The sequence below is a fragment of the Mytilus edulis genome, chromosome 9 (assembly GCF_963676685.1).
Source record: "Mytilus edulis chromosome 9, xbMytEdul2.2, whole genome shotgun sequence".
Lineage (NCBI taxonomy): Eukaryota > Metazoa > Mollusca > Bivalvia > Mytilida > Mytilidae > Mytilus > Mytilus edulis.
The window spans coordinates 72,103,263-72,175,351 of NC_092352.1; the positions used below are offsets into that span (position 1 = coordinate 72,103,263).

Below are 72,089 nucleotides of genomic sequence, written 5' to 3' on the forward strand. Positions count from 1 at the left end.
AAATCATGTTCACCGGTTTGACTCAAATTATCATATTTGATTTTCATCATACAAAAAGGTTTTTTAAATAACAATAATTCCGAATACCAGTTTACAATTAACGGACTGGATCATATATTCTTTTCGGATGGAATTAATGAAGGACATGGTTCATTCTTATTTCACTTTCAAGGTTGACATTCTTTTTCTTTTAATGGTTGGACAGGATTAAAACATGCGTAACCATATTTTACGTAATGGATAAACATGAAGGTCACATGATAACGGATTCAATGAGGTCAAATCTATCACTTACAAATTAATTATTCATCAGCGATATTTAATATCTTGTTTTGACAAAATTGAACTTAACTGGATGCATAAGTGAATAGTTATATCAATGTTTTACTTTATTTTTGGATGTTCCTTACGTCATAACTACAATCCCTTCCCTTTCATGAATGTGACCTACCGAATTAGACTATTTACCGGATTTGTTATCACATAAGCAACACAACGGGTGCCACATGTGAAGAAGGATCTGCCTACCCTTCCGGAACACCTGAGATCATTCCTAGTTTTTGGTGGGGTTCATGTTGTTTATTCTTTAGTTTTCTATGTTGTGTCATGTGTATTATTGTTTGTCTGTTTGTCTTTTTCATTTTTAGCCATGGCGTTGTCAGTTTATTTTAGATTTATGAGTTTGACTGTCCCTTTGGTATCTTTCGTCCCTCTTTTAGATGCTGAAACGTAAATAAGCAAAAAACACATAGGTATATTTCATCCAACCTATTATGAATTAAAGTTTGATTTAATTCACACCAAAACGACCTTAGCCTTTAGATAGAAAATAAAATATTTGCTTTTGGTTAAAAAGGAAAACTACGAACGATTACTTTGTTGTCTCTAAATTATTTGATATTATTGGTATGTTTTGTGTGTTTTTAAAAGACTTGTTTTTAACAAATTATTATTGGTTATCGTCAAAAAAAGGAAAATTGCAATAACTTTCAAATCACGACACCATATATTTCATTTGCATTTAAATTGGATGGTATTATAGACATCATAAGTTAAAATGACACTATTACGATTATACGTACTTATATGGAAGGCGGATATAATACAACTTTAAATAAAGTGACCTTTGTCAAGTGCTTATTTCCACCTTATTTTACAATAATGTTTCAAACCAATTCACAATTTTGGAAAATTGAAAATAATATACAGAAAGGAAGGATGTCGAAGTTTAGTTATTTATTGTATATTTGGTGTGAAATTAATTACAATTAACAAATGAGGTTAAGTACTTCCTCATTTTCAAATGTTATTTTTAAAGTGTTTCCTTTATCTGTCTATACGGATAGGTTTTTTTCTCTAAAAGGGCATTACTAGAACGAATATCAGCACTTGTGATGAATCTTAAATATCGATGTACAATCACTTTTATTCAGAGATTTCAACAAAACATGCAAAATGTACCATTGTTGTTTCTCCAGTAAGTGTATAAAGATAAAGATATACATATTTAACTAATTATGTATGTCATTTGTTAATTAAACTGGCTTTTTTTTTTATTAAACAAAAACTTCAGTTGACCTTGGCCATAATATCAATGATGCTTTCTGTAAAAGTTTTAGATTATGCATGCCCAAGAATTTTGACGCCGCTTTTAAAATACTCAAATGAATTTAGTTTTCCCTTTCTTCTTTTTTGATTTAACTATTGCTGTTTTATGATATTTAAAACTATTCTCGGTTAATTTTTTCTATTTCCGCACTATTTTCTATTCTATTTTATTGAATTCTATATAAGAAAAAAATATTTAAACAAAAAAGTAGCCATAATAATAATCCACCTATTACTAGCCCTCGACCACTCAGATAGTTGGAATGGTTCTAGATGAAAATATAAACAATCCGATTGTACGTTTCATTTATATCCATTGGGAAATAATAACTTAAATGATTTCCTGGTTTTCCATTCAATTGTTTACAATTTTAATGGCCGTTGAGGAACAACGTTGTTATTGGCATACAATAAATTTAAATCAACAGTATTATGTCATCCGTCTCTTACATTTGTTTACACATATTTGGATTCGTTGTAAATATGAAATTCGATAACATGGCTTCAATACTATTCAACACATTTCTAAATATCTTAAATCATTCTAAATTACAAAATTGTCTGAACAGTCATTAATTTGTCAGAAAAAAGTCCGGTTAGATTTATATTGATCTGTTCTCATGTTTTTATGCTGGATGTTAATATTGAGAAGTTAAACACTCAATATCCTTTCTTTAGAGCCTACTTCTAAACTTTAACATTATGTTGTTTCATATTTAAACTTATATATGTATTGCTAAAGCTTATTCCAATAAGATTTATTACAACCTCTTTTTCATTGCTCATTTAACGCTGTTTTTTGTCTACATTTATTTATTTTTACTTATGATTCAAATTATGTATATTACGTTTTATCTAACTATGTAAATAAATACTGTCATTAAAAAAAAGTTTGTTTGATTAAAACTGACATAAAATCCGATGCTTGACTATTCCTAACATGATTTGCATACAAAATTTATTTCTTGTATAAAGTGATAATAGTGAAATGTACATCTCAAGATGGCAATATGTTCTTTTCTGCAAATAAGACATTCGCCATAAATTTGTAAACATGATAAAGAGAAATTTGGAATAATAAATATATTTTAAGATATATATATCAAAATGAAATCATACTTAATGTATTGAACATGTCGAACGATGTGTGATATCTGCATTCAAATGACCAAGGATATGTCCGGACACGTATCCTGCTATCATGTTAGCGAGTGTGGCATACTCGAATAGACTAGTTTCATTATTTGTACTTACGTTGATAAACTTTTAAGGGAGCGACCAATGTGAATTATTATTTCGAACATTTGATATCATTACAATGTTTTGGTGGAATTTTGTAATGTTATGTAGTGGCACTTGTTAGTCCAGTCGTTGCTGTCGTTTTAGGTCATGACGTTGCCATGTTATCTTCACTTAGGTTTTTTTTTTAATATATTTGCCGTATCTGAATTTTTTGTGTACATCTTTCACAAATTTACTTTCTTATTTTTTAAAATGTCTAATCCTAACAGTAGTGGTTTATGAAGGCGTATAACTCTATTATTTATTAGAAATCATGCAAATCAGACAGTATTTACATGTACAATGTAGTAATCATTGAAATGTCGGAATATAGACAAATATTATTTAATTTTAATTTTGTTGTAACCACGAAAATTTCAATAGCGTCGATTTGTTGTCTTAAATTTTCGCCATGTTAAGTAGTTCTTTGTTTAAATTTCTCATATTGATAATGTTTGCATTGAATTGTATCCATTTGTAGTAAACATCGCGATACTGAAATAATTCATATTTCTTTTCCACAATGTTCTGTTGATAGATTTTAAAGTCATTTAGTTTGCATCTTCCTCAGGCAAAGTGGCCTCAGTTGAATCTAATTATACCTTCAAAGGCCTTTTTAATAATATTCATCCTCACTGTTTAAGGTATGTATTCACCATTGGCTTTCAAATATTCTGGGTTGAACGCGTTTTTTTTTTTTAATTCAAATCCAAATATAAATTCAGCAACATTTTATTTTTACTTGATTTAATTGTTTTGTGTTGGTTTAACTTCTGGAGGGGAATAATTTCTCCTTTCAGTTGGAAATACGTGCACTTTTATTTAAGATTATAATAACTGGATTCTAATTCTTTGTATCCAATGTTGTTTACACGTGTTTTGATGTCAAATGCATCGATACACATTTCTCATCTTTGTTACCTGGTATTTTTTTTTTTTTATAATTTTAGGCTAATTCTTTCATGCGAAAAGAACGATAACCCAAGTTCGCCAGATACGATTATTTTTATGCTTGTACGAAATTGCATAATATTTTTTGCATCAAGTTTGTTAAAAATAACAACGCCTGTTTTTGAAATAAATATTTAAATTATAGACGTCGTGTCAGTTATACGTGACTGTATATTAACAACATCTTCAATAACATCATACAACGGATATTTTTTCATAAGAACAAAAAAAAAAAAAAAAAAACGTGTATTTTATCTTCTAGTAATCTGTCAAGTTTGAAGCGTGTCTTAAATCAGTAAAAAAAAATCATTTAGCCACAATTTAAAAACATTGTCGGATAAAATAAAATTCTCATCTCTTATAGGATTTTTAAGATTGTAACTATGATACAATAGTTGCTCTAAGTTGACTGTACGTAGATGAAGTCACAGTCATAAATGAATAACAGAGTAGAATGGAACTGCATTCAACATGTTCAATACGCGATAGTTTTTCGTTGAACTTTATCCTTTTGCAACAGGTATTTGATTTTATAAGTGGGGTTCGTTTTGCTTATTATTTAGTTTTATATGTGGTGTGGTGTGTACTATTAAATGTCTGTTTGTATTTTTCATTTTTAGCCATGGCGTTGTCAGTTTATTTTCGATTTATGAGTTCGACTGTCCCTCTGGTATCTTTCGTCACTCTTTTATGCACTAACTTTGTTACCAAAATAATATGTATAATGCAATTAAATGCGACTGACATAGAAGTGAGAGGTTTAACTAGTTATAAAATCAGGTTTAATCCAATATTTTTTTTCAATCGTTAGATGTGTTAAAGCTTTTTATTTTGCCGTTTTATAAAGGACTTTTGGTTTTGTATTTTCCTTGGAGTTTGGTATTAATGTTATATTACTTTTTATGTTATGAAATGTCATGTGTTAACATAGTTTCGTGTAGGTTATAAACATGGAAGAAGAGCATGCAGGCCAGATTTGTTAAAAAAAATGCTTACTTGTTTATAATCTTGTGATCATAGTACATATTATTTATAAATAACACTGAAATGTTACTAAAACAAAATTTAATTGCAAAAACAACAAATGGTCAAACACAACTTTCTTAAAAGCTAAGAATAAACATAAAAATATTTACATCATGCACGTCATAAACCTGTTATAGTTTTATTCTTTGAATGTCACTTTCAGGTTCAATAATGATGTCACGCAATCAAAAATCCGATTGGGAATACACCGATTCATTCATAGTCTTGTCTTGCTGTCGATAGGCGTGGGAGACATCATAATCATTATTAATTTCTCTCGTATGGTCATATATTTGACTCATCTCATTTCTCTGAATCAATCCTTTTGTATCTGTCGCATCATACATCGTATCAGCATCTCGATTGTGATCATAATAGCAGACATCCTCCTCGATCTTCGGACTGTACTTCCGGCATGTACTTGACACATCATACTCATTGCTATCTTGCAACCCTGCTTGCTCATATATTGTTCCCTTTGTGTGTATGTCCTGCTCATTATTACCAGTGTGTGTGTTTATTGTTTTTGCCGAAATAATTAGATTCGCAACACTTTGTTCTTTGTTCGTGCCATCCGTTGTATTAGATTGGTTTTCCTGTATCTGATCGCCTGTTACTGTTGAATAATAAACGTCAGGTGCAGCGGATGCATCTTTAGGCTTATACCGTTTTCGTCTGAAAATATAGAAAGTAGCGAATGTAAATAACTGGTATCAACATTGTCTGTGTCTTGACAGAAATACTGTTGTATTGTAATTTGGATTGCTGATCATCAACTCTAACAAAACTATATTTCTACATAAAATTAACGATGGTGACTACGTTAGAAAGGATTAACAAACATAAGTAGAATTAAATCAGCATTTTGTATAAAGTCGAAAATTACATGTACCAAAAAAAAACCCCAAAAAAAAACAACCTGCTCCAAAATACTGTTAAACTACTAAGAAGAACAATCCAATAAGTCGACCAACTATATCATACATGTAGAACATGAAATGACCTACAACGAAAGCGATAGGACAAAAAACCATTGGTGCTTAGGAAGGTAAACCTAATTTAAAAGGTTGAAATTGTTATTATACGTTTATTTGTTGGGGAAGTTAGTTGAAATATTCAATTCCAATAGCTTATAGGCAGTATCAACTTCATGAAAATGAAATAATGTTCTTCTGTCCCTGAAACAGAAACATGTCTCTATCTCATCGTTATTTAATCCGTATCCTTTATATTTATTGTGTGAACGTTTACATCTCAAGTGCGGAAGATCATGAATGATTTTGAGTGGCTATGAAGACTGTTATGGAGAGCTGTAGCTATTTTAGCTAATTATGTAGTATTAACGAATAAATGCAACCAGTAGTATACTCATTCAGAATTAAAGTTCCCGAAAAGAGTGACTATTTGCAGACTGTTACTGCGTGTACTATGACTTTGGAATTCCTACTACGCGTTTCGGTCTTGTACAGAGATTGGTTTATATTTTTTTTCTTAATCATACATGTATTCCTGATAAAATGAATCATCAACCTTACAAAATTACATCTTACTGCCATATAGTCAAAACAAGTTAACAAAAATGCCGAACTCCGAGGAAAATTTAAAACAAAAGTTTGTAATCTAAAGGCATAATCAAAAGTTCAAACACATCAAACGAATAGATAAAAACTGTCATATTCCTGACTTGGTACTGCCATATAGTCGAATTTTTCATAGATACAAGTAAGTGTTGCATGTGTATTATAAAATGTAAATGATTATAAAATTTATCAGCGCTAATTTTTAATGTATTTTATTTGCATTTGTTTAAAAATATTGAGTTACAGTACTCTAGAAACAAAGTATGTTATTGTTACAAAAACGAATTCGGAATTGGTTTTTGAATGCGGTTTTACAAAGAGATTAATACATGACCTTTTCCATATCGGCCCGGTTATCATCCAGAGACCCCCATATCAGCCCGAGACGTACTAAGTCCAGTATAACCACTTAATCACTATGCAATGCAGAGACAATTTACAATGGAAAAAAATATATGTGTTAGGTGTTAACTACCTATATCTCAAACGACAACAACTGTGATCTTACCTTCTCATACAAACAGCAAGAACTACCACTATTATCAGCAGTAAGGTCAGTGCTACTGCTATTCCAACATATATACTAACCATGCTACCTAAAAGAAATATAAAAAAAAGATTTTGTTGATCATAAACAATAAATAGCTATTAAACAAGTGAAAACAAACCAATGCATATTCTTTAAATGACTGATCGGAGAATTATAATATAAAAACACTGGATATATTTGATTTAACTCAACGGTCTAAAGTAACGCAAATGTAATAGCAATAGATGGGTGAAATCCGAGTCCGTAAAAAATGAAACAAACCTGTTGACCGCTTTAACAGTACATGTTTTATAGTAATACATTTTAAACAGAGAAGCAATTTAACGTCGGTGGAAAAAACCTGATTTTGGGGACTGCTACAGATCGATTTAACAAGCCTGCACAATACAAGACCTGTCGCTCAGTTAACGTTTGACCAGTCCAGTGTACTGTTTAGCAGTTGATAGATCGTCGTGTTTAATAATTTTCATATCAGACCACGTAGATGCTAAATGTATTGTTCTATTTTCGCGATCAATTGAGCAAACATATATACTATATACACTCTGACTCTATTATATTGTGGAGAGTTTTCTCATTGGCAATCATACCGCATCTTCTTTTTTATATATATATTATATATTACGTATAGATTGTCTAAATATCGCAGTATTTTTTTTGGAAATATTTACATAGGCAGGTATCATAAAAAGGAAGGAAAGATATCTTTATGTGATGGGATAGAAAAGCATTATTTAACTTGATTCGTTCCTATCTGATGAACTGTCTCTCTCTATACTGTGGAATCATTTATTTTCGTGGGTACCAATTTTCGTAGATTTATGAACACTTGCATTTTCATGGATATGGAATTTTGGGGGTTCGGAAAAGTCTGAATTCATTCCTTTAGCATTGTTTAAAAAATTTGTAATTCGTTGAACATTTAAATTCGTGGTTTTCCTGTCCCAACAAAATCCACGAAAATTGATATCCATCGAATATAAAGGAATTCCTAATTTATATATTACATGCATTACATGCATTATATGCATTACATTTCACTCCCCCTTTTTAAATAAAAATTTTGTATTTACATTGTGTCATAGATCAAATGTATTCGTTTAGTTAATAGTTACTTTTTTGTTACTATATAATTATGTCTTTTTTTGAGTCAATCATTTCCAATTAATGTTTTATAGTGTGATTTCAATGCTGTGATGTTACACTATTATTTCAGATAAGATTGAAATTGAACCCCTTTTTAAACGTTTGAACCCGTTTCACATTGAAGACGGTCATGAATAGCAATAGAAATAGAAAGTCGAATTTAAAAAAAACTGCCCATAGTAGTTGCCGTCTACTTTACCAAATGTTTTCAAATTGAACATCATCCGTTCAAATACATAATTTCAATTTTGATAGTATACAAAACTTAAACAATAATAAAGTTTAATTAATTTTCAAAAGGTATAATGAAGGATCGCCAAACACACCTGGTGTTATCATTATTCACAAATGGAACCGAGTTTAGCCCGCATTTATTAGCTTAAGTTAATATTGAAATTAACATATTGAAGTTTACCTTTCGAATCCCCTGTTTCTTGTTCATTGTTCGTTGTAATACCGTTCGTATCTACAAATTGAAGATTGTCGTTGTATCATACTTTTATAAACTTTATAAAATTTACCATAGAAGCAATAAAATAACTTTCAATCAAATGTCATATATTCCTAAAAAAAACGAACATATATATTTCTACAGTTTGTAATATAATGCATTACAATGACAACATTATGTACCTTGAAATGAAAATTTCTCAGAAATAAAACTAGATGTCATCCTCTTATTGAGCAGTTTTCGTTCTATGCTTGCATGCTTTGGTTTGGGGTTTTGTCTGTGTGTTTTCTCTCATTTTGTTTTTACAGTAATCGCTACACAAAAGGATGACAAGGATTATTTGCTCTGTATAGGAAATTAAAGATAAACTGTAATCAATTTTGTTATATCTGTATATACATGTACTGCTATCATCATTGTATTTAAAAAAAACAGACGGGTCAATATATTTGGTTCCTTTATACTGATTTAACTTATTAGGGTAAAATGTCAATACAAAACGGAACAGCAGAGATGATTTTGTATTGTAAACAATTAAATGAAAAGAATCGATATACTCTTTTTATAGCAGGCAGATTAATAAATAAATAAATATATGTTTCTTCATATTATTCGGGACCAAAGCAATGGAAACATTTCCTACATTAAATGGCATTGTCATTAAAAAAAACATCAGCAGGACATTAACGATAACAATATTATGAGAAACAAATGAGTGAAAGACACATCAAATTCTTTTAATATCAACTTCAATACTGCACTTTTTTTAATTAGAATAATTTTAATTCACATTGGGAAAAACCGATATCTTGTGTCTTATTATTAAGGGTTGTTTGAGAGACATCGATGATCCTTTGGTGCTATCTAAATAACGTTAATGCTGCCGTGTAAATACGTTCCAACTTTTCTCTCCTGTCAGTGATGCATTTTTTTTATTTTCTCATTGTTACATATAAAAAAGAAGATGTGGTATGATTGCCAATGAGACAACTGTTCACAAGAGACTAAAATGATACAGACGTTAACAACTATAGGTCACCGTACGGCTTCAACAATGAGCAAAGCCCATACCGCATAGTCAGCTATAAAAGGCCCCGATAAGACAATGTAAAACAATTCAAACGAGAAAACTAACGGCCTTATTTATATAAACAAAATGAAAGAAAAACAAATATGTAACACATAAACAAACGACAACCACTGAATTACAGGCTCCTGACTTGGGACAGGCACATACATAAATAATGTGACGGGGTTAAACATGTTAGCGGGATCCCAACCCTCCCCTAACCTGGGACTAACAGTGGAATAACAGTACAACATAAGAACGAACTCTAAAAATCAGTTGAAAAAGGCTTAACTCATCAGATTTACAAAAATACAAGTGGACGTGACCGGGTACTTATATATCCCGACACAAAAAGACACAATGAACAGATCTGAGAGTACTCGCAGTTTTCTGGCAGCTAGCTCAAAGCCACTTACAACTAATACAAATTTATGCATCTGAGGCTAAACTATGAATCCGTACACATCCAACATCCAATAGATTTAGTGTAAAGACGTCATAAACAGCCAGAGAAAAACATGACCTTGTGCAATGCCAAGTTACAGGTATCGACAGATTGTAGATCCATTAATATGTATATGTATATAAAATACTAGTAATATTTTAATAGTTAGCTTTTAATCTACTGTTAACAAAATCAATATTTACATGTTTGCTATCTATATGCATAAATCAATAAATCACATGTTTGCTATCTATATGCATTTAAAACATGTAAATTATCAGGTCACAAATACTGATATGACGAAATACCCAAAAAGTAGAGTAAACTATGACTCGCAAATTGACATTGAAAAATACCAATCAATGCAAAAGAAAAACAATAGAAATTTCATTTTTTTCTAAAACAGAAAGATAAAATTGAGGGATTAGGCAGGATCATTCTCTTCTGGTATGCATGTATATTCATATCAATCCACATTCAGTCACAAGTCAAAAAGTCATAACTATTGCAACATGTACTTGGTCATGTTTTTTTCTTCATCAATACATAAGTATATCAGCGTTTACTGTTAAACTAATAGTGTAAAGGCCTATTTGGTCAATCTAGATTTAACCCTGACTTCCACCCTTTAATCTTTTGTTTTGACATATTTCTGTTAACAAAAATCTGGTGGAAGGCTGTCTATGGTAAACCAATCACTTCTCATTTTAATTCAAATATGTACATATGGCAGCTACATGAATCTTTTCCTGCATACTTGACAAAAAAAGCGTTTTAAATTTGTGAACTTTTCTAGTTCAATTCAAGTAAAAATAGAAAATATAAGTCACAACATATTTAGGATCTGTAGTCTTTTTAAGGCATTCCAATCTAATTAAAAACCGATCTCTCATCGCTCTCGTTTTCTGGTTTGAGGTCACATGTGAGTGAACTGGAAATTATGAATTTATAATGATATGCAAATGAGTTGACGACTTATTAATAAGCCAATCACAAAAGTTTATGAATTTTTTGGATTGACGATTTCTTCGTAAATAAAATGAGTTACATCCCTATACCTCACGATACACTTTCAAAATCGTCGAAGACTCATTTCATTTGGTAAAAAATGACACACCTACGAGGTCACTCACATGTGATCTGAAATCGGGTTTCGTTAGATTTCCCACGCGCCATATCAGAAAACGGGAGCGAAGAGAGATCGGTTTTTAATTAGATTGAAGGCATTCAGAATGAATTTTAGTAAAAGAGCACGACATTGTGTTTCTTTTATAATTGTCATTAACCTTGACAAAGATAAGCATATTTAATTATATTGTTTTCATATATCTATTATTCATAAACCTTTTGCAAGTATAGTATTTCTTTATAACAAATGTTCTGAGAGATTTGGCTAGTCACAAAACCAGGTTCAACACAACACAACATTTGTTTTAAATATCATGTACCAAGTCAGAAATATGACAAATGTGGTATATAATAGTTCGTTTCTATTTATGTTGCACTTATGTGTTCTTTTATTTCGCTGATTTACTCGTATAGTTGATGTTTTCCTCGGTTTTAGTTTGTAACTCGGATTTATTTCTTTCCATCGCTTTTATAACAATTGAATAGCGGTATTCTACAATTGACTTTATTCGAAACATTGAAAATATATTTGTTTTGACAGTATCAAGATATTGGTTGAAATAATCTGTATTTTTAGTACAAAACGCGTTTGCTTTCTTTAAGAAACAAAAAGAAAGATGAAGTCGAGTAACTTACCCCAGACGTCTTTCTGACATAGAGAATGATACTCTTTGTCACATTTTTGAGCTGTTAGAATGTAATTGGAATCTTCTGTGAGCTTCATTGCTAAACAACTGTATTCATTTGTCTTATATCTATCAATTGGAATATCTAAATGAGAAAAAAAACAAGTTTATTGGGACGCAAATATTTTCATAATAGAAAGAAACGAGAAAGAAAACAATGTCAAGTAGCATTCTGCAATGTATTTCTTGTGATAAGATAACATGCATGTATATATCACTTGACTATAATTGATACGTATGCTAGTTGTTGTTCATTCGTTTGATGTATTTTCTCATTTGATTTTGCAATTTGATTAGGGTCTTTCCGTTTTGAATTTCTTTCGGAGTTCAATATTTTTGTGACTTTACTTTTTAGACGTGATAAGAAATACACTCAGAATATTCCACAAGTTAATCTAACAACATTAAAAAGACTGTAAACTAACTATCTGCACATAAAAAAAACTAGTTACACAGTAAAACACAAATGCATATTCTTGCAAACTTCTAAAAATCAAAATTTAACACGTTTTTGCATTACATTTCATTGTGTTTTAAAAAAATCGAAGAAAAAACGAATACAGTTGTATGAACGTATAACACATCTATTAGTAGTATGAATAAAAATGATCTAGGCGATAGCTTGAATAATGTATAACGTACCTGAGTTCCAAACAATCCTCTCCTTAACGAATCTATTGTGCCATATTTTATCTACAATTTTCTTGTTATTATCACAATTGTTGTTTATAAGTTGTATATATTTTTCAGATATGTGGCATGTTTTTCTTGCATCGTACCAATTCATCTTTATCTCGACACATTTAACATCAATATGCCTGCTACCGTCTGTTTTAAGAAACAATAACATCATTTGAATGAAAGGCTAAAGTACACGTTTACTTTAGCAAAATATTTCTGTAATGCAATACCATGGATGTAAACCTTGTTTTGATGTAAATTTAATGTTATTATATTGAAGCCAAGTAGATAATGTAAATTATTCAGGTTTTATATTCTACATTTTCTATCGACATCATATAATACATTGTATTCTAACATGACGTCCTTCAAACGCTTTGAGTACACACCCGTGGTAAAATATGAATATATTGCCAGTGCTGTTCCGATTGTACTCCCACGTCATATGCTTTTTTATGAATGAGATACCCGACGTCATAGAACAATGACGTTAGAATGTAAGCATTTTACGGGAAAATACACGCTTGTGAATCCGAAAATCATCACAAGGAAACATACACAAATGATGTTAAATGTGGCAAAAGCCCTTTATTGTACATCATATAAGACATATAAATAAATTATCATTCAAATTCATCCAAAACTGTCTAAATACATTATTTTAAATAGTTTAAGCATGTCACTAATGCAGTTTGCTCCGTTCTTTTACGCTAGTTTATTAGTGCGTTTATTTATGGGAACGGCAAATATTTGCCTACACCTAGAGCGCTTCGATCCAAAAGAATTGCCGTATGTGTCCTATCAGAATCGAAATAATTCATGGGGGCTTGAATATATCTAGATTTTACCACGGGTTGTCCCTTTATGCCGATATTTTACCCCTCGCTATCGCTCAGGGGTAAAATATTTGTCATAAAGGGCCAACCCGTGGTAAAATCACGATATATTCAAGCCCCCATGAATTATTTCTTAAATATAGTCTGTACAAATGAACTATATTCAAAACAACAAAAACTTCTCTAAAGGCCAATTATTTCAATCACGAGTCCATTGAAAATTTACGAAATATGATAGTGAAGAAACCAGGTTAAATCCATCATTTTCTAAAAGGAAATGCCTGTAACAAGTCAGGATATAAGAGTTACCATTTCTTTGTGTGCTTCGGATTTTAATTTTCCTATTTCAGTGTATTTGATAAGATACTTTGTTTGTATATTTCTTAAAGTTCGAAATTTTACTACTTTTATCCTTTTTTTTTGTAAACTCTGTCCTGCTGATTGTTTTTTCAAGTAAATTTTTTTATATATCTATTACAATCGTTGGGAGATAAGGAGAAAAGACCGACACAATTGGTATAAGATTGTATTTAAACAAGGATTCATCTGCCACTTAGCCGTATTTGGCACAACTTATTTTGAGTTTTGGGTCATCAATGCTCCTCAACTTTGTACTTGTATGGCTTTATAACTGTTTTAATTTGAGCGTCACTGATGTGTCTTATGTAGACGAAACGCACGTCTGGCATATTAAATTATAAGCTTGGTACCTTTGATAACTATTAGCATAACGTATATGTGGCTCTTGTCTCGTGATAAGTTTTTTTTTCTTTTTATAATAGTTTTTATAATAATTAAAAAAAAACATTTGACATTTAAGAACAAATCGTATAAGAAGTCGTCCGACAGTTTTGCTATTTTTCTCGGTATTTTGTACATACAACATTCATGTATTCAGTGTTTATGTTTATGTTATGCATGTTATGGTTTCGGTTGGTTAATGTGTCAAGTCTTATTGTTTGTAGTCCAAATAATTATAAAATTGCCTTTCCATAACATCAATTTTATTAACATGCTTTGGACCAGTATAGTGAAAATAATTTTATAAATTTTATAAATGTAGACATTGCATGTTAGTTACGGAAGCGCGTCCCATTTTTCACATTCAGTGCTGTCTGTCGTTTACAGAATATTTGTTGTTGTTCTGCAGTTTGCATGTTGTGTCGACTTTTATGTTATGTGTTAGTGAGTCTCTCTGTGATGAATACTTGTGCTGTGTTTCTGTCACGTAGTGTTGTCATTTCAGTGATATTTGTTTTGGCATATTCATTAAGCGGGAGGTTTGGATAGCCATTTAACACGAATCAACCCACCATTTTATTTAAAATTAACTGTATCAAGTGAGGAAGGATGACGTTTGTTTTTGTTGCTCTTCCGTTTCCCTGTTGTTTCTTTGTTTCCTCTTATATATGTTATAGTTGATGTCTTTCCCTCGGTTTTAGTTTGTAACCAAGATTTGTTTTCTCTCAATCTATTTATGACATTTTAACACCAATATACTAACGTTGCCTTTGTTGATACCTTTAGACAGTAGGTAAATATCATGATTCTGAACATTTCTGCTGGAGTAAGAATTTCTCTATTCATAGCGTTTTTTTTTTATAATAGACAAAACTTGCATTTAATACTGTGTCATTTTTGGCAATGTCATTCATATGAGCTTACAAGGTATAGTACAAATAAACTCGTCATAGATAGATACCGGAATCAAAATTTTGTAAGTCTCATACAGAAACACTGGTGTTCTGTATATTGAAGTACAATGTAGCATTTTGCGAAATCAAACTTAAGAATATTATATCAATTCATATTGTAGATACAGTACCATGATTGTGTATGATTGTTTATAAACCAAGGGAACGTAGATGTTGTAAATATATATTGTTAAAGTACAGTTCATTCGTATCTGATTGAAGTGAAAAAATACAAAAATGTATTCCTTTTTCATACTAAACAGTTCTTTAGAGATTTTGTAGATACCAAGGAGGCCATTAAAACAAACTCATGACATCAGACTCGGATTTCTCTTGAACTGAATTTTAATGTGCGTATTGTTATGCGTTTACTTTAGTACATTGGTTAGAGGTATAGGGGGAGGGTTGAGATCTCACAAACATGTTTAACCCCGCCGCATTTTTGCGCCTGTCCCAAGTCAGGAGCCTCTGGCCTTTGTTAGTCTTGTATTATTTTAATTTTAGTTTCTTGTGTACAATTTGGAAATTAGTATGGCGTTCATTATCACTGGACTAGTATATATTTGTTTAGGGGCCAGCTGAAGGACGCCTCCGGGTGCGGGAATTTCTCGCTACATTGAAGACCTGTTGGTGACCCTCTGCTGTTGTTTTTTATTTGGGCGGGTTGTTGTCTCTTTGACACATTCCCCATTTCCATTCTCAATTTTATCATTTTGACATAGCAAAACGAAAAACGATAAACAACTGATACAATCTCGTCCCCGATGTGTCTTATGTAGTGAAACGCGGCATCAAAACTTTCGAATCGATATTTTTTTTTAATCAACAGGAATGAGAGCAAACGTAAATATAGAGTCAATAAAGTTGAATACAAAGTCCTGAATACGGAACTGTACTAAACTAACTCCGATAATTCAGAAGCTTTCAGAACAAAAAAGACTTTTACTAAATACGTACAGGGTAAGATATAGATAGGGGTATTTCATATTTTCATCATCACGAGTCAAATTAGCATACAGTAGATAACTTCCGTGGTGAAAGGACAGGTTTTGCTTTACAACAATCAAAAAGTAAAACCACAAAAATCCTAGGAAAATTCAAAAATGAAAGTCCCTTTTCAAAAGGCAAAATCAAAAGCTAAAACACATCGCACAAATTTTGTCTTATTCCTGATTTGGTACTTGGTAACAAAAAAAGGTACCAGTAACAAAATTTAAGTGATAAATAATGGCGAAGGTTTAGGTTTATTTCTAAAAGATCGAAATAAATGTTTCACTTACAGGAATATTTCACTGCAAAGTTAATAAAAACACTACACGTTAATGTGTATTGTCCCAAAAATGTATGACAATTAGAATGTATAACCTCACGTTTTGTGGTCTAATTATTCTCGGTTCATCAAACTTCATTCATGAACTAAAAAGAATTCGAACTAAAATATGTTATTTTCTGTTATATTAAGACCTAGCACTGTTTTGTACGTGAAAACGGAGGTAAATATATTTAGATGTGTATCACTAGAGCAAACAGTTCATTCTTGACACAAGCAGTTTTAAGAATGAACTATATAGAACACAAATTAATTATTTATAATGATGATACGTAAAAAATGCTGATTTGCAGTGACAATATCTAATAGTTATCCCATGAGGACGCATTGTGTCAGTGTACGATCACCCTGATAACCAGTCCGAATGGGATAACTGTTTTACATCCCAGCTGTTTAAAATTAGACGAAAACACATTTACAATTCATAGTATCGAGTTTAAAACCCCTCACAACCATTTTAATAAACTTTATATATTACTATAAAATATATACCATTTATTACCCCCCGAACACTAAATCGCCTCTTTCTAAAAGATAGACCCATTCTTGTTTACCAACTCGCCCCACTTATAAAAAAGGGTAAAATCCAATTGAACAATCAGTCTGATAACTCGCCTTATTTATGAAAGGGTGAAAATCCGACTGAATAAAGATCCGCCAACTCGCCCCCCTATGAAAATATCTTGCTCCCTTTAAATATGTAAAATTACTGAGAGTTGGTATCCAGTCGTCCTGGTGAAGGGGTATGTGTCGTGGTTGATTTCTAATGTCAAGGGTTCGAATCCAAGCATAGACTATGAAGTGTTTAAACAAATTGTGAAGGTGTGTTTATACTCAATAAATAATTGTTAGTTTAATTGTGGATAAGGTATTCCCGTAAAATGTTTCAACACGAAGGAAAGCATGCGAAACAAAGAAACTCAAGCTGGGGTGATCTGGTAGGGATGATTCGGATCAGATCACCAATGGTAGAACAAAGGTGTTTGGATGTAACTTCCTTTACAATTATGAATGCCTCTATACCAAAAATAATCAAAATAATGTATATGTATTTTCACAATCTTACTTAAGGTGGTATGGGTGTCTTTTGCCATCTTGGATTGTAAAAAACAGAGAATCTAAGGTCCAGATTTTCAATTACTGTAGCAAAATCTGATGCAGGAATGCAGATAACTAATATCAATTTGCATTTAAAAGAACAAATTTATAACATTATAACTTATAAATATTAATACTTTTACAAGTGTAAATTATTTTGGCGTGATTTTCAAATGTTTTTAAGTTGCTATTTTAAGGGGAGGTAACTTTGAATTAGTGCATTTTCTGAAGGAATCTTCTTGGAATTTTGCTATTTTGTATTTTAGCCGGAAAAAACGCACGGTAACCCTATTGTTTCTTTTGATATTCTGAAAGCATTTACTAAAAGCTATCTTCCCGTGTTTTATTTTACAATTCTATCATTTAGTTTAGCTTCTAATCACAAAATTATGTTTTTTTCCTGTATAATCCATACAAAATGTGTCATTTTGTCACAACCTGTAGCTTGAAAAGATGCGCGTTTACCTATCATTTTTATTATATTTTTGAACATACATCAATCAATGCTACGTTTAATTTTCTCAACGTATGAACACATTCTATCATTTCTAATTTAGACACCAATACCACCTTAATATTGTTAAATCTTGTCAAGTAGAAACAAATGCTATACAATTTTTACCTGATTTTGTAACCGCTTCACACTTAAACGATAATCTTTCTTTACAACTAATACGGTTTCTGTTTCGACCAGTGCCGACTGTAAAGAAACAGTTTCCTCCAATTTCATCACCTATAAAATTAATGTTTATTACTTCATGCTATTTTTTTCACTTTCAAACTCTCAAACATTTGGATGCCTGGATACACAACCTCAGCATGAGTTTTGTTTTTTGCAATATGCAATATCATGTCCCGTTTAACTATGCAAACACACAAATAGATTACAACTAAGACTACGTTTTAGCTTTTCAAATTAAACGCTTTAATTAGGTCTTTCCACTTTTCGTGGAAAGACCTTTTGTTTTTCTTCTGATTATTTTTTTTCTTTGCCGTCTGAGATGCTTTTTTGTCTTACAACATATCGAATGAATTTTTTGGCCAATAATGTTGTACAGTAATTGGGGTTTCAAAACTCACCCTGTGTGACCGAATACTTATTCTTATAGGAGTTATCTCCTCGAGTCCTCTTTTTCTTGTTATCGCTATATCTCTAAAACCGTAAAAGATTTTAGCAAACTGTTTTCACCAAATTGTTCGTCTACTCTTGAGAATGATTTGGTTTATTTTAACTTGAGTGATCGGAAGACATCTTATGGGAGTTATTTCCCTTTGAAAATTTAAGATAGGCGATTTGTTGGGTGAATTCATACGTTATAAGTTATAGAGGCCTATAGTCTTTTGATATGAAGTCCTTGGTCCATTTGAAGGAAATTGAGGTCAAGGTCAAAGGTCAAGGTCATGTTCTTATTTAGAATTTTGCTTGTTATCGTTATTCCACAGAAACTGTAAAAGTAAATGTCAAAGTGTTTTGGTTACACCTTATAGGAGTTTTCTCCCCTTATGTATTTCAAATCAGTATTTTTCAACAACCATTCGTCAAGTGATTGACCTCCGGTCTTCCGTTTTGAGTTCACTGACCTATGACCTTGAAATCGAGATCAAGGTCGAAGGTCAAGGTCATGTTATAAATTTTAAATTTTGCTTGTTATGGTAATTCAAAAGAAACTGTTACAGTTAATGATATGATTTGTTTGCCAAATTACTGTTTACAAAAAGGCACAACTTCAACCTATTTCAGTCGAAGTGTTTTGGTTAACCCTTAGTTTTCTCTCCTTATGTATTTGAAATCAGTATTTCTCCACAACCATACAAATGATTGACCTGGAGTCTTTTGATTTGAGATCACTGACCAATGACCTTGAAAGTGATGTCAAGGTCAAAGGTCAATTTTGATTTTGACCTTTTCTGTTCATAATTAAACAATTAAGTCTTCTGCATATACATATTAATCTTATTTTTGCATATCAATTTGAAGAACCAATTACATCAACAAGGAGTGACATTTTCTAACATCGTTTTTTAAATTTCATTCTTATTATCGAGGTGGAAAGACCTTCAATTGTTCTCTGAAGAATTGGTTTTTAATTTGATTATACTGTTATATAAAAAAGAAATAAACTGTAATTGAAAAATTTTCATATTGAGTCAACGAATTTAATTATGAAGCATAACAATGTTATTAATGAAGATCGTTTATCTATTCAAAAAACCTTACTGATCGGTAGTCCTATCTGTTTATACGCTGAAAACAGGTTTTTTCTGCCACCACATCTGTCAAATTTGTCTCCATCACAACGTGTATCGCAGCTTTTGGTAGAAACCTTTTGTGTTTTGCCTTGCGTATTCCATTGTGCTAGTGTTGTATACCGCACGCAATAGCAAGTGTCATTCTATTTGATATCAAATTTAGTTAATATATAACCAAGAGATATATTTCCATGTTTTGACATACATATCCAACACTCACGAGTCATATAACACTGTACACCAAATCAAAATGATATTCAATTATAATTTGAATGACCGTTATGGAATATCTGTTTCACAGATTGCCACTGTTTTAACATCACTCACTATAAATTTTCACATTGCATCGGCAACAAGACGTGTGCAACAGTGCTTTTTTTTCTGAATTTTCTTAGTGTGACGTCATGAAAAAAGGCGACCATGTCTGATAAAGTCGCATCAAAAGTAGACAACTTTTCTCTAATCTTTGAAAAGGAAGGATACAAATCATTAGAGAAACAGGTTTCACCACTGTGTATTACGATATTTCTCGACTCTCAAGATAAATGTCTCACTTGTTGCAGTTGGGGAATCTATATGTATCTACTGATGGTGTGAGTGATTAAATATTATGATATCAACCTATACGTTGTATATCACACTATTAACAAATTTTTACTGATATTGGACAAAACGACCGTAATAATTAATTTCCATAAAGGGAAATTATGCTCTCTTTTTATATTTTTACATTTGATAAATGTAGTTTATACTCGTTATAATTGATGTTATTCAACTAAGTCGTTCCGTAATAAAAACATGACAACGAAAAAAAGAAGAAATCAAAAAGCATTTGTTAAGGACACTTAGATCATACAATTCTATAAAGGATAACGACGAAACGACAAACAACATTGTATCACGATCAGTTTAGTGTCATTCCAATAGTCTATATCGTTTTTGCACAGTTCTATTGTAGAGTATATCATGTATATACTATTGATAAAATTGAGAATGGAAATGGGGAATGTGCCAAAGAGACAACAACCCGACCATAGAAAAAAACACAACAGCAGAAGGTCACCAATGAAACAGGTCTTCAATGTAGCGGGAAATTCCCGCACCCGGAGGCGTCCTTCAACTGGCCTCTAAACAAATATATACTAGTTCAGTGATAATGAATGCCATACCAATTTCCAAATTGTACACAAGAAACTAAAATTAAAATAATGCATTGTTTTTTTCGAGAGATGGTTTTCAATTGACCTCTTTGGAATTTGTATAATATTTTAGACAGAAATGCATTTTTTATGGTTGTTATACCAGGTATAAGAATAAAGTAAAAATATTCAACAAGTGACCAGACAACACGTTCAGTTACAAATCCCGTTAGTGCATGAGTTTACTTTCAATCACGTTTTAAGTTGAATACAGTCCAATGTATTTATTATTGGTCTAGTCTTTTTCTAGTTTATCCTTTAATTTAATTTGTAACATTTGTAACTGAAACCAAATGCAAAGTTTCTATTTTCAAAACAAACTTCGCAACATGTTTATTAAATTGACAGGTAATTCGGCCTGATTTATTCTTATTTTTCAATTTCATTGACGTTATATCTGTTTGGTGATAATTCTAAGATTTGTTTTATTATATTTATCCCAACACCATTCATCTTGATTGTTTCATTGGATAGTTTTCATGTTTTGTGTACTGTAATGTAAGTATAAGTCGTTTTTCCTTTTTTGTCGTAGCTTGTCATTTTGTTTTCAACTAATGAGTTTATACATGTACATCCCTATAGTATCTTTTTTCTCTCTTCACAAACAGAAAGAGAGAAGACAATGTTTTTAAAAAGCCTATTACTGACTATGAATTTATAAATGTAATTAAGGCAACATTTCTTTGTTAATGGCAACATTATGAACAATTCCTATTTTTTCAAACATATTACCATAATTTTATGGAATTGATCACTTTAAATATATTTTGCAAACAAATATTTCAAATAAACACCGTTATTATTAAAAAATACCTGTAGTAAAATGTAGTCTCTGTCTTTTAGGTATTTATCTTGTTTACAAAATAGGGAACATTTTTCAACACCGTTATGATTCAGCGTATTCATATTTTGTACTGCATTCACTGTACTTTGCAAGTCGGTTAAATCCAAACACTCTATGAAAAACAAACTAACACAATTCAGAAAAAAAAGTAAAAAAAAAATATATAAATAATAAAATGAATAATAGTTGAGATATTCTATGTACAATTAGTTCTATTTAAACTTACTTGCAAACGAAATTTTATTAAACCGATGTAATAGTAGTGAACATGTGGATCCTTATTCTTTGGGAGCACGGTCTTTTCGTTTTATCCTAAGATGGTGAAATAGATAAAGAGTGGATGGATTTTGTCGTTAACCGGCTTTCATTATTTACAACGGTGTATAATGGAGATTATCCATGACTATATGATTGATTGAGTACTGTAAAACAAACGTAGTGGTGAAATCTTCATTGCCAAACGAATCCCCTTTCCAGGCATAGACATTACTGCTGCACATGAGAAGTCTAAGTGACCATATTCCTTTACATGTATATATGTTCAAGTCCTATTATTATGCAGATAACAAACTTGATATTGATAATCCTGGGAAAAATTATTTGTAATGTACAAATCGTCATACTATTTTTAACCGCAATCAATCAAATCAATAAATCTTTGAATTTTGATTGATGTTGTGTTTCCCTCCCTCTCTCTTTGTTTTGGGAAGGGTGTCTTGACTGGCCTTGACTCTTATCGATGATCAATCAAAAATTTAACCAAGTGGTAAACAAGAGTACATTATATATAGAATACAATCATTGGCATTCTTCTATATCATCCATTTATGGTTTTTCGATATCAAATCGCAAACAGGAACATGCGCCTGTGATAATTAATTATATAATCAAGTTTTTAGGGGAATTGCGTTTCCGATATCATGTACATGTATCCCATTCTGCATTAACTATTAACATATTTGTGAATTTCATTCTTCTAGCAGAGTTGATACGGCTGTGATTTTGAATGATAAAACATGTAAACATATAATGTATTTCATTATTACTGAGTTAAATTCAAAATATGACTACTGGTACGGTTTGGTTTTATTATCTTTTCAAACAATTAAGGTCAAATTGTTTAATACATAAGGGTATTTAATAAGAATAAACATTGGCTGTCACTAACGAAATGCGCATCTGGAGGAATACAGTCCGTACCGTTAATATTATAGATATACCCATATCAAATATAATAATTGACAAGAAATAAAAATAAGTAAGAAAATCAAACTATTGATAAATATATTTTACCGTAATATTCCATGACAGGTGATCGTACAACATAGCCATCTATCCAAAGAAAAGGATGTTTCTTTTTTATATTAGGCAGCATTTTATTAGCATTGATAGTCTGACATGAATCTGAACGACAGGAATTGAACATCCTCTTTCCAGACAATGTCCAGCCATCTACACAAGTATCGGAAGCCCTATCCCATGTATGATGGAATTCACTCACATTAAAAACTGAAAGGTAAATAACAAATGATAATACATATATGTAACTATCATCAAATATTGTCATCTTCTGTATAATCTTTAACACAAATTCACACGAAGGCAATCGTCCAGCAGCAATTTTGCACATTCAAATTCAACTTCAAGTTTGTTCCTAACACTAGTATGTGTTTTGCTAGGAGTAGTGTACATGTTATAAGTTTTTGTATGACCAATGTTGACGGTTATGTATCAAACCAGAAGCAACAGATTCTTACTCTTTTCCTTGTTCATGATTACGCGAAATGCGACTTATGTAGCATGTGTATTATTGCGTTCCCTATTACTATTTAATCAAGAGTCACTGATTTCTTTTAGCCTACGATGACGGGAGGTAATCTGTAACAGAACTGGTCCTTTCAACAATTTATTGCACTTTTTGATTTGTACATTATGAATCACCTTATCATTAAAATATCAATAAAAGGGTACAATTCGTATACTACAGCTACACAAAATAAAGACCAAATTACATAACATGCATCAGTAGGAATACCTGTTGTATAAGGATTTGACTGTAATGTAGAATGTTGAGTCCATAGACCGTTTAGATCTTCTGTTGAATCTAGATAAACAAAAAAATACATTTTGTTATGTATGGTGGGATAACAAAATATGACTCCCGTAAAAACAAATAGTCAAGACTGTCAAACTAACGTTACCGTTATTGATAAAGCTAACAGGTTAAAAGCGCTTCGGACGCATGTAATTATTAAACGTGTTGTTTTCAACATTTTACATCACTGGGTCGATATCTCTGCTGGTGGACTATCAGTCCCCGAATGTACCATCAGCTCAGTAGTCAGTACCATCTTGATTTTAGAGGTTTGTTCCACTGTGTAAGGGTCCCATATTGAACATGAATATTTCAGTTTATGACGGACTAGTGTCAGATATGACTGAGTTTAGTATTTCTGACATGATGCTTTTACGTTTCTTTTAAAGATGCCCAAATATTTGTTGACATTAGCTATGATGTTGTCTGAAAGTTTTGACTATTTTTGGTTTGCTTGTAGTGGTATGCCAAGATATGTAAATGAAGAGACTAGTTCAAGTTTGTGATTATGGAATATATAGTCATGTTTAAATGGGTTTTTCTTTTGTGAGACTGTAAGGACTGTGCATTTGTTTGGATGCAAAGCCATCAACCAGTCTTGCTCCCACCTAGCAGCTGCATTTAAATCTAACTGTAGTGCATCACATTCCCTTTAATTTGAGATTTGATGGTTTTGTAAACGATCCTGTCTTCGGCAAACAATCTGAGTTTACTGTATGATAGGTATCTTTGTAGGTCATTAATGTATACCATGAATAAAACTAAGCCCAGAAATGTGTCTTGAGGGACACCTGAAGTGACTGGAGCCAGGTCAGATGACTTCATCCAGGACAACTGTTTGTGTTCAGTCACTTGAGAAGGCAGATACCCAGTTTAAAGTTTCATTTTGGATACCGTAATGGTTTAATTTGTAGAGTAATCTTTTTTTTGAGGGACTTTGTCAAAGGTTTTTGCGAAGACCATTATAAAAGGTCCATGACAAAATGACAAAAAGAAATGCACGCACAAATTTCAGAATTTACAATGTTTGAAGGATGATATTTGGAAAATATGATATATTTTGATTTTCGAATTCTAAAAACTGGAAATCTGTTTACAAGGAATGCCAGTTTTTTGTTGATGATATAGTTCTCCGGATTCAACCGGATTCCAGTGTCATTAAAAATCAGACGGAAATATATAGGAAAGAATGATTAAGTCGCGTAAGGCACCAACAAACAAACAAGTTAAAAAGCATGGCCTTGTCATACTTTCTCATTAGATATTCATACTTTCATTTAGTTAAGAGTTAATTAGTTCACAAATTGTTGTCAATAAAATGCAATTGTATATGACAGTCATACAAGTTTAGCTAGCTGGAAAACCAGGTTTGATTCCCCATGTTCGACATAAGAACATGTATGTACCAATTCAGGAATATGACAGTTTTATTCTATTCGTTTGATTTGTTTGAGCTTTTGATTTTAGTATTCGGTGTTTTGTTAAATTATTTCTTTTAAGCTAAGAAAATGCAGTAGCATTATGAATGAAAAAAAATAGTTTTACAAATGTTGTGAATGTATTTTATCTGAAAAACAGTTGTTTTACCACAATGCATAAGTTTACATACTTACATGTTGCCATGTTTATTTTGTTTTCTTTTACAGTGAATCGGACACCGCACGACGTTTAAGAAATACCCATTAAAAAACTTTAAAAACTTACATGCAGACGAATATGTTTGAGAAAACAAATTTCCTAATACATATATGTGTATGACACAATTCATCAATCTAATTCCATTTACACTTATACACATATTTGAGTAGTGATTAAATGAAAGATTTTGTTTTAAAGAGAATGAGGAAATACAGCGGAAGGGTGTTTTTGAGGTATTTGTTCTTCGTGAGATTTCACTTGCCGTTCGGTATAATTTTGAAATCTATTATTTTTTCAGAATAGGACAAACACTTTTGTCTATGCTTTTGGTTATAATAGAATAAAGAATCACTACTATTCGAGAGAGAAAAAAACAAAAAAAACTTTGCCCTCTATGTTTTCAACAGCAACACACAAAAAATAACAAACGACTTCCAAGATGTTTTTCTTTTATGCAATTATTATCATAGAGAGCTTGAGAATCATTAAGTATGCAGGTTTTTTTTACGGTGTCATGGGTGGGACTGGTATGCTCGAAACATGAGCTTTCACCCCTGTTCCGAGACTGGTACTATTTTCGTGGAATTGTAATATAGGGTGCACTGACGACGCAGGGGTCGATCCTGCAATTTTCAAAAGGGGATTCAAATCCTAATGGGGGAGCGGGGGGGGTTCATCTGACCTATCCCTATTCAAAAGCATTGATCGGCACAAAAAGGGGTATTCCAACCCTAGAACAGCCCACAATCTCTCACTGCGACGTTGCATTGTTCATTTCAACACAAAGTTTATACGCTAATCTATTCAATCGATTGTTATGGATAAAAAATGCAAAAGTGTAGCAAGCGAGTAGAAAAAAGTTAAAAAAAATAATCTATTTAAGTCGGCAAGGCAACAGTTGCGGATACACAGTTGTGATCGTGCATAACAAAAACGACACCAACATTACTATTTCAAATGAAACAGTTTGTAGAGCATCCTTTGAACAATATTTTTGCTGATTTTCGTATACTAACCAATTCGTTAAAAGTACCCTGTTGCGCGGGGACAGTCTATTGCTCCTGATGATAATATGTATCTCAAGGATTTGTATAGTCTTGTATGTATCGCATATCTATCAATACCTTCAGTTCTTATAAATCCTTGTCTTCAAATATTCGGCTTTGTGCGATCCTGATGGTAAATGCGGAAACGCGCCTCGGACACATACAATTTTAACGTGTTGCTTACATCTTTTTTTTTTCTTTTTGATAGAAGAAACCATTTGCTTATTTGTATCTGTATTGTTGGTTTGTTTTTTTATTTTGAGATGAACCCTTGTTTTTGTCGCATGATCAAAGAACTCCATTAACGACCGTGTTATAAGTCTGCTTTCTGTAGTAGCTAAGTGTTATAGTTCGGTATTAAACATCAGATTGTAATTTTTTTTAGAAGAAAATGATTCAATTGTTGACGAACAGAACGGATTTCGAAAAGATAGATCATGTTTGGACCATGTCTTTACATTAAACAGTATGATTCAAAATCAGAAGTCAACCTTTGTAACTTTCGTTGATTTGCAGAAAGCATTTGACTTCGTTGATTGCAACTTACTGCAGTACAAACTTAGATTGAATGGAATAGATGGTTACATGTACAATGCTTTATCCAGTTTATATGTTAACACTGAGTCTTGTGTGCGTATAAACGGATTCCAAACGAACTGGTTCCCTTGTGTAAATGGTGTCCGACAGGGAGGCAACCTTTCGCCGACGCTTTTTTAATTATTTCGATCTTTATTAATGACTTAGCTGTTGAGATTAAAAGTTTGAACATGGATATCCCGGTAGAAAATGAAAGAAATCAGTATACTGTTGTACGCCGATGATATTGCTTTAGTGAATGAAAACGAACGCGATATGCAAGTTATTCTTGACTTGACTAAGAAATGGTGTGAGAAATGGAGATTAAACGTAAATAGTGCAAATCAAGTGTTATGCACTTCCGGAAAGGTCGAATTCCACGGACCAGTTCAACATTCAAAATTGGAAATGAACAACTACAAATCGTTGAGCAATACAAGTACCTGGGCGTTGTTTTTAGCGAAAAACTTACATATACTGCTGCAGTTGATGAATTTGCCAAAGCCTGTGGTAAAGCACTTGGTGCTGCTATTTCTAAAGTTCATTCATACAAAAAAAATGGATTTAAAAATCTTTGAAACTGTGTTTAACTTCTGTTTCAGCCCTGTTTTAGATTATTGCTGTGATGTTTGGGGCTACAATACTTATCATGGCATTGATATGACACAAAACAGAGCAGTACGTTACTTCTGTGGTTTACATCGGTTTGCAACCACTATAGCATTAAATAGTGAACTTGGCTGATTGCCACCAACGGAGAGACATTGGTTAATATGGTACGCCTATGGAATCGTCTCATTCTTATGGACGACGAGAGACTCACGAAAAAAGATTTCGAGTGGGAGTATAAGAATAATGGATTATGGTGCACACAAGTTATGGAAATCTTTAATAAACTTGGTTTAAGTAACCTCTATGTCACAAAACAAACAGTGGACATACAAGAAGCTAAAGAAAAACTTGTATGTTATACCAAAAGTGAATTGAAATACAAAACTGCTTTATCACCGAAACTACGAACATTTGTGATCTTCAAAAAAAATTACGAACTAGTACAGTATATCACACCAAATCTGTCTAAACAAGAACGATCGGCTTTTTCCCAATTAAGATGTCGGATTCTTCCTATACGCATAGAGACTGAAAGGTTCCGTAATGAAGCTCTACCTGACCGAATATGTGAACTGTGTAAAAAGCAAGAGGTCGAAGATGAAAAACATTTTATGTTAAAATGTCCATGCTATGACAAACTTAGACAAAGGTTTCTACCTATGGCCGCATTTGACAATTTTAGTGACAATAGCGAAAAACTTATACATTTATTGAAATACTATAAAATTCAAACTGCAATATTTGTAAATTCAGCTTTCATTCATAGAAAAAAACAACTTTACGTCTAATTCTGTATTCTTATTTTGTAAACTTTTTACGTTTTTCGGATATGATTTAATATTGCTAAATTGACATATAGGTCCAATGGGCCGGGTGTAAATATCAAATTGCTATGTATATAATTGTATAAATGTATGTTGTGATACACATGTCACTATAATAAATAATTACTTAGTTATTACTTACTGTAATCGTAAGTCTAAAGTGTAATCCTAGGTATAAACCTAGTTTCCGCAAGTGTCTAATATTCACTTACATACTGAGAGTGAGTTATAAGTATGATACCCTCTGATTTCAGGGTATGTTTGTCTCCATTCATATCTTACAACGATAACAATTATTCCTATGGGAGTTCAGTTATATTTTATCAGACCATACTATTTGCATGATACCACAAAGGGCTCTGTGCATTGATTATACGTATAACGCCAACAATCAAACAATTCCAATGTTTGATTAATACAAATGTTGTGCAATATTGAAGGCCGCAATGTAACTTATAGTAGCTTATATCCAAGCAAATTAGTCTCTTTTGTTAAATATGGTAGTACCTGCATGTTCATATACTTTTCGGCAACCGCTGTCTACTTCATTTGTTATTACAATGATACATATATATGTCATATTCTTATTTAGTTGAATACAATATATGTGTATTTTTTAGTTATCTTCTTAATCTGTCCTACCTGTTACTGAATACATAAATCCAAACAGAAAACAAATATGAAGAAACATAGTGGCCAAATATTTTGCATTCAATATGGATGTCAAAATAGAAAATAAAATACACGGAAATATATACACAATGTGGTTTTTATTTAATTTAACATCCGCTCTCAAAGTTCATGAAGACTTGAGAATAACAAACAAAACAACAATTGTTCAAGCACTTAAAGATAACTATTGGTAGAAAAATTGTAAATTTAAAATTTAACAATCAACACACTAAACGCAATTATTTGTATAAACACGTTAGTCCTAATACTTGTATAGTTTTTACTCTCAAAGAATAGTGAGATTTTGTAATACTTTTATATGTCAAACAATTTCGTTTTTAGTTTCCGATTTATAAAAATCGGTGGTGTTTATGTGGTTGTACTGCATGAGTTTATAACATAAATTCGCAGCCATGTTTGGTCTGAATGGAAACATTTAATTTGATGCCTCGAGTAGAGATAGTTCCATTCTCTCTTCAACTCTCAGGCATAGCATTTGTGACTATACGTGACCTTTCATCTTTTCAATATCTTTACGTATCTAATTATAAGGAAAATTGATAGGAATTATCCACTTAGAAAACAATAATATTCTGTTTAAACATTATAAATAAACACCCATTTTAGTTCATCTTTGTGGTTTCTGTATCAAATTATATTGTATTATTTATTTTTAATACGAATTTTCCTCCAAACAGTTCCTCAGTTACATGTATGTACTAATAAGGGTGGTAGTCATCCTACTACTTGTTATTGTTTTGTACCGCACATGTAAATTGTGCTTACCCCTTGCATTGTTTTCAGTTAAACTGCATGTATACATCATTTGAATGTGATATTTTCAAGTATTAAATCACCATTTTTTTACAACAGTTTAAAATTTTCCTTGTGAATTCAGGAACATTTATTCCTAGCGTTTTTGTAAGAAAACACGAAATGGTACTATTAAAGAAACGTGTAAGGTAATATAAGTATGGACGAGATTCCCTGTCGTACTGCATCATGATGCAAAGACTTTTTTATTCATATATGTGGTTTTTATTTTTAATATAGAAATATAATTGAGAATGGAAATTGAGAAAGTGTCAAAGAGACAACAACAGCTGAAAGCCACAAAGGGGTCTTCTATACAGCGAGAAACTCCCAAACCCCAAGGCGTACTTCAGCTGGCCCTTAAAAAATGTATACAAATTCACTGATAATAGACGTCATTTAGATATAATCCTGTAAGACAAACATTGTACTGTCTTTGAATTCAAATCTAAGTTTAATGACAAGTTCATCCTGGCCGTGGAAACCAGCAGAGCACCACCTAGTAATTACCGATTTGTTCTTTATTATTATTCTTTAAAATACAACGCATATGCTTCAATCATTTATTTATTCACTTTTGTTTTAACATAAAAAAAGTGGTAAATTCAATATATAACTGTAAGCATCATCTTTGACTAAAAGATAGATAGGAATCGAAGATATGTTCTTAAAGAGCAACCTTTTGTTCATACATATTTAGATTGTCAAGCACTTAAAACAAAACAGCGTCCCAACAAAACCAAAGAACCATAAAGTTAATTAATAAATAGAGCACGAAGTATAAGAGCTTTGAGGACAAAAATGAGGTATGACTTATTTACAGATTTTACTTTTTCCCTGTTTTGGTCACGGATATACAAAAGTACTGCAAAATGCTATTTATAGAAATTTGGCATATATTTCTGAAACATAGTAGAGATATAACACATACTATTTTGTTTTCTGAAGTTGAGATGTCTCCAGAGAATAATTGTTTAACTTAAAATACCATGGGACGAGTTAATATAGAATATTATTGCACCGCCGATAAATTATTGTGATTGGTTGAACACGTCAAGTGGTATTCCCCTACGGATCTGTAGTGGGTTGATAAATTTCATATGAGTTTCATGACGTCACGTCTTCTGTTAACGGTGACGTCATCTATTTATATTGTCGAGAAAATATATATTATTAGTGAGGAAAAATATTTTTCTCACAACACTTAAGAAACGTAAAAATACCACACAAATTACAGAAATACAATTGTACAATGACCTCAAGTACATATTTATCGCATTTATTCAAAACGGCCAAATCACTAAAAGACTGCCGGACACGATGATAGGTCTACAATATCTTGCATTATGTCAAGCTAAACATCACATCAAGTCGACATAAGTTGTAAATGCATTGCACAGATAACGTTACACATACTTGTGTGATCTCAAATTCTTCAAACGTAACTTATTAAGATATGACAACATATAACAACTGACGATTTCCCCCCTATGAACAGGAACATGTATATTCATATTTGGTAGACCTAGATTGTTAAATTACCTAAAGTCATCCAGATTTCACTGACAGTTATCAAAGTGTCATCATTTTGTAAAATATAAAGAGATTTTAAAAATTTCTCATACGACATAAACATTATTTGTTTTATTCTTTTCTGTGCCGTTTACTATTATGATAGAATTGGTATCTGAGGAAATGACAAATAGCTGAAAGTTGTTGTGAACATTAGTTTTTTTTTCATTAAAGACATGTTATTACATGTTTATCTTTTTTACTGTGGTCATATAGAGAATCCATAATCCACAACAGATGGTTCGGGCAAATAAACATTTGTCGCAGTTTATACATGTAGTTTCATAGATATTCCATCCTTTCTTAACCAGAGAATGGCATGCTAGTCAAATATCAAAAAGAACTGTGAAAGTCAGCTAAAAAACAGCATGAATATATCGATACGAAACAAAACGAATACACAAATTAAAGATAAATGACACATATTACAGATGTCTTTACATTTTTTTTTTTGGTTTTTGTTATGGCGTTGTCAGTTTATTCTCGACTTATGAGTTTGACTGTCCCATTAGTATCTTTCGCTTTATCTCATGTATAATATAATCCAATACAAAGGTTTTAATTCATAATATATAGATAATGTACAGAAGAAAAATAGTTATCAAGTTTGTGTTTCGCCCAATATCTCTGAAATGTGGTTTTCATACCTTTGTAGTACTACAGTCTATTTAAAAAAAATAATCAGATGCTGCCCTGATGAGAAAATCATATATATTTGAAAACATAAAAATGTCAAACTATAACTATTTCTAGCATCACATGATCAAGTAGCAATTGGCATGGAATATCATAGTATATATAGTAGATAAAACTGAAAAGTGCAATGGGGAAGGTGACGAAGAGACAACAACTTGACCAAACGGCGGAAAACAGCCAAAGGCCTCAAAAAGGAGACCGTTATAGGCAATATTTGCATTGCATGACCACGGTTATGTTACCTCAATACTTTCTTTTTATCCTTGTATGGGACATCATCAAATCAAACTGCTACTAGTAAACAGTAAATGCAAACTAAATATTTTAGATAATGAATGAAGTAAGTGAAATCAAACTAAAGGATTTAATCTGGTGACATGGACATGATAGACATCATGCCGTCTTTAAAATATCGACATCACTTTTTAAGAGATTTTTTCCTATTGTTGATTGTATTGAAACAAACAAAAATAAAGAAAACAATTCAAAATATCAAACTTCTTGAATATGTGTCATTCTATTTTCTGACTTGTCTTTGCATGTTTAATTTTTATATTATAATCTGTATATAGACAACATATTAAGTTTGAGTTACATATGCCTCTTTATTGTCTATTTTTTTTATCAGATGTTATTTCTTCTTTCTCGTTGTCAACGTATTTCAATATAATCTGGAACATTTGGTTGAAGGGTAGAATAATCATTTGTCTCTCCAACAAGTTCCAGATTCAACGTATGATAGTCTGTATTGACATTTTCTTGCACATTTTCATATTCATCATCAGAGTTGCTAATCGCTGCAGGTTCCGTGACTACAACTTTAAATCTGTGTCTACAAAAAATAAACACTAAAAATATCAAACAGTCTTTTAACAAAGAAGATGTGAGAGTTCTCGTGCCGTAAACATGAAAATGTCCTTGTTGTTTTTAGACCAACATTGAATTCAAAAATGCAAATTACCGAATCTATAAATCACAGACATTTCATCATTATGAAAGGTGTACTTTTACTCTAAAATGAATAAATGTAAATTTTAGTACGCATTTACTTATTGTGGACACTGACCCGAAAATGTATGGTAGATTAAAGCAGGTTTTAGTCCCTGCAGTAATTGTTAAAAAGACGAATCCTTTACAAGAACAGTACTATCAAAATCAGTACTGAAACAGTACTGTCAAAATCAGTACTGAATTTATAGAAATAGTAAATGTACCGTTTTTGTATAATAATAAACAGTACTGAAGTAACATAAAGTATATCATTACGAGTTTGCTGTCTTGTCGAACAGTACTGATAAATACGAGGGTAGACATGTACAAAAAAAAAACGTGGGTGAATTCTTGGTTGTGTAGATGCAACAGTGTTTGTGTGTAAAAATCATTATAAGTATAATTCTTATTGGGTAATTATTCTATCTCATATTTTAAATTCTGTCTTTTAAACTTTGACAAATAATCATTAAAAGTAATAGTTTAGCTTTTTAAAGAGTAACCTTTGTATCTTTATTTATCAACCATGCAATGAAAAATATACTTTTATTAAATGTCACTTTTTTTATAAACGGAAGCAATTTGATAACTTGTTGCAATCGTTTCATCCAATGTGTTGTTAACTATACGCATGAATAAGTTAAGAGGATTAATTCACATCCATACAAATTTTATTTATAATTTTTAGTATGCTCAGCGTATATAAATTAAAGATATAATATTATCGAACGCCTCGTAAAGAGCAAATGGTGAGCATTTTGATCTTATTGTATTTGTTTCATGATAAATTATTTATTCTATTTAAATTTTTGACAGTTGGAAGCATACCAAGCAATAAACTATCAAATAAACCGCACGTTAACAGCATCTGATACGTTTCGTTAGTTTACTACAATATACGTCCACTGAGATTGCGTTAATGCACAACTTTTTTGTCTCTTGTATGAATATGTAGATCCTTGTTCTCAGAAGTTGGTTCCAGCTATCAAATCGGGTTAAATACATCTTCTACTTCGATATCTCCAATATTGTTAACAAATTGAAAATACGTGCACTTTTCTTTGTGGCAAAAAATTATCGAACAGAGCTAAACGGTCAAAGTATTTTAAGAATGCTGGAAGCAAGAATAACGGTCTTACCTTCTGATACAGACAACTAGAACTATCAATAGTATTAGAAACACTGTCAATGCCACTGCTATTCCAACAAACATACTAACTAAATAAGGTATTAAACAGATTATTGCTTTATACATTAATTGTCAAACATTATTATTGGAGACACCCTCTACTTATAAATTGATACAATTGTTTATATCCTATAAGCTGTACTTGCTTTCGGAATTAAGTGTTTTTCAAATAGATATTCAACATAAAATGGTCAGTGTTTTTTTTTAAATTTCTAATTAGTTCAGTATAATACAGATACAATACATGGTATCAATGTGGTTCAACCGACACTACCAGCAAATTAACTTTCAATTAATATCGTCTTTCTTATAAGCAGACCTAGGTTATAACAAGATCAACGCGACGGGTGCCACATGTGGAGCAGGATCTGCTTACCCTACCGGAGCACACAAGTTCACCCCATTTTTTGGTGGGGTTTGTGTTGCTTATTCTTTAGTTTTCTATGTTGTGTCATTTGTAATATTGTTTTTCTGTTTGTCTTTTTCATTTTTAGCCATGGCGTTGCCAGTTTATTTTCAATTTATGAGTTTGACTGTTCCTCTGGTATCTTTTGTCCCTCTTCTTCAATTACATGTCAAAGCATTACATCAACGTTACTTTGACTCCAAATTGTAATGTATTAAAGATGTTAAATGGCAATTACTTTAATTTAAGCTAAAAATTTATCATTTACCTAGACAAAATAAGCACAAGCTTGTATGGGGTCTCTTTTAACATGCACTGTTTAGCATTGCAATATTTATAGAAGCATTGTTTTATGTTTTAAATGTGTGAATTTCATTTGAATATATAATCATTATGACTATAATCGTAAAACACCGATTGTAGGCAGCAGTATTACTCATCAAATAATATTTAAAATTTATATAAATAGCTATTTACCTTTCAATTCCTCTGTTTCTTGTTCGTTGGTCTTTGGTATAACAACTGTATCTACAAATAGTTGTTTTTTATATATATTTTATCATGATTATCCGCCAATATTTTTATTTTTTTCAAATATGAGTAATATCCAAACCTCGAAGATAACTTTATTGAAAACGTCCTTATGGTGTGCCATATTCTTTAATGGCTTAATTAACATAAAGCATGTGCATCGTCAAACAAATGTGTTAAATTGACCACGGTACTGCTCTATTTATTCACCATGATTTTAAAAAGCAAATTGTGTTTTGCAACAAAAATATCTATGTTTTTTTAAATAAATAGTTTGAACTTAAGATTCAGAGTCTGTTAGTCTGGGTTTTGACTGTTTCTTTTTGGTTTTCTATTTTTATCAAGTAACCTTTTAAAAGACTGTTAAAAGTTAAGGGTAAATAAATAACAGAGGTTAATCAGTTGACAATGATAACAGGTCTGTGACTGTTTAAAATGATACATTCTAATGAAAATTTTGCAGGAAAATATATATCTAGTTTTACCCAAAATTTAACATTTGTACTTTTTTTTTATTAAAGATAAGTACAAAAAAATAACAAGGATTGCATTAGACTGTCAAAAACTGCTTTTATAACAATATGTAATCAAATGATGTAAACAAAAGTAAGGATTAACGGTCAATATTGTATCATTACTACATACATTAAAGTTGAGGATTCAGAATATTTAACGGAACAAATGGAACACATGTGTTTACATAAACAATTATCATGATTATTCTCCAGGCATTCTAAACAAAAACATTAAAAAAATTTGTTGGACAAATTACATTATCAGTTGCAATCAAAGAAATATTAAATAAAATAAAAATAATGTTAATAAAAAAGTAAACAATATTTCATTTTAACACAGTAACTCTTTACAAAATATACGATTTCTTGTGAAGCATTATTAAATTTTCCTTTGTGGACGCTAATACTTCTGTTGTCAATGTTATCTACGTTGCTGGATGTATATTCTTTCAAATACCGATAAATTTTTAAGTCGAAAATGTTGATTCTGCATCACTTCCCAAACGAACATTGACGTGTTAAGCGATTCATGATACACATGCATCATATGTCGTGAAAGTCAAAATATTATAACCTTAGATTCACTTGTATTTTGTTGAAATAATCTCTATTTTCCTAACAAAACGCGTTTGCTTTTATTAGGGAAAAAAAGAGAAAAATCAAGATTAAGTCGAGTTACTTACCCCAGACGTCTTTCTGACATAGAGAATGATACTCTTTGTCACATTTCTGAGCTGTCAGAATGTAATTTGAATCTTCTGTGAGCTTCATTGCTAGACAACTGTATCCACTTGTCTTATATCTATCAGTTGGAATATCTTAATGAGACGAAAAATGCGAGTTCATATTGGGACATAAAAAAAAAGAAAACAATATCAAGTAGCATTGTTCAATGAATTTCTTCGGATTTGATATCATGCATGTATATATCATTAGACTATACTTTATATATATATAAAGGCAACAGTAGTATACCGCTGTTCAAAACTCGTAAATCTATGGACAAAAAACAAAATTGGGGTAACAAACTAAAACTGAGGGAAACGCAATAAATATAAGAGGAGAACAACGACACAACATTAAAATGTAACATACACAGAAACGGACTAAGCATTAGACAAAATCCGAAGAGAATAATATATGATAGTTGTTGTCCATTCGTTTGATGCGTTTTGTCATTTGATTTTGCAATTGCCTCTTCACTTTCCGTTTGGAATTTTCCTAGGACTTCAGTGTTTTAGGGATTTTGCTTTTTAGAAATAATAAGCCATACACTCAGTATATTCCATAAGGTAATCTTACAATATTAAAAAGACTGTATCTGCACATCAATAAAACCTAGTTACATGTACACATTAAAAATGAATGCATATAAAGACATTCTTGCAAACATCTTAAAAGATCAAAAATGCCATTCTTATCCATATTCTATGCGTGAATGATTACAAGAACACGTTTTTACATCATCTATCAGGGTGCTTAAAAAAAGAGGAAACGCTTATAATAGTATTATCGTATAACACATCTATTTGAAGTATGAAGGAAAAAAAAACGTACCTGCGTTCCAAACAATCCTCTCCTTAACGAATCTATTGTGCCATAGTTTATCTGCAATTTCTTGGTTATTATCACAATTGTTGTTAAAAAGTTGAATATATTTTTTAAACATGTTGCATCTTTTTCTTGCATCGTACCAATTCATCTTAATCTCGACACATTTAACATCAATCATCCTGCTGCCGTCTGTTGTAAGTAACACTAACATCATTAGAACATGTAGAATAAAAGGCTTAAGTACACATTCACCTAAGCAAACTATTTCTGTAATGCAATACAATGGACGCAAACCTTGTTTTGATGAACATTTAATGTTATTATTTTGAAGTCAAGTAGATAATGTAAATGATTCAGATTTTTCAAAAAACTATGATATATATTCTACATTTTCTATCGACACCATACAATATAGTCTGTACAAATGAACTATATTCAAAACAACAAAATCTTCTTTAAAGGCCAATTACTTCAATCACATCAGTCATGAGTTAACGAAATATGTTTGTAAAGAAACCAGGTTAAATCCATCCATTTCTTTATGTTCTTCAGAATTTAATTTTCCTATTTCATTGTATTTGATAAGATACTTTGTTTGTATTTTCCTTTAAGTTTGAAATTTTACTACTTTTATCCTGTTTTTGAAAAATCGGTCTTGCTGATTGTTTTTGCAAGTTAAATTTTCTTTGTTTCTATTATAGTTGTTAGGAGAGAAGAAGAAAAGACCAACATAATTGGTAAAAAACATTATTCAAACAAGGACTCATCTGCCACTTAGCCGTATTTGGCACAAGTTTTTTAGAATTTTGGGTCATCCATGCTCCTCAACTTTGTAATTATTTGGCTTTATATAGATATAGGAAGATGTGGTGTGAGTGCCAATGAGACAACTCTCCATTCAAATAACAATTTAAAAAAAGTAAACTATTATAGGTCAATGTATGGCCTTCAACAAGGAGCCTTGGCTCACACCGAACAACAAGCTATAAAGGGCCCCAAATTTACTAGTGTAAAACCATTCAAACGGGAAAACCAACGGTCTAATCTATACTATTAAACGAGAAGACCTCAATTTGTGTGTCGCTTCTCTTCCTTCCATAATAAATCAATCATCATGCCTCTGTGTCCTATAGGTAACATGCATAGTCGCATTTGTCATCCATTCTTACGGTTATTCAGATTGAGTTATTTTGGGAGAAAAACGACAAAAAAGGAGTCCGGATATGATTCCGTCATCAGACTGACTTTTAGTCATAGATAAGACTTCCGGTTTAAAACATGCAATACAACCAATCGTATGGAAGATTTTTATAGCAAAAATGAAAAATGAATAAGCCAATCAGAGCGTTCTCCATATCATGGTGTTTAGATCGCAAGGCCCACAACTATTATACCTCCTTATAGAGGATATTTATTTTTCGGGTTATCTACATGTAAACTACGATTATACTACTTTAATATATAGTCTAAGAGACTCTGAGTCTCTGTACTCTGTCTACTGTTTTCTTTGAAATGTTTACTATTAAAGGGGTCATTCCAGTTGCATATATATTAAAATAAGTAAAACATGTGACACAAGTACAACCAATTGTATGATAGATAACAAAAATGAAAACAAAACAAGCCATTTAGAGCGTTCTCCATATCACAGATCGCAAGAATTACAACTATTATACCTCCTAAGAGAGGACAATTATTTTTTCGCGTTTATCTACATGTAAACTACGATTATACTACTTTAATATATAGAGACTCTCTGTATTCTGTCAGGGACTTTCTATGTTAGTATAGAAAGTCCCTTATTCTGTCTACTGTTTTCTTTGAAAGGTTTACTATTTAAGAGGTCATACCACTTGCATAAATAAGTAAAACATGCTCAACTTCATCTTAAACTACCTCGACCAAAAACTTTAACCTGAAGCGGGACAGACGGACGGATGGACGGACGGACGAACGAACGAACGCACGAATGCACAGACTAGAAAACATAATGCCCATAAATGGGGCATACAAATTCATTGTTGAAAGGGAAAATAGTGATTTGGCAAAACTGAAAGTAAGGTAGAGATTAGAAGAAGGCAGGACCTTTTTAGGGGCGTCGGGATCGGGTGTTTTTAAGCTCCTGATTTTGGGATTGATCCTTAATTACGTGATCCGGGAATATATTTTTCGATTTCAGGATTTCGGGATATGAAGTTTCTTTAAATTCTGTATCTCGGGATTTCATGGTTTTAAGCCCGGGATTTTGGGATCAGGACCCCTCCGACCCCCCTCAAATTAGCCTTCGTCGGTCTTGGTCATTTATACAAGATTCATATCCTACCATTGTTATGTTAATAAGGCTCCCAACAGAAAAAAGATCCTAGAAGCATATTTTGGTCTATATATAAGCAGTTACATTTATTTCATGTTTGAAACGGTGCAAATTTTAAATTTGATTTGACTTTTACCAAAAGAAGCTTTGTAGCAAAGGAGAAAAATAATTGTGGTCTGAGGCCAGAAACACAAAATAATTGAATTTAACAGAAAGGAAACAAATATCGGACTTTGGAAAAAGGGAGAGAGCTTTTCATACCTTTTTTATGAAATTCTCCATAATAATATCTTTGACAAAAAAATCATCCTACAATAGTCACAAGCTGTAAATGCCAGCGATTTCGCGGGTGTGTTCTAGTCTATATAAAAAAACGAGAAACGAGAAACACGTATAAATTACATAAACAAACGACAACTACTGTACATCAGATTTAATGTTTTTATGTTTAAGATTCTGTTTTAATATGAGCGTCACTGATGTGTCTTATGTAGACGAAAAGCACGCCTGGCGTATTAAATTATAAGCCTGGTACCTTTGATAACTATTTAAGCTAGCATAACGTATGTGTGGCTCTTGTATTAATTTTTACGCATTGAAGCTTTTTTCTTTTTATTAGAGTTTTTAAAATAAAAAACAAAAAAGAAATAATTGACTTTTAAGAAATCCTATAAGATGTAGTCTGGCAGTTCTGCTATTTGTCTCGGTATTTTGTACATCCAACATTCATGTATTAAGTTTTTATGTTTATCTTATGCATGTTATGGTATCGATTGGATAATGTGTCATGTATTATTGTTTGTAGTTCGAATAATTATATATATATATAATTGCCTTTCCATAACATCAATAATATTAAAATGCTTTGGACCAGTATATTGAAAATGATTTTTTAAAGTTCTAGATTGCATGTTTGTTACGGAAGCGCGTGCCATTTTTCACATTCAGTTGTTGTTCTGCAGTTTTTATGTTGTGTCGACTTTTATGTTATGTGTTAGTGCGTTTCTCTGTGATGAATGTTCTTGCGTGAGCTTGTGCTGTGTTTCTGTCACGTAGTGTTGTCATTTCAGCGATATTTGTTTTGGCATATTCATTATGCGGCAGGTTTAGAAAGACATTAAACCCATATCAACCCACCATTTTATTTAAAATTAACTGTACCAAGTGAGGTATGATGACGTTTGTTTTTGTTACTCTTCAGTTTTCCTGTTGTTTCTTTGTTTCCTCTTATATATGTTATAGTTGATGTGTTTCCCTCGGTTTTAGTTTGTAACCCAGATTTGTTTTCTCTCAATCTATTTATGACTTTTTAACACCAATATACTAACGTTGCCTTTATTGATACCTTTAGACAGTGGGTAAATATCATGATTCTGAACATTTCTGTTGGAGTAAGAATTTCTCTATTCATAGCGGTTTTTTTATAACAGACACAACTTGCATTTAAAACTGTGTCAATTCTGGCAATGTCGTTCATATGAGCTTAAAAGGTATATTACAAATAAACTCAATCAAAATTTGGTAAGTCTCATACAGAAACACTGGTGTTCTGTATATTGGAGTACAATGTAGCATTTTGCGAAATCAAACTTCGGAATATTATATCAATGAGTTAATTCATATTGTAGATACAGTACCATGATTGTGTATGATTGTTTATACACCAAGGGAACGAAGATTTTGTAAATATATATTGTTAAAGTACAGATCATTCGTAACCGATTGCAATGAAAAAGAACAAAAATGTATTCCTTTTTCATACTAAACAGTTCTTTAGAGGTTTTGTAGATACCAAGGAGGCCATTCAAACAGACACATTTTGACATAGCAAAACAAAAAACGATAAACAACTGATACAATCTCGTCCCCGGTGTGTCTTATGTAGTGAAACGCGACATCAACACTTTCGAATCGACATATGTTTTAATCAACAGGAATGAGAGCAAACGTAAATATAGAGTCAATGAAGTTGAATACAAATTCCTGAATACGGAACTGTACTAAACTAACTCCGATAATTCAGAGGCTTTCAGAACAATAAAGACTGTTACTAAATACGTACATGGTAAGATAGATAGGGGTATTTCATATTTTCATCATCACGAGTCAAATTAGCATACAGTATATAACTTTCGTGGTGAAAGGACAGGTTTTGCTTTACAACAATCAAAAGTAAAACCACAAAAATCCTAGGAAAATTCAAAATTGAATGTCCCTTTTCAAATGGCAAAATCAAAAGCTAAAACACATCGCACGAATTTTGTCTTATTCCTGATTTGGTTCTTGGTAACTAAAAAGGTACCAGTAACAAAATGTAAGTGATAATAATGGCGAAGGTATAGGTTTATTTCTAAAAGATCGAAATAAGTGTTTCACTTACAGGAATATTTCACTGCATAGTTAATAAAAACACTACACGTTAATGTGTATTGTCCCCAAAATATATGGCAATTAAAACTTATAACCTCACTTTTCGTGGTCTAATTATTCTCAGTTCATCAAACTTCATTCATGAACTAAAAATAATTCCAACTAAAATATGTTATTTTCTGTTATATTAAGACCTAGCCCTGTTTTGTACGTGAAAACGGAGGTATATATATTTAAATGTATATCACTAGAGCAAACAGTTCATTCTTGACACAAGCAGTTTTAAGAATGAACTATATAGAAAACAAATTAATTATTTATAATGATGATACGTAAACAATGCTGATTTGCAGCGATAATATGTAATAGTTATCCTATGAGGACGCGTTGTGTCAGTGTAAGATCACCCTGATGACCAGTCCGAATGGGATAACTGTTTTACATCCCAGCTGTTTCAAATTAGACGAAAACATATTTACAATTAATAATATCGAGTTTAAAACCCCTCACAACCATTTAAATATACTTTATGTATTACTATAAAATATATACCATTTATTACCCCCGAACACTAAATCGCCTCTTTCTAAAAGATAGACCCATTCTTGTTTACCAACTCGCCCCACTTATAAAAAAGGGTAAAATCCAATTGAACAATCAGTCTGATAACTCGCCTTTTTTTTTATAAAAGGGTGAAAATCCGACTGAATAAAGATCTGCCAACTTGCCCCACCTATGAAAGTATCTTGCTCCCTTTAAATATGTAAAATTAATGAGAGTTGGTATCTAGTCGTCCTGGTGTAGGGGTATGTGTCGTGGGTTGATTTCTCATGTGAAGGGTTCGAATCCAAGCATACACAATGGAGTTTTTCTACACAAATTGTGAAGGTGTGTTTATACTCAATAAATAATTGTTAGTTTTATTGTGGATAAGGTATTCCCGTAAAATGTTTTAACACGAAGGAAAGCATGCAAAACAAAGAAACTCAAGCTGGGGTGATCTGGTATGGATGATTCGGCTCAGATCACCAATGGCAGAAAAAAGGTGTTGTGATGTAACTTATACCCAAAATTATTGAAATAATGTATATGTATTTTCACATTCTTACTTAAGGTGGTATGGGTGTCTTTCGCCATCTTCGATTATCTAAGGTCCAGATTTTCAATTACTGTAGCAAAATCTAAGGCAGGAACGCAGATAACTAATATCAATTTGCATTTAAAAGAACAAATTTATAACATTATTACTTACATTGTTTAAATATTAATATTTTTACAAGTGTAAATTATTTTGGCTTGATTCTCAAATGTTTTTAAATTGGTATTTTAAGGGGAGGTCACTCTGAATTAGTGCCTTTTCTGAAGGAATCTTCATGGAATTTTGCTATTTAGTATTTTAGCCGGAAAAAACGCAGGGTGACCCTATTGTTTCTTTTGATATTATGAAAGCATTTACTAAAAGATATCGTCTCGTGTTTTATTTTACAATTCTATCATTTAGTTTAGCTGCTAATCACAGAATGATGTTTTTTTCCTGTATAATCCATTCAAAATGTGTCATTTTGTCACAACCTGTAGCTTGAAAAAATGCGTGGTGACCTATCATTTTTATTATATTTTTGAACATACATCAATAAATACTACGTTTTCTCAAAGTATGAACAAATTCTATCCTTTTTAATTTGGACACCCATACCTCCTTAATATTGTTAAATCTTGTCGAGTAAAAACAATTGCTATACAATTTTTACCTAATGTCATGACCGCTTCACACTTTAACGATAATCTTTCTTTACAACTAATACGGTTGCTGTTTCGACCAGTGCCGACTGTAAAGAAACAGTTTCCTCCAATTTCATCACCTATAAAATTAATGTTTGTTACTTCATGTTATTTTTTTCATTTTTTTTAATGTTCGTGCAGCATTAGCATTAATACAACCGTCAAATTGGAGTCACAAGCATTTGGATGCCTGGATACACAACCCTATCATGAGTTTTGTTTTATGCAATATCAAGTCCCGCTTAACTATGCAAACACACAAAAATATAACAACTTAAGACTACGTTGGCTTTTCAAATTAAAAGCTTTAATTTGATTATACTGTTGTATAAAAAAGAAGTCAAATGTAATTGAAACATTTTCATATAAAGTCAACGAATTTCAATATGAAGAATAACAATGTTATTAATGAAGATAGTTTATATATTCAAAACCTTACTGATCATGCTGATCGGTAGTCCTATCAGTTTATACGCTGAAAACAGGGTTTTTCTGCCACCACATCTGTCAAATTTGTCTCCATCACAACGTGCATCGCAGCTTTTGGTAGAAACCCTTTGTATTTTGCCTTGTGTATTCCATTGTGCTAGTGTTGTATACCGCACGCAATAGCAAGTGTCATTCTATTTGATATCAAATTAAGAACACAGTTAATATATAAACAAGAGATATATTTTCATGTTTTGACATACATATCAAACACTCACGATTCATATAACACTGTACTCCAAATCAAAACGATATTCAATTATAATTTGGATGACCGTTATGGAATATCTGTTTCACAGATTGCCACTGTTGTAACATCACTCACTATAAATTTTCACATTGCATCGGCAACAAGACGTGTGAAACAGTGCTATTTTTTTTTCTTCTGAATTTTCTTAGTGTGACGTCATGAAAAAAGGCGACCATGTCTGATGACGTCACATCAAAAGTACACAACTTTTCTCAAATCTTTGAAAAGGAAGGATAAAAATCATAAGAGAAACAGATCTCACCACTGTAACTCGTGTATAACGATATTTCTCCACTCTCAGCTATCTACCTATACGTTGTATATCACACTATTAACAATCAACATTCTGGACTTTCTAATTGATACAACTTGCAGATATTAATTTGTACTTATATAAAGCCGATTCAATAACACAGAACATTGTAAAAAAAAAACAAAAAAGAGATGCATCAACATACCCCTGACAAATCGTTAAGCATTTACACTATATCTTTTAAGAATTAAAATGTAAACAATACTTGTGCATATATCTAAATGGCAAATTTTATGAACATATTTACTCCTTGCAATTGTGAGTTTCGCTGCTGGTATACCTCGCAAGAATCATCATCTTTGTAGCTTCGGTACTCGCAGGAGTTAAAGGATATACATATCGAAAACTTTAAAAAACAAAATGTCAAATGACCGATAAGATAATAAGAGAAACAACACACACTCTTATGGATCACATGCTATCATCATTAGTTTTGTTTTAAAGGGGTTCACGTTGTACTTGCTGCAGGATTACATGTTTTTATATATATTTTTTTGTACTTTTTAATTGCCTGTATTATTTTTACAGTCATGTCTATACTTTATATTTAAAACATGTTTCAGTTTCAAAATTTCGCATTTGATCAAGTTTCAGGGTTCGAAAATGTTAACTTCAGATGGATAATAAATTTGGAGATGTCCTATGAGTTCGACACCAATAAGTGTCCAATCCGTTAGAATAATTGTTCGATGGCTTAACACATGATATAACTTATCATCATATATTATTTAAGTACCATGGCTGGTGTCGCTTGTGAAGCAGGATATATGATTACATTTCGAGAGCACATAAGACCATCTCTGTATTTTAGGTGGGATTTGTGTTACTGAGTCTCAAGTGTTTTTGTTGTTGTTGTGCTTTGTATACTGCTGGGTTTTTCGATTTTTGACATTGTCAGATAGCTTAAGTTTTTAATTTCATTTACTAGCACAGATGTTACTGGATATTTCCATCAGGTAACTCCAGACAAGAACTCAGTGCTTCGTTACAGACATGATTTATAACATAAACATATCTAAATTTTCCGTTCATGAATTCAAATATCTTTTAGACACGAAAGATCCTTCCATCACACAAACTAACCTGCGAACAAGTACGCTATTGGACAAAAGAACAGTCAATTAACGTAATCGCAACAAAATATTGTATTCAAGATAATAATACGTTTTACTGATATTGGACAAAACGACCGTCATGATTTATTTCCATAAAGGGACATTATGCTCTCTTTTTATATTTTATAAATGCAGTTTATACTCGTTATAATAGATGTTATTCAACTCAGTCGTTCCGTAATAAAAAAAATGACAACGAAAAACTCAACAAAAGAAGAAATCAAAAAGCATTTGTTCAAGACACTTAGACCATACAATTCTATAAAGGATAACGACGAAACGACAAACAAGATTTTATCACGATCAGTTTAGTGTCATTCCAATAGTCTATATCGTTTTTGCACAGTTCTATTGTAGAGTATATTATGTATATACAATTGACCATGCATTTTTTTCGAGAGATGGTTTTCAATTGACTTCTTTGGAATTTGAACATTATAATGTTTTAGACAGAAATGCATTTTTATGATTGTTATACCAGGTATAAGAATAAAGGAAAATATTCAATAAGTGACCAAACAACACGTTAAATTACAAATGCAGTTAGTGCATGCGTTTACTTTCAATGACGTTTGAAATTGAATACAGTTCAATGTATCTATTATTGGTTTAGTCGTTTTCTAGATTATGCTTTAATTTAGTTTAATTTGTAACATATGTAACTGAAACCAAATGCAACGTTTCTATTTTCAAAACAAACTTCGCAACATGTTTCGTAAATTGACAGGTAATTCGGCCTGATTTATTCTTATTTTTCAATTTCATTGACGTTATACCTGTTTGGTGATAATTCTAAGATTTGTTTTATTATATTTATCCCAACATAATTCATCTTGATTGTTTCATTGGATAGTTTTTTATGTTTTGTGTACTGTAATGTAAGTGTAAGTCGTTTTTCCTTTTTTGTCGTTGCTTGTCATTTTGTTTTCAACTAATGACCTGATATACATGTATCCCTATGGTATCTTTTTTATCTCTTAAGTAACACAAAGGGAGAAGACAATGTATAAAGCCTATTACTGACTATAAATTTATAAATGTAATTAAGGCAAAATTTTTTTGTTAATGGCAACATTATGAACAATTCCTATGTATTTAAACATATAAGCATAATTTAATGTAATTGATAACTTTAAAGATGTTTTGCAAACAAATGTTTCAATTAAGCACCGTAATTATTAAAAAATACCTGTAGTAAAATGTAGTCTCTGTCTTTTAGGAATTCATTTTGTTTACAAAATAGGGAACATTTTTCAACACCGTTATGATTCAGCGTCTTCATAAATTGTAAAGCATTCACTGTGTTTCGTAAGTCGGCCAAATGCAAACACTCTATGAAAAAAAAAAAAAAAATTCAGAAAAAAAAATACAGAAATAAGAATATAAAAACAGATATAAATATTTAAATGAAGAATAGTTGCGATTTTTCTTTGTACAATAAGTTCTATTTTTACCTACTTGCAAACTTTTTGGCAAACAAAATTTTGTCGCTGCTAAACCGATGTAATAATAGCGAACATATGGATTCTCATTTTTAAGAAGCACGATCTTTATAAGGTATCCTGAGATGGCGAAATGGATAAAGAGTGTATGGATTATGTCGTAAACCGGCTTTCAAAATTTACAAATGTGTATAGTGTAGTTTGTACATAACCATATGATGGATGGAATACTGTAAAACAAACGTAGCGGTAAAAACTCCATTGCCAAACGAATCCCCTTTCCAGGCATAGACATTATTGCTGCACATGAGAAGTCTAAGTGACCATATTTCTATTTTCAAGTCCTATTATTATGCAGAATAAACATTAGTTAACTTGATATTGATAATCCTGGGGAAAAAAATGTTTTGTAATGTACAAATTGCCATGCTATCTATAACCGAAATCAATCAAAACTATAAATCCTTGAATTTTGATTGGTGTTGTGTTTCCCTCCCTCTCTCCTTGTTTTGGAAAGAGTTTCTTGATTGGCCTTGCCTCCTCTTGTCGATGATCAATCAAAAATTTAACTCAGTGGTAAACAAGAGTAAATTATATATAGAATACAATCATTGGCAGTCTTCTATATCAACCATTTGTGGTTTTTCAATATCAAATCGCAAACAGGAACATGCACCTGTGTTAATTAATTATATAATCAAATTTTTGGGGAATTGCGTTTCCGATATCACATTTCCCATTCTGCATTAACTATTAACATATTTGTGAATTTCATTCTTCGAACAGAGTTGATACGGTTGTGATTTTGAATAATAAAACATGTAAACATATACGTATTTCATTATTACTGAGTTAAATTCAATATATGACTTCTGGTACGGTTATGGTTTTATTATCTTTTCAAACAATGTCATAGTGTTTAATATATTAGGGTATTTAATAAGAAAAGCATTGGCTGTCACTAACGAAATGGGCATCTGGATGAATACAACCTTTACCGTTCATGTTATAGATATGCCCATATCAAATATAATTATTGACAAGAAAAAAATCAGTAAAAAAAATCAAGCTGTTGATTAATACGTGTATATTTTACCGTAATATTCCATGACAGGTGATCGTACTACATAACCATCCACCCAAAGAAAACGAGGTTTCTTTTTTACATTTGGTAGAATTTTGTTTGCATTTATAGTCTGACATGATTCTGAACGACATGAATTGAACATCTTCTCTCCAGACAATGTCCAGCCATCTATACAGTTATCGACAGTCCTATCCCATGTATGATTGACTTCACTCACATAAAAAACTGAAAGATATGTGAAAAATAATCAAAAAAGTTATGCAACTTTCATTATCTTATTTTCATCTCCTGTATAATCTTCATCACAAATTCACTCGGAAGCAATCGTCCCGCAGCAAGTTTACACATTTAAATTCAACTTCAAGATGTTTCCTAACACAAGTACGTTCTATGCTAGGAGTAGTGTGCATGTTATGATTTTTTGTATGGCCAATGTTGACTGTTGTGTACCAAAATAGTAGCCACAATTATTTACTCTTTTCCTTGTTCATGATTACGAGAAATGTGACTTATGTATTGTTGTGTTGTTGATATATGTTAGCCTTATATGACGGGGGTGAATATGTACACAAAATTAAAATTGGTACTTTCAACAATTTAAGGATTATTGATTGCATGACATAAACTGAATTCATACAGTTTAATATTTAAAGTAAATTATGAATCACCTAATCATTAAAATAACAATAAACAGGTACAATTCGGTTACTACAGTTACACACAATAAGGACCAAATTACATAACATGCATCAGTTGGAATACCTGTTGTATAAGGAGTTGATTGTAATGTTGTATGTTGAGTCCATATACCGTTTAGACCTTCTGTTGAATCTAGATAAACAAAAAAAAAATACATTTTGTTATGTATGGTTGGATAACATTTTAACAAATATAACTTGCAAAAAACAAATAGTCAAGACTATTTAACTAATGTTACTATTATTGTTAAAGCTAACAGGCTAATATAATTTGAATACCAGTGCGCTAACGGTCACATATAATATATTTATGATTTTATAAACATGTATTGGCAGCTATATCCCATGTTTATGTGGATTCACTTGCATCAACAACCGGAAGATAAGAAGAAACAAATAAAACAATCAGCATATATTTACATTTCCAGTATAATCGTCATCTCAAATTCACACGTCATTAATCGTGCAGCAATTTTGCACATGCAACTTCAATTTCAAGGTTTGTTTGTCCTAACTATTTTTGTTGGTGCTAGGAATTGTTTAGAAATATACAGTTAAAGATGATGAAAGTCTCGGAAGGCACCAGCAAACAAACAAACTAATAAGCATGACCTCATCATACTTTCTCATTATATTTTCATATTTCATTTCGTTAAAGAGTTATCAAATTCACAAATTGTTGTAAATAGAATGCAATTTTATTTGACAGTCATGTGACAAGTTTAGCTAGCTATAAAACCATGTCTAATTCACCGTTGGACAGCAGGATATGTATGTACCAATTCAGGAATATGACAGTTCTATTTTATTTGATTGCTTTGTTTGATTTATTTCAGCTTTTGATTTTAGTATTCGGTAATATTTTTTTACTTTTTTAAAGTTATATAAAACGAGTGACTGGTGTAAAATAATGTTTATTCAATTCTTGAACCAATGCATACATATATCATAAACTTAGTATTCTGTGCACGATTTTATCATTTTTTTCGCATTCATTTCGTGTAATCGTCAACAAATATTTCAATCGGTCAGAGTTGTTGTGAAAATATGGTAGCTAATTTATATTAATGGTCGTGTTTTGAAGCCGAAGTTTAACGATTGTCACCCGTTCGGAAACAATCAACAAAGAAGCATGGATATTCAGGTAAGACAGTTACAATAAGATATAGTGTATCTTGATGTCGGAGCGATGCTTACGTTTGGGTTAAATTCGCACTTTTTACGAGAAAGATCAAGCTGCATACAGAAAACATGTCGGCGAATTGTTGGAAGCAAGCAATTTGAAAAAGTAAAGATCTCCTTAATTTGGACAGATTATTGAATTTTCATATAAACATAAGTTTTATAATAAAACTTGCCCTTTAGTTATAAAAAAAAAATATGCATAATTTTTTGAAGTTTCATACGACTTTAAGCTATAAGAAAATGCAGTAGCATTATGCATGAAAAATAAAGTTATACACATGTTGTGAATGCATTAACTGTTGTTTTACCACAATGCATCGGTTAAGATGATAACATGCTTATTTTGTTTTCTTTTACAGTGAAACTGACACCGCACGTTTAAGAGATACACATTAAAAAACTTTAAAAACTTACATGCAGACGGATATGTTTGAGAAAACAAATTTCCTAATACATAGATGTGTATGATACAATTCATCATTCTAATTTCATTTACACTTATACACATGTTTGAGTAGTGATTAAATGAAAGATTTATAAACATGTACTTTTACGATATCTGATCAGGAAGGAAATAACTATATATGTATATGAACCAGACTTGGTTTTCTCTTAACTGTAAAATTAAAGTGCATCATGTCGTTTCTTGTAAAAGCCCTACGTGATATCCGGATTCAAGTGTCCCCGCCCTATTTTTGTTTTACATTTATTTTTTCATAGTCAAAACATCATTGATAAAATATGGATTTCTCTTTTGAGATCACCTGGCACACAGGGTTAGATCAGCTATATATTGTCATTACTTTGCGCACACCGTGTTCGAAATAAATGTGTTCAAGTCAGTAGCCTCTGGTCTTTGTTAGTTTCTGGCTGATATTTCAAATTAAAAACAGTAAAAGTAAAAAATTATTAATCAGGTCAAAATCTGTAAGACAAATGCGACCATATAATTTAAAGTTACTACCACCAAAATAACTTCTATGTAACTCTAAAGTATGGGGTTATTGATTTATTTATTTCAAAATAAAAGCAATTTTAAACAATAAAAATGTTCAACAAAGTAAGATCTACTGAAACTGAAATCCAACTTTTCCTCTTGTAATCACAATGCGCACCTGCCGTATTTGTTTATAAGCCTAGTATGATTGATAATTATATTTAAACGATTATGAAAAAAAAAACTGTCGAATTTCTTCCTTCTTGTTTGCCTACGCAAAATGTAATTACAAATTCAAAAGAAAATTCCAAAACGGAAGGTCCCATAAAGGGTCACTCACTAGCTTATAGATACATACACAAATTAAATTATGATTTTGATGTTCAATCATTCATGTAAGAGAGATAGTAAAAGAATAATTCCCTGTAATTAGCCAGTATGAATCAATTTTGTCAAAATAAGCGTAAAAATATCGATGATATCAGTCAATTTTAAAAATCATCCCTCGAGTCTGTCAGCCTGATAAGTGGTCTGATATGAAAAATGCCATGTTATAATCTATATGTATCATTTACCTTTTGACTAAGATTCGTTTGATTCAGTTTTAACAATAAGGAGACTACATAATTATGTAGACTATATATTTATTTTTATTTTTACATATGTGACACTAACCTTCCTCTGACACCTTGTGACATAAGGCCTTTCGCTTTTCGGTGCAGTTAATAGGGAGGAGCTTAAAATTCTTTTTCTTTTCTAAACGCAGTCCCAGACATTTGTATTCATATTTTGATTCAGGTCCTGAATAAAGCGATAAAGAAGACACTCATATTTATAATGATGTAAAGGATAAGTAAAAGACATTATTCAAGGCATATTCGTATTTTTTACATTCGCTGATGAAATTTTAAACACAAATTTTGAAACAAAATGTATAAAGATCACCATGTAGTGAGCCTCATAAGCAAAATTATTAACTGCTCAGGTGAAAATGATAACCTATACAAATTAGTCTTAATGAAATAACAACAAATAATAAACTACCAATTGTGTCTATTGTTAATTTGTACTTTCCTGAAAATTCATGAAATATTTGCCACTGGACGTTAAACAATCTCATTGCAAATATGAAACGATAACTACACTATACTAACTTTGAACTACTGGGACTATTGAAACAGGGTTATAATATTAACATGACTGGGATAGTGATTTTATATTTGCAAAAAGAAAATGAACGGGAACAACATCATTCTTCAAATTAAAAATAAAGACGTATCGAACATGTCAAGTGTTCAATACCATGGTTATATCTAATCTGAAAAGGTTCATCTATAAACTACAAAATAGTTACATACTATTTGGATTGATAACGACTCGTATTAATAATACATGTAATCAATTTGTATAGAATTTTCGCTCAGTAAGGTATTCATATTTATGAAATATGATATTGTAAAAATAACTTGTTGGCTTTGATTGAATTTCATAAGAAGTTTGAAATCAATGGAAAAATGGGGATTTATTGGTACTAATGCGTTTACCGATTTATGTTTTAAAGGTTATTTATATATTTTTTTCTAAACAATTATTTATTTGTATTGTTATTATAACTCAGTTGATGTCTTTGATTGGATCCGTGATACCAATGATTCATTGATATCACGGATCCAATCAAAGATTTGATAATAATAAAATACACGATGCTTCAACCAGTGTTTTTATAACTTGCATTAATCTATTAACATGTACATTCAATACTATTTACTTGTGTTCCAGACAAAAGACAACTTAACAAAGCTGTATTGAAAGTCACTTATGTTGACTGCTACCGGATCTGTATAACAACTTTCGCCAGACTTTGTTAATATTTTGAAGGAAGCACCTGATTTTAAGCAGGTCCCTAGTTCCTGACGCCATGTTAAAGGGATCTGAGAACAATTCGTTCCTATTTGTTTGCCATCTTCTGTAAAATATAACATTCACCAGTAAAGTACGCATATTTATTTTTGATAGTAGAGTAAAAGAGATTTAAAATACAATCCCGTTCCCTTTTCTCAAATGTGACCTCCCGTATTTACCGGATTTGTAATAACACAAGTAACACGACAGGTGCCACATGTGAAGTAGGATATGTGTACCCTTCGGAAGCAACTGGTATTCTCCGTGTTTGATGGGGTTCGTGTTGCTAAGTCATTAGATGTCTTTAAATTGTGTCTTCTGCACTGTTGTTTGTCTGCTTGTCTCTTTCTTTTAAGCCATGGTGTTGTCAATATAAAAAAGAAGATGCGGTATGGTTGCCAATGAGACAACTGTCCACAAGAGATCAAATGACAGAAAGTAACAACTATAGGTCACCGTAAGGCCTTCAACAATGAGCAAACCCATACAGCATAGTCAACTATAAGAGGCCGAGAAATGACAAGGTAAAACAGTATAAACGAGAAAAACAACGGTTTTATTCATGTACAGAAAATTAAATGAACGAAAAACAAATATGTAACACATGAACAAATGACAGCCACTGATCATTTGCTGGCTTCTTCATTAGGACAGACACATACATACAGATTGTGGCAGGGTTAAACATGCTAGCGGATCTCACCTAACCTGGACAGTGGTGTAACAGTACAACATAAGAACGAACTATAAAAAGCAGTTAAAAAAGGCTTACATGTAACTCATCAGCTGTGGTCTTCTTCTTCAATTTCATGGTAACACCGAATACTTTAATTTATATTTTTATGATGAAAAACTACTGCAATTAATACTACTTACCACTGATATGATACGCCAGTTTAAACTTTAGAGACCCGTTTAAGGCGTTTAATCAGTAATATGACCAATAGTCTACGTTCTTATTTTGTTTTTTTGACGTTTTAACTGAATAGGGATTCACATTTTTGCGATGCATGCATAGCAAACGACGTTCAATCTATCGACATAGTCGGTTTCTGTTTTTACATACTAGTACAAAATGTAGTTTCCTTGAAAGACCTAATTAAAATTTATAATAAATACGATCAGTAAGACAAGTATCACTTGCTTTAGTTTTTGATTCATATAACGTGCCGATACCATTAATTATTGTAACGTATATTGTTATTAGACATGTTACGAAAAGGTATATACTCGACGCTGAGGTTGAAAAATTATACATTTAATGCGAGTATCGTATTAACACAAAAATGATAACCGGTATCAATTAAAGCATGTGTTTAAACTACATAGTACTGATGTCCGCGTATATGTATTTCTTATAACAAACGTCCCTTCGAAATCTTTATCATGATAGATAATTTCATTATAAATATTCCTTAATAAACATTTCATAATAATTATTCCGTGCAGAATAAAAATAATGTAACCCATAATATTTCTTCCTTTTCATATTTTGAAACATTCATAGAGCCGAGAATACCAGAAAAGATACGAAACCCATAAGGAGAGCAAAGAAAAAAAGTAGTAATTATGAGGGGGAAAAAAATCGCCAACCCATAAAATTAAAAGTTGTTATTTTTAATTTTTTTCAATCTCATTAGTGACGGAAATTTCATTATACCCCGAATAAAAAAGTTGGGATAAACTGTTTTACCTCTGTCTGTCCGTCCGTCAGACTAACAACCCTCCAGTGCATCAGTCATTCTGTCCGTCAGTATTTTGCGTTGCATCTTTCTGAGGAACTACATATAAAGGATTGTTGGAATTTGGTTGCAGGGTTTATATGAGTCAGTTATACCGTGTGATGCCTTTTTCAGATTCATCACTCAACAAGTTTCTGTTAACCGTCAAGTATTTAGCATAAGCTCGCAGTTTCACTTGTTAAAGATATGTGTAATTATCCGTGGCCAGAACTTTAGAACGGGTTATACTCAATGCAAAATCAACTATATTATGAAAGTCAGCTTGCGAGCTGGTAGACATACAAGCAAGACAAAGACGATGACCATTTTGAATAATAGCATCATTGCTTTAATTCCTCACTAGTCCTTGCTAGATGTTAAAAATTGTTTCATATGTACGTGTATTATCTGATAATTCCTATGCAGTTCTTTGATAACAATAGGAATCATATCAGATCAACACACAGTAGTTTCCTATGACACAACAGGATGATGCTTTACAGTTTCATTTAGAGAAAAAAAATGCCTTGAAATTATCAAGGCGTGACATTAGATTTCCTCGGGATTTTGTCATTAAGGCCCCCTCCCCCCCCCCCCAAAAAAAAATACCGCATGTTGATCTCTGTTCGTTTCCTCTATTGGCGCCGTTTCTTGTAACTACGTGTAGAACAAGATCAGAGAGAATAAATTTAATGTAAAAAATTTAATAAAGCAATTATCGGTCGGGTATCATATATATCTGGAACATGCTATAGGGCGCTTCAAAACTTTCCAAGTCAGTGGGTGGCCATCATTGATACATCCGTAAAACAAGAATGTCTACATAGTGCATGGTAGCCATACTCACACTGTCATTTTCTATTGACCGTGAAATGGGGTTGAAAAAACTAATATGACATTCAAATTAGAAAGATCTTATCATAGGGAATATTCGAACTAAGTTTCATGTTGATTGGACTGGATTTTCATAAAAAAAAACTACCTTGTCCAAAATTAAATCTGAATCGGGACAGACAGACAAACTTCCAGACAGACGGACGGACGCACAGACAGAAAAAAAACATAATGCCCCTCTAGTTTCATAGGTAGGGCATAAACAAAACTAGACTAAAGAATTTTGTTCGGGTTTTGCAGAATTTGATTGAATATTGTTTGTTTATCGTCCAGTGACAAATGTTTCATACCATTTCAGGACGAGGTACAGTAGTGGAGTAACAGATTGATATCGTAATTGATAAAGTAAAAATCAAACTTGCTAATTAATTGATTTTTTTTCAAATTTAGAAGATCATATTTAAAAAAAAAATCGTCCCTATCCCCTACAGACACGTATATTTTCCCATTCTAGAATTACAAGCAATGATATCAGAAAATGGTTACTAAAAATTGTGTATATTTTTAAAGGAACCAAGAATTGTGTAGAATACCTGGTTAACATCACTCAAATTGAATTTTACCTGTTTTAATCGATAATTATAATTTGTCAACTTCAACGTCGAGTATATACCTTTTCGTAGTATATCTATTAATTAGCATAGGAATTACAAATACTTTGATCGTTCATATTTCACATGTTATAATAAATATATGTATGTCTAAATAAACTCATCATAGACACCATGACTAAATTTTGTATAAACGCCAGATGCGCGTTTCGTCTTCAAAAGACTCATCAGTGACGCTCGAATCCAATAAAGTTAACAAGGCCAAATACAGCACGAAGTTAGAGAGCATTAAGCACCGAAATTCCAAAACGTTTTGCCGAATACAGCTAAGGTAATTTATGCCTAAGGTATAAAAACCTAAAAATTAAAAATTTGTAAACAGTTCATTTATAAATATAACCATATCAATAATAACTCATGTCAGCACTGGGCTGGTGATACCCTCGGGGAAATAAATCTCCACCAGCAGTGGCATCGACCCAGTGGTTGTAAATAAACTCATCATAGAAAACAGGACTAAATTTTGTATATAAGTTAGACGCGTGTTTCGAATACAAAAGACTAATCAGTGACGCTCGAATCAAAAAAGTTAAAAAGGCCAAATAAAGCACGAAGTTGAAGAGCATGGAGGACCAACATTTCAAAAAGTTTTGCCAAATACAGCTAGGTAATGTATGCCTAAAGTAAAAAAAGCTTACAAATTTCAAAAATTAAAATTTGTGTAAACAGGTAATTTATAAATAAAGCCATATCAATGATAGATGTAAGATCCATGCTTTGAATGCTACTAAATTGTACAGTAAAACTTACCTCTGCCTGACGACTAGTTATGACACAGGAACAGTAAATCAACTGGACAAATTTGACATTCATCAATCGAATGAGCTAGATTTTGTAGATTTTCACAAACACATGAAAGCTGTCGACCTTTTTGAAAAAAAAATATATAGTTTAGATTTTCTATATCTCTTTACACTTTGTTTAGCAAATATGCATTCAAACTCCTTTTGAATGTTATAAAATATAACAACGATTGGAATGATAGTGGTATACGTAACAGTACAAGAAATAATGATACTGATGAAAACATTTAAGAACCAGATGTTCTCTTAACCAATTGTTCAGAGATCAAATGAAGGTCCAACAATTTAAATCAAATACATTTTATAAATATTTGAGTACAAATATAAGCTAAATTGTCAACGTATAGCAAATCTGACATAAATTAATAAAATACACTTATCTTAGTCTGACCTTTCAATCAGTCAACGATCAGTCAAGTTTGCGTCAAGCAAGTAAATAATCCGTCAAACATATTGTAAAAATATTTGTCTGATCGGACAGATCGAACTAATGGAACATTCTAAAGTCATATTTGGATTCATACACATTACGGATGCTTAGTTTCGTTTAATTCTATTTTCAAAATTGTCGACACTGTAAAATACGAATCTTTCTAATACAGAAGCTCGACTTTTTATAATGTATCATTCAACACTTTTTTTTAGAATTAATAGAAAAGAGAAATATGTCTGTATAGCAGATAAGCTTTTATTTCCGAACAACCATTGTTTGGATGATTTTATTACTTCATTTTGTTTCTATTTCTCTGAAGACCAAACAAACATTCATTATTTCTGATATAAAAGAAGAAAAATTTGTATCTTTAAGCAATGAGGTGGGTCATCGATACTAGATCAGCAATCATTCGCCAATCAGTCAGGTTCCTATTAAACATAACATTTAATGTTACAAGTACTGTACATTTGAAAAGAGATTGAACGCATTACCTTTTATTTTGTTTTCTGTAATGTTATACACAGAAAAGTAATTGCTGCCACCACATTGAACTGTTTTGTCTCCTGGACATTGCTCTGAACAGCTGAGATTCAGGTTTTCATTCATACTGCTGTCACTCCATTTTGTCTGTTCAATCAAGGTACTATATGCCAAGCATTGACATGCGTCTTTCTTAATGAACAACAACATTTGGGGGCTAGGATGAAGTTTGAAAAATGCAGGACAATTTTAAAAAATGCAGGACAACATTTTTTATTCTAGTTCCACTCCCATCCCTCCGCGTAAAAATCAAATGATGCGCCTCTAATGTCACAGGATATGTCTGTATAGCTGATTAACTTTTATTTCCGAACAACTATTGTTTGAATGTTTTGCTTTCAATGATTTTATTACTTCATTTTCTTTCTGTTCCTATGAGGACCAAACAGACACAATGTTATACTTTGTCTAATATTTGTTTCGAATATTATTTCGCGTGGTCTTAATCTATTGAAGTGTTCCTTGCAATTAAGTTTTTCAAATGGACAATAAAGTAAAACGTTTGGTGTTGCGTCGTCTCATAATGTTACATTTTAATGTCAATTTCTAAATAAGGATTTGCTATGTGTTGGCGTATATTGTCGTTCATGATTATATTAAGGTGGCAGTCCCCAAACAAAAACTTTGAAAATCTATTTACAGCGTCTATCTCGGAGTAGTTTTGTTATACCAAACAAATATATTTTTCGTGAAAGAATAGTTCATGTATTTCTGGTTTTATGATTTATGCCTTTGGGTTAAGGGTTCATGTCTTGCTATTCATGATTTCCAAATGTATACTGGTTGTCAAAATTATCATGTTCAGATTGTTATGATATTGTAATTATTATGTTTATTTATGTTGGCCTAATTTGTGTTGTATGGCCTGATAGTTGTTTTCCAAATAATCTTATAACTGTGCAGTTTAGGAATCACTGGAACAATCACAGAATGATTGGAACTTTCTAGAATGATCCTTATAAAAGATGCGTAATTTAAACTTCTACGTTATTCCAGAAACTTCCGTTGTAACTTTCCAGGATTTTCCACAATGTTCCATTATAGAGTGTTCTAGAATTTTCCATGACAACACTATATATACAGACACTAAAGTTAAACCCTCATAATTAAACTTGGACATAGACATTGATAGACATTAGTATTCACAGCATTTGGATTGACACTTTTATTCTACAAACAACATCATACTGGATTGTGACATTAGTAGTGAACGTAATATTCAAATTGGATTCCGAAAGATTTCCGGATACAGATAAAGATAACAGATTGGACTCATATTTTGACAGTTAAGTTAACAGTTATATTTATGTAATACTTCTTGTAAACTTTTGTATAATAAATATTGTTAAATTTTATTATTGATTTGTGTCTTTTGTTGGCTACAATTTAAAGGCGATTTCTGGCCGTAACAGAAATTGGGGGCTCGTCCGGGAGAACGTTAATATCTTCATAGAAATTTGTTCAGTATTTTTATAAGAACTAGCCAACAAAATTCTACAAAATGGCATTTGATGCTGGTAAATTTTTGAAAACGCCAGACCTGGAGAGTTTTGATAATTTAAAGAAAGAGGAATTAGTGTTGCTTGCTAAACAACTGAAATTAGTTTTTAAAGTATCTATGAGAAAACAAGTTATAAAAAATTTGGTTATAGACAAATTAGTTGAATCAGAAATTTTAGGTGAAGAGGCTCTTGATCTTAAGGTTGAAAACGTTGACGCCTTTAAACTAAAACAGCTTGAATTAGAACATGAACTCAAATTAAAAGAACATGAATTTAAATTAAAACAAGCAGAACTGGAAATGAAGGAAAGGTTGGAAATAGAGAAAAAAGAAAAAGAAGATGAATTTAAATTAAAAGAACTTGAAATGAGAGAAAGGCTAGAGATGGAAAAACTGAAAATTGAAATGGTCAAAGAAGAAAGCAACACTAAAGTCCAGTCGAAATCAGAATATTTTGATGCAGCAAAAAATATACGTTTGGTTCCCAGATTTTGTGAAAAAACAGTCGATAAATATTTTCCACAGTTTGAGAAAATTGCTCATAATTTGAATTGGCCAAAGCCATATTTGACTACAATGCTACAAAGTGTTTTTGAGGGTAAAGCCGCTAAAATATACTCCGCACTTCCATCAGAAAAAAGTTCCGATTATGACACGGTGAAACAGGAAGTTTTGAAAGCTTATGAGCTAGTACCAGAAGCATATAGACAGAAATTTAGATCTTATAAAAAGTTTGATTCACAAACCTATGTGGAATTTGCTCGAGAAAAAGAAGATCTATTTGATAAATGGCTTACTTCAAAGAAAACAGATAACAATTTTGATAACCTAAGACAATTGATGTTATTAGAAGAGTTCAAACAATGTGTTCATTTAGACTTAAAAACACATTTAGACGACAAAACTGTTGGGACAATACATGATGCAGCTGTAATTTCAGATAATTATACCTTTTCACATAAAAGAAGTTTCAAGGGTCAAAATGTTAATAACTTCCAGTGGAAATTACAAAAATCAAAGCACTGAGCATACTGATAGTAAGCCTGTTCCACAGAATAAGAGTCAGTCCAGTTATAATATGTCTAGTCCAAAATTTGATACTTTTGAGAAGAAGTCACTAACTTGTGCTTATTGTAAGAAGATTGGTCACCTGATGGCTGATTGTTTTAGACTCCAGAAGAAGAATGAACGAGATAATAAGCCGAAGTCCAGTGCTTGTACGACACCTTATATTACCAGTACGTTGGAATGTCCTGCGAGTCAGGCTTTTAAGTCCAGTTTTTGTGATTACATGGAGGAATATAAACCCTTTATGTCTGATGGGTTTATTTCTATTGTTGATGATACCACTCTTCAGCCTATTAAGATTTTACGAGACACTGGAGCTTCTCAGTCTTTATTGTTAGAAGGTGTGTTGCCTTTGTCCGAGAAGACTTCTGTTGGTGCCTCCGTTTTGTTACAAGGTGTAGAGTTGGGTTGTATAGATGTTCCTCTCCAGATTTGATAACTGGACCAGTTATTGTGGGTGTTCGTCCTAATCTCCCTGTTGAGGGTGTTACATTATTGCTAGGAAATGATCTAGCTAGGAACAAAGTGGTTGCTGAACCAATTGTTACCAGTGAACCAGTGGTGGATGTTAAATCACCTGAAGATGATGCTGAATTGTATCCAGCTTGTGTTGTTACTAGGGCGATGGCTAGAAAACAACAAGATGAGGATTTGCAAGAAAACCAGTTTGATTACATGGACCTTTCTGACACTTTTATAGCTGATATTGAAGATCCTGGTAACTCAGAAAAGGCTATTATAAAACCACCTAGTGTTAACAAAAAAGTTATTATGCCATGGCCAGATGTAAACAGCCATTCATTAGACCGAAAGAATTTATTCGAAGAACAACATAAAGACCCTGAGGTTCTTCAGCTCAACCAGCGGGCTCAACCACAGGAGGAAGCAGACAAAGTGGCCGAATGCTATTACCATCAGGACGGCATTTTAATGAGGAAGTGGAGGCCTCCTGATGCTACCCCAGAGGAGGAATGGAGAGTGGTATACCAAGTGGTGGTGCCTAAAGTTTATAGGCAAGAAATTATTGGTCTTGCCCATGACACCCCCTTGGCTGGACACTTAGGTATAAGGAAGACTTGCCTTAAGATATTGCAGCATTTCTACTGGCCCAGACTTCGAAATGATGTCGCAGAATACTGCAAATCATGCCATATATGCCAGGTTGTTGGTAAGCCTAACCAGAAAATACCACCAGCACCACTTCTGCCTATTCCAGCCTTTGACGAACCTTTCAGCAGAGTTCTAATTGACTGCGTTGGACCTTTACCAAAGACCAAAACTGGAAATGCGTATTTATTGACAATCATGTGTACGTCCACTCGCTTTCCTGAGGCTATTCCGCTAAGAAATATCAAGACACCTACTATTGTCAAAGCACTTATCAAATTTTTCACATTAGTAGGACTTCCTAAGTCTATACAGTCCGACCAGGGATCAAATTTCATGTCAGGATTATTTCAGCAAGTCGTGTACCAGTTAGGGATTGCTCAGTATAGATCAAGTGCGTACCATCCAGAATCTCAAGGTGCCTTAGAACGTTTTCATCAAACATTGAAGAACATGATTAGAACTTTTTGTCTTCAATTTGACAGAGACTGGGATGATGGAGTTCACTTTCTACTTTTTGCAGTCCGAGAGGCTGTTCAAGAATCCCTTGGATTTAGTCCCTTTGAGTTGGTATTTGGCCATACTGTAAGGGGACCGTTAAAATTGATTAAGGAAAAGTGGCTTACTGAATATACTGACTTGAATCTTTTAGACTATGTATCTAGATTTAAAGAAAAATTGTATACTGCTTGTCAAATTGCTCAGAAAAACTTAAAAAATGTACAGAACAAGATGAAAATATGGTATGATAAAGATGCCAGGGACAGAGTTTTTGAGCCTGGTGATAGGGTACTTGTATTTTTGCCAGTCCCTGGACATCCTTTACAGGCTAAATATTGTGGTCCTTATACAATAGAGAGTAAAATCAATGATTTGAATTATATTGTAAAAACTCCAGGTCGGCGCAAACAAAATAGAGTGTGTCATATTAATATGTTAAAACCATACTTTGAGCGTACTAATGAATGTGAGAGTAAACCAGTTGCCACTTTAGGCATGGTTAAATTTGAGAACAATCATGACAAACCAGATGCAATTGAACCGCCTTTTAGTTCTAAAACTATGGAAGAGACGGTTAGATTGAAAAATTCAGAAATTCTGTCAAATTTAGACTTAAAACTTGTACATCTGTCTTTTGATCGTAGAGAAGAAATAAAAACTTTGGTATTTTCTTTTAAAAATCTTTTTCCAGATGTGCCAAACAAAACCACTGCTGTTTGTCATGATGTTGATGTAGGAGATGCTTCTCCAATTAAGCAACATCCTTATCGGCTCAATCCACTCAAACTTGAAGTTATGAGAAAAGAAATTAAATATATGCTTGACAATGATATTATTGAGCCGAGTAACAGTGAATGGAGCTCTCCTTGTCTCCTTGTGCCAAAATCAGATAAAACTTTTCGTTTCGTGACTGATTTCAGAAAAGTAAATTCAGTCTCAAAATCTGATTCCTATCCGATTCCAAGGATAGACGATTGTATTGACAATATTGGTCAAGCAAAATTTGTGAGCAAATTTGATTTATTGAAAGGTTATTGGCAAGTTCCATTGACACAGAGAGCTCGTGAAATATCAGCTTTTGTTACACCAGATGGCTTATTTCAATATACTGTAATGCCATTTGGCATGAAAAGTGCTCCAGCTACATTTCAAAGAATGATCAATAATGTTATAAAAGATTTAGACTGTTGTTATGCTTATATTGATGATCTTATTGTATGTAGTGATAGCTGGGAACAGCATTTAACACATTTGTATGATACTTTTGATAGATTGTCACATTCAAATTTGACTGTTAATCTTGGTAAAAGTGAATTTTGTCAGGCCACTGTTGATTATTTAGGGCATACAGTTGGCCAAGGTCAAGTAAAACCTATTATGGCTAAAGTGGAAGCTATTTCCAAATTTCCACCTCCTACAAATAGAAAACAACTTATGAGATATTTAGGCATGATAGGATTTTACAGGAAATTCTGTTCAAATTTTGCTACTGTTGTTCAACCATTGACTCATCTTTTACGAAAAGATTCTAAATTTATCTGGAGTGAAAATTGTCAAAAAGCTTTTGAAAATAGCAAATCACTTTTAATTAATAGTCCAGTTCTGATTACTCCAGACTTTGAAAAACAATTTAAACTTGCCGTTGATGCAAGCGATGTAGGAATAGGAGCTGTTTTATATCAAGAGACAGATGATAATGTTGAAAAACCTATATCATATTTTTCTAAGAAATTAGATAAACATCAGAAAAAATATTCAACTATTGAAAAAGAGTGTTTTGCAATGTTGTCAGCACTTCAACATTTTGATGTATATTTGAATCCCACTGTATATCCTATTCTTGTTTATACTGATCATAATCCTCTCACCTTCATTCATAAAATGAGAAACAAGAATCAGAGGTTGACTAGGTGGAGTTTATTGTTACAGGAATATGATGTAATTGTAAAACATATTAAGGGTAAAGATAATGTAATAGCTGATGCTTTATCTAGAGCTTATTAAATCACTTTGTATATATTATGTATTTTTGTTCATATTATTCATGATAAGTTTTTGTTACACTAAAACTTCTTTTAAGGGGGGAGGTGTTATGATATTGTAATTATTATGTTTATTTATGTTGGCCTAATTTGTGTTGTATGGCCTGATAGTTGTTTTCCAAATAATCTTATAACTGTGCAGTTTAGGAATCACTGGAACAATCACAGAATGATTGGAACTTTCTAGAATGATCCTTATAAAAGATGCGTAATTTAAACTTCTACGTTATTCCAGAAACTTCCGTTGTAACTTTCCAGGATTTTCCACAATGTTCCATTATAGAGTGTTCTAGAATTTTCCATGACAACACTATATATACAGACACTAAAGTTAAACTCTCATAATTAAACTTGGACATAGACATTGATAGACATTAGTATTCACAGCATTTGGATTGACACTTTTATTCTACAAACAACATCATACTGGATTGTGACATTAGTAGTGAACGTAATATTCAAATTGGATTCCGAAAGATTTGCGGATACAGATAAAGATAACAGATTGGATTCATATTTTGACAGTTAAGTTAACAGTTATATTTGTGTAATACTTCTTGTAAACTTTTGTATAATAAATATTGTTAAATTTTATTATTGATTTGTGTCTTTTGTTGGCTACAATTTAAAGGCGATTTCTGGCCGTAACATGATCTTGCAGACATACTAAATTATACTTACTTGGTTACTGTGGTCATAGAAGTAGTAACCATGTTTAATTAACAAAAATTATAGTACTACCCTGTAATGGATACAAACTATGCACACCTTTAAAAGAATAACAGTGTTCGTGTTGAATCCACGTTTTTTACAGAAGAGAGAACACATAAGAACGTCATTATCGGGAATACTAGTCCTGTCTGCCGCAATATCAGTTAGCTTCATTTCGAAACAACCTGTAACATAGTTTGTATGTATAGTTAAAACCAGATAAATTACCCCCTATTTTCTACTTTAAAAATTCCAAGTCGGGAATATGAGAGTTGTTGTTCATTCGTTTGATGTATTTGAGCATTTGATTTTTCCGTTTGATTTTTTGAAAGTTTTGAAATTTCCCCAGAGTTCAGTATTGTTTTTATTCAACTTAAGGAGGCTCGAGGGTATAAAAATTTCAGAAAAAAATTAAACATTTGTTTTTCATTACAAATTTTATTTATAACCTTTTGTAGTTGTTACTTTATCATATGGTACAAAAAACATTCAAAACAATTAATTCGTGTTGGCCCTAGATGACTTTTAAAATGTAAACATCATTGAAAAAGTTCCAAATTATCTCCCTTTGGTGGAAAAATGCCATTTTTTGGCTTTAAAATTGAAATATCTCTTTTAACTCATCGGTGACCTGTATTTTTTAATATAATTTCGATATATGCTGTACTTAAACTAAATTATTGTAAAATTTGAGCGATTTCTGTAATAAATTTCTTTTTTTATTTTCGATATTACCTTTATTTCTCCTATTAGTTCAACAGAAATAAACCACTTTTACAAAGATGTATGCTTCTTTCGAAGGCAGATTGTGAGCGCAAATGAACGGTGACCCCATTTGTTTATTTTATTTTTCTATTAGCTATAATATAAAGTTCATTTATAGACAAATATAGAGAAATCTTATATAGATGATTTAGACCCGCGAACCCCCTTAAACAAAAAAATCGACAATTATACGAAATAGACGAAATAAATTTAAAACAGTGTGGATAAAAGTTTTAATAAGTTGAAAGTTGAATATCATATTGAACTGATCATTATAAAATCACAGAACATAACACAAAAGGGAATCTAAAAGAAAAATGTCACTTAAATAAACAATGATATGAAATACCATTACTATATACGGTACAATGTACTTTTGAAAATTTGTATATAATTCATTAATTGAACATTGTATGATAAGCCTTAACAGCGCAACAGCACAGCAACATATAAATAACAAGTCTAAAGGTTGTCATACGATCTTTATTCTCTAAAGAATATTCAAGTTCAAATCACTCGGAACAATGATAAAGGTTTTTTCAAAATTCTATATGTAATATTGTATTTTTAAAATAATTGTGTTTTCCATGGAATTATCTACATGCACTGTTACATGTAAATCAACACCATTATGTATATATTTCTCTAATTTTTCGTCAATTTATCCCTTTCTGCCCCCATTGTATAAAACATGTGGTTCTTTTGATCTCAGTTAATTATTGGTTAAAATCCGATTATGACGTCGACTTTCTTGCTTTCTTCTGAATTTCCTGTCGTGACGGCATGAAAAGAGTAACGTCAATTGACAACAAGTTTAAGTTATTTTTTTTTAATTTATAGGTCATATACGTTTAAAAACATTATGATTGCCTAATTCTCACTGGCAAAACTTTTGTTAACCCTACTTAATACATCGAACATTACCAAGATATTCTATGATTGGTGACGTCAACGCATATCCATTTATCCAATATGTGTCATTGATTTTAATTCTTTTATCTATGTTCATGATGTTTAGAGGTATCTTCTTGCATGTTTCCTGTTGACAATTGCTAAATGCATTGTTACCAGCCATTTCGTAACCTGTTCCACAATCAAACTGCGAATTCCAAACGTTCTGCTCATTTGTGACCTTGAAGGTAGTCCCTGTTTGAAAAATAAAGTATGGTAACAAAAAAAAACCCAGCTATGTCTGTAGGATAATAAATTTTTTGTAATTTATATTATTTTGATAAGTAATCACATGGATCATACTGCAATCTGTCAATTGTTTTCATTTCAAACCTGCAAGTCACTTGTCCATAGCTGCCATATTGAAATACAGTTTGCGGAATATCCTCATGTTGGAAGGTTTCGTATGTATGATATTAGGACAAAAAGTTATCAGACAAAATTGTACATGAAATTTTTATCTATTTTGTTTTTTTTTATATATCTTTGATAACTATTTACACCACTGGGTCGATGCTACTGCTTGTGGACCTCGTTCCCGAGGGTATCACCAGCCTAGAAGTCAGCACTCCGGTGTTAACATGAATATCAATTATATGGTCATTTTTATAAACCTGTTTACAAAACTTTAAATTTTTAAAAAAAAACTAAGGATTTTCTTATCCCAGGAAGTATTTGGTACAACCTTTTGAATTTTGGGTCCTCAATTAACTTCAACTTAGTACTTTTTTGGCTTTATAATTATTTTGATCCGAGTGTCACTGATGAGTCTTATGTAAACGAATACGCGTCAGGCGTATTAAATTATAATCCTGGTACCTTTGATAACTATTTATATACCCTTTTCTACGCTTAAATAGATTTATTTCTGTTTTCTTATAAGTGCAACACCAAATGAAAGTTTTTAACGACCTTGACTGGCTATACAACCCTTGCACAGTTTTAAAGTGCGAAACAATATATAAAACAGAACTCTACTTGAAAAGAGACCGCTGCTAATTTAGTATTTGAATGTCAAAAATATGTGATTAACATCATTGATGAACTGTCAATTAGAAATTTGACGATGCTAACACTTGGACTATAGAATTACTACTCATTCAGTTAACAACTAAATAGTAAACGAAAAATACTGAAGGTTCAAATACGACTGTAAAATGAATATCCGAGCCTACATCAGTAGCATACGTATCTAATAAGTTAAGTGCTACTGGATTAACAGCTAGGACTTCATAATAAACAATTCGGTCGTAGACATATCTATCAAATGAAGTAGGAATTTTTGTTTCAAATCATGTTAAGTCAAATATACAAAACTAGGGTATAACAAATTAAGATCAACAGGTTGCACTTTCCATGAAAAACGTTAATTATAAAACATCCATTTGAATTAAGACAAATATAAGATTATTCATAGGTATACAATTCAAGTTTTGTTTGTTGTGTTTGTACGTGTTTGCACACATACTTTTTGGCATCCTTTTGTCACTGAAAGTTTTATGGCATTGATATATATATAAATATATTTCTCTTTGTTCAAGAAATCTATCAGATTGAGCTATTATGGTTACTCGCATACTCTCTTAGGAACCTTCCATACCTTTTACTGGATACATAAATCCAAACAGAAAATACATATCAAGATACATATTTGTTTAATATATCATGAATGCAATATGAATACTAAAATGATAAAACAATTACACGGACATATATAAACAAAATGTGTAATTTTCAATGTAATATCCTCTCTGAAAGAGATTGGGAAGGATGTTCACCATGACGTGAGATATCGAACAAAACAACAATGGATCTATCACTTAAATAGAAATACTTTAAATTTACAATTGAAAAATTTAAACACAAAATGTACAATCTTATATTTCCTTATATGTGCATTCTTTTTCCATTTCAGAGAATAGTGAGATTTTATAATATATTTGTACTCATTATGTTTAGCGACTATCTTAAAGGGAAACTTCGCAAAAAAATCAAAAATTGATATTATGTCCATTCTGTATAAAAATTCTCAAATTTATAGATATTAAAGTTTTATTCCGCTAGATAAGAGATCACCATCGATTTTAAATTTTGAGTATCAATTCTCTGCGTTCCGCCATTTTGTCATCTTCTACGATCAAAAATCACAAAGGACCAAAACTACAGTAACCGATGTAGTCGTAATTGCGTGTCGATATCTTGTCAATCGTACGCTTGTTTTAGCTTGTTTTATCTGACTAACTAACTTGATACGGAAAATGTTCTTAATTTTTTTTTTAAATAACCATAGTCTGTTATTTTTAAACTGTTAATATTGGAATTAATTAAAAAGTCAAAGTTCAAATCATAAATAAGTGTTCCGTGAAAATTGTTTTCGAAAATGTAATTCGTTCATAATTCTTTAAAGTAATAAACTTTATTCAAATAAATTCGGATCTTCCCTCATCTGATCACCAGCATGGCTTAAGGTATTACTCCCAAAGGTATTGTGAGGGGTGTGAATTGACACGTCCAGGTATTCAAGCGATTTCCTGTCGGGCTTGCAAGTTCATGCATCGTTTCACTTCTGTAGGTATTGATCGGTGTACTCGGCCGATAACTTATAACTTTTCATTTTGAACTATCAAGTTTATAATATACATCTCTGTCTTGCGTGTCCGAAAATGATATAATATACTAGTCATTACTTAACTCATACGCTTGTTTATAAATAACATTTCTGGTGTAAAGAATATTATTTATAAAAATATAAATAATACATAAAAAAAAGATTTGAAGAAATAAAAATCTATTTACATATTTTTTCCAAGGGTTAATTTAGGAAAATGTAATATAAACTCGTTGTCAATAGTAAAGGACAGATTGGAACATACCAGAAATATTGATTTTAAAAAATGTACGCATTTGCCGACGATTCGTTTATACGCCTGGATAGAAAGTTACGGAACTATAGCGCTATTTAAATTATATACATGTATACATTGAACATAAGAAAGAAACATACATTTTGTGTAAATTGGGGTAAAAGTTTTGTAAATAGACTAGTCCACGTATGCCAACAGTATGTAATCAACGAATTCGATAGACTATTGTATACCAAAAGAAGAAGAAGAAGAACGAACTATACAAATCAGTTGAAAAAGGCTTTAGTTAACTCATCAGATGGATAAAAATACAAATACTATAAATACAATTGGAAGTTTTCGTTTTTGCAATTTGAGAGTAAATGATGTATCAAACGTTCAAGAATACGCATGTAATATGTGTCACTGGATAAAAAAAATCATCCTCAACACCTACTTCCGTATGGGACTTCCCCTTTCAGTGACCTGCAAATTTAACAGATGATACACTTTCTAAGTTTTATATGTCCAACAACGGTCCACTGCTCTACATGTGTTACTAACAGCCTAAGATAGCAATTCTTTTGTTAGGTCAATTCTCTTTCGTACAATACCAGAAAACATGGAAAATAAGTTCTTTAAATTTTGACTCTGGAATTAATACCATTTTTTCGTGCGACAAACTTTATTTCTGGCGATGAGCAGACATGGGCGGAAAACAATAAAAAGATAGGTTTAATATATGTTCATTCATTTAACATGTATAATATGAATATCATTTAGTACACTTCGGTCTATACAAATGCAGAATATACCATGATGGTTTGATTTCGTCAAAAGATATAAGAGATCTGACAAATAGATTATCACTTCGATATTGCAAGACACCCATTTATAACTTTGCACTTTTGCATACCAAACTTTCGCAAAAAGGATAAGTCATTTGATTAAATAAGAAGTTGTGGTTTGTTTACTTGGGAGACACTTACCCAAATGAAGTTGACTTAAGCAGTTATATAAGTCACGGTATGGCCTTCAACAGTGAACAAAATTAAAAGTATATTGTATAATTCAACTAAATGTGAACATGGCTGTGAGTTAGTCCGTCTGGAGCTCTCCCTCTATGGCGCTTGTACCTCGGAAAACTTATACAGCTTGTTTCAAGAACAACCGGGTTCAGACAAACTGTTCTGAAATCGATATTGTCACTAATGCATTCACACAATTCAATATTACCATCAAAGAGAGTAAATTCGGGGCAACAAAGACATTCCGTCAAAAACGGCATAACTATGCATTTAGTACACGAACACCAATCCGGCTGTGTTAAACTGGCGAGGGTTGCTAAGGATATCTTGATTTCGGGAACTTTCTGCAGCTTCCATTTTATGGAGCTCTTCTTCGGTATACTCTGGCTCTAGTGCGTACCCAAATTGACCATACTCGTCAAAATCTGCCTCTCTTGACTGGACTGGAACCACTGTTAGTACTATCAACCTCTTTTTTTTTTACTATCAATCTCCGAACAAGACATTTTTAGTTACGATTTTATGATTAATTTTGGGACAATATATACACTGTCCTATAGAAACAAGCACGCACAAATCATGAGAGAAATATATGTGAGTAAAAGTTAATTGAATTAGCAAAGTTAATATCCTTTGGTCTCGAATGTATGTTAACTAATTAATGTGTTTTTATAGGCTAGCTCAAACCTCATCCAAATAATATAATCTATATGTAATAATCCCTTCCTACCACACCAAGATTTAATGCCGATCGGTAGACATATTTAAGGTACTAATTAAGTATAATTAAATGAACAATAGATAACAATAATTAATCATAAATGTGCAAAGATTTAAAAACATTTTTTTTTTCTTTATTCGTACAATTATATTCCGCTTCGGTAGAGTTATCTTCAGATAGTTTCAGATATCAATTAATTATTATACATGGGTTTCAAAAGTCTAAATGTAAGTGTTCTCGTACATTTTTTTGCTTAATAAAGACAATCAAAATGATTTTGTAAAGCTATTTCTAATTTCTAAGTTCCCCCTTTTTATGAGACTTAAATCAAGGACAAGAGGTGTATATCATATTATTCTGACACATGAATTAAGTTTCCC

At 31.7% G+C, this 72,089-nt stretch overlaps 2 protein-coding genes across 5 annotated transcripts; both read right to left on the reverse strand.

The window, feature by feature from the left end:
• Positions 1 to 4,888: 4,888 nt before the first annotated feature.
• On the reverse strand, positions 4,889 to 25,768 carry LOC139488972 (uncharacterized). The gene is made up of 11 exons (XM_071274964.1): positions 25,653 to 25,768; positions 23,889 to 23,957; positions 23,147 to 23,362; positions 21,823 to 21,965; positions 19,779 to 19,953; positions 18,183 to 18,293; positions 12,564 to 12,749; positions 11,872 to 12,006; positions 8,558 to 8,608; positions 6,955 to 7,042; positions 4,889 to 5,541 (listed from the first exon to the last, which is right to left on the reverse strand). Exons 1-11 carry the CDS (start codon positions 25,744 to 25,746, stop codon positions 5,052 to 5,054), a joined length of 1,758 nt encoding a protein of 585 aa, XP_071131065.1. The 5' UTR covers positions 25,747 to 25,768; the 3' UTR covers positions 4,889 to 5,051.
• A 7,257-nt stretch (positions 25,769 to 33,025) lies between these two features.
• On the reverse strand, positions 33,026 to 51,194 carry LOC139488973 (uncharacterized). Of its 4 annotated transcripts, none has more exons than XM_071274966.1 (11): positions 51,042 to 51,192; positions 49,507 to 49,575; positions 48,754 to 48,969; positions 47,405 to 47,547; positions 44,497 to 44,671; positions 44,018 to 44,128; positions 37,586 to 37,771; positions 36,712 to 36,846; positions 35,460 to 35,510; positions 34,527 to 34,605; positions 33,026 to 33,229 (listed from the first exon to the last, which is right to left on the reverse strand). In XM_071274966.1, the coding sequence occupies exons 1-11, from the start codon at positions 51,169 to 51,171 to the stop codon at positions 33,049 to 33,051; spliced, it is 1,476 nt and encodes a 491-aa protein (XP_071131067.1). In that variant the 5' UTR covers positions 51,172 to 51,192; the 3' UTR covers positions 33,026 to 33,048. The 4 variants fall into 4 exon arrangements, with proteins under 4 accessions (XP_071131067.1, XP_071131066.1, XP_071131069.1 ...); XM_071274965.1 differs by having other exon boundaries at positions 44,488 to 44,671; XM_071274968.1 differs by lacking the exon at positions 34,527 to 34,605 and having other exon boundaries at positions 51,042 to 51,194.
• Positions 51,195 to 72,089: the final 20,895 nt, after the last annotated feature.

Coding starts and splice junctions, on each gene's coding strand:
- LOC139488972 (XM_071274964.1), bottom strand. CDS start 25,746: ATGTGTATAAGTGTAAATGGAATTAGATTGATGAATTGTGTCATACAC. Junction 12,750..18,182: donor TGAAGCGGTTACAAAATCAG/GTAAAAATTGTA, acceptor TTCTTAAAACAG/ACGGTAGCAGGCATATTGAT. Junction 5,542..6,954: donor CTTGCTGTTTGTATGAGAAG/GTAAGATCACAG, acceptor CTATATTTTCAG/ACGAAAACGGTATAAGCCTA.
- LOC139488973 (XM_071274965.1), bottom strand. CDS start 51,171: ATGTTTATAAATCTTTCATTTAATCACTACTCAAACATGTGTATAAGT. Junction 36,847..37,585: donor GAGGATTGTTTGGAACGCAG/GTACGTTTTTTT, acceptor CGTCTCATTAAG/ATATTCCAACTGATAGATAT. Junction 35,511..36,711: donor ATGTCAGAAAGACGTCTGGG/GTAAGTAACTCG, acceptor AACTATTTGTAG/ATACAGTTGTTATACCAAAG.